Raw genomic sequence first — 72089 nt, 5'->3', positions numbered from 1 at the left:
TCAGTCAGATGAGGTCATCCTGGAGAAGGGTAGGACCTTGTTATGTCTGAGGAGTTTCCATGGAGACGTCGGGAAGGCACAGAGGGAGAAGGCCGGGTGATGATGGACGAAAAGTGAAGCGAGGCGGCTGCAAGCTCAGGGTGCGGGCCCACTACAAGTCAGGAAGACAAAGGACTCACCCCAGGAATCCTGAGAGAGCCAGGCGATGCGGCCATCTTGATTTCAGACTTCCAGTCTCTAGAACTGTGAGACGCTATGGTTCTGTTTTGTTTTCTTTAATTGATGTATTTTTGGTGGTGCTGGGTCTTCGTTGCTGGTGCTTGGTCTTCTCATTGTGGTGGCTTCTCTTGTCGCGGAACACGGGCTGCAGAGTTGTGGCTCACAGGCTTAGTTGCTTCTGTGTGGAATCTTTGCAGACCAGGGGTCGAAACTGTGTCCCCTGCATTGGCAGGTGGATTCTTAACCACTGGACCACCAGGGAAGTCCCCATTTCTCTTGTTTTTGAACTATGCAGTTTGTAGTACTTTGTAATGGCAGCGTTAGAAAATGAATACAGTGGGTAGAACACAATTCTGAATGGCAGAATGAATAAGCTATGCCTTTTAGTCTTGAATTTTTTCTTAAGGAGATTCCATTACATGCCATTAACATTTTGTTTTTGTACTGGGACCAGGTTGAGGTAAGTCATTTTCCTCAGCTGCAAAGTGTAAGGAGCTGCCAAAACACTCAGTAATTAAGATAAATAATATTCTAAGACATATATTTTTAAAATTAATGCAAAAATCTATGATGAACAAAATATTAAAATTCTGAAGACAGGATCAGTGTTACTGATTTTTCCTTTTGCCTCAGTATGGTCTGGCATGGCACTGTTGTCAGCGTCTGAACAACACAAGTAAGTTTAAAAATGTTTATAGTGAAGAACATAGATGTTCATAGATGTAAACAGATTTCACATAAAAAAACACTGTATTTCAGTTTTATCTCGGGCAGACACCAGAAGAGATCACAAGGTAGAAGCATGATGTCTTGGGTTAAACTCACTTTTTTTCATGTGAGATCTCAGACAGTGGGAAGACCAGACGCATGACACCATGTAACAACGAGAACCTGGTGAAGCATGTTTGAAATAGGAAATCTGCCTAAGAAAGACATGCTGCTACAATCCCGGTAGCAAAGGGAAGTAGATCCTTCGGCCTTTACCACGTGACAGTACATGCTGCTGCTGCTGCTAAGTCGCTTCAGTCGTGTCTGACTCTGTGCGACCCCAGAGACGGCAGCCCACCAGGCTCCCCCGTCCCTGGGATTCTCCAGGCAAGAACACTGGAGTGGGTTGCCATTTCCTTCTCCAGTGCACGAAAGTGAAAAGTGAAAGTGAAGTCACTCAGTCGTGCCCGACTCTTAGCGACCCCATGGACTGCAGCCTACCAGGTTCCTCTGTCCATGGGATTTTCCAGGCAAGACTGGAGTGCATTGCCATTTCCTCTTACGGACCAGGGATTGAACTTGTGTCTCCTACAGGCAGGCAGATTCTTTACCTCTGAGCCACCTGGGAAGCAACTTTACATATAATGAGACTTATGCTCTGCCTTGACCTTAGTTGGGAGTCTACCATTCATACTCAGGACAACACAATGGAGCAGAAAAGTTTGGTTCCAATTAAACAAGATCGTTGGTCGTGCCTTTCAATAGCTGATAGTTGAAATTAGCTGATGGGCTCAGTTTCTCAGTCTTGGGATGTCATAAAGGAAAAGTCTGTGGTTTTGTTTTTTTTAGCTGAGCCATGTGGGATCTTAATTTCTGGACCAGGGATTGAACCTGGTCCCTTGGCAGTGAAAGCCCAGACTGCTAAACACTGGACTCCAGGAAATTCAAGAAACTTATTATTTTTGATTCATGACTTTAGTATAGTCACATTTATTAATATTTTAAATATTGAAGATATTTTAAAATTAAAAAACCCCACAAAATTTAAAGAGATCATAGAAATAAATTTTCAGAAAACTGGATATTTTAGTTGCATTTGAAACGTTGTTTATATGACTGCTGAACAAATTAGTAGAGAAAAATTCAGTCAATTCACAAGTGTATGCAAAGACAGGTGCTATTTTGACATTTCCCACCGTTGAATTAATGAAGTAACTGATTGCTTTGATTTCTCTTACACAGAGCCCCAACGCTGTCAAGAGCTGAAAAGGAGCACAGTTAACTTTACTTGCTATTTTACAGGAAATGAGGGGCCACAAAATATTGGGAATATTGAAGGCAGGCATTGGGAAACTTCTTAAACTTCCTTGTAAGCACATGTAGATCCCTCTAATTATACACACGGAGTAAAATGGAAGGCAAATCTTTGCTTCAGGGAATTTTCTCATTTATTAATTGAGCATAGATAGTTCATATAGGTTTTTCTTACAATGCACATTCTTTGTTATTGATTCATTCATTCAACAAGTGTTTTCCAAGCTCTTCAGCTGTGCCCAGGAACAAGATGCAGATGGATACTTCACCCTTAGAGAATTCACTTGGGGTGATTGAACTGAGATCCATGATTATAAACTCGATGTGAATGGTTTCCAGAAGGCCAAAGACCACGTAGCTCAGAGGGCAGGCTGTCATTTCTTGTGTGCCGAGGCAAGGCTTTTCAGGAAAGATGGTGTTAAACTTGAGCTTTGAAGAATGGGCAAGATTTGGATCTTTAGGAATGGAAAAGGGCACTCCAGGGAGAGGGCACCATGCAAGCCGAGCCAAGGAGAGGGATGAGAGCCTTGAAGGGAGCCCTCAGTCTAAGTGGGAAGCTGGATGGAAGGAGGGGTGGTTGTGGAGTGAAGCTGGAAGTCATTAAAATTCATCTAGTTCCCGCTTAGTTTTTAAAAAACTTTAGTTAATATCTATTTGGCCACACCCAATCTTACTTGCAGGTCAGGAAGCAACAGTTAGAACTGGACATGGAACAACAGACTGGTTCCAAATAGGAAAAGGAGTACGTCAAGGCTGTATATTGTCACCCTGCTTATTTAACTTCTATGCAGAGTACATCATGAGAAACACTGGACTGGAAGAAACACAAGCTGGAATCAAGATTGCCAGGAGAAATATCAGTAACTTCAGATATGCAGATGACACCACCCCTTATGGCAGAAAGTGAAGAGGAACTAAAAAGCCTCTTGATGAAAGTGAAAGTGGAGAGTGAAAAAGTTGGCTTAAAGCTCAACATTCAGAAAACGAAGATCATGGCATCTGGTCTCATCACTTCATGAGAAATAGATGGGGAAACAGTGGAAACAGTGTCAGACTTTATTTTCTTGGGCTCCAAAATCACTGCAGATGGTGACTGCAGCCATGAAATTAAAAGACGCTTACTCCTTGGAAAGAAAGTTATGACCAACCTAGATAGCATATTCAAAAGCAGAGACATTACTTTGCCAACAAACGTTCGTCTAGTCAAGGCTATGGTTTTTCCTGTGGTCATGTATGGATGTGAGAGTTGGACTGTGAAGAAGGTTGAGTGCCAAAGAATTGATGCTTTTGAACTGTGGTGTTGGAGAAGACTCTTGAGAGTCCCTTGGACTGCAAGGAGATCCAACCAGTCCATTCTGAAGGAGATCAGCCCTGGGATTTCTTTGGAAGGAATGATGCTAAAGCTGAAACTCCAATACTTTGGCCACCTCATGCGAAGAGTTGACTCATTGGAAAAGACTCTGATGCTGGGAGGGATTGGGGGCAGGAGGAGAAGGGGACGACAGAGGATGAGATGGCTGGATGGCATCACTGACTCGATGGACTTGAGTCTGAGTGAACTCTGGAAGTTGGTGATGGACAGGGAGGCCTGGCATGCTGCGATTCATGGGGTCACAAAGAGTCGGACACGACTGAGCGACTGAACTGAACTGAACTGAATCTTACTTGTGGCATGTGGGATCTTTAGTGCAGCATGTGGAACCCAGATCCCTGACCAGGGATCAAACCCTGGCCCCCAGCATTTGGAGTGTGGAGTCTTAGCCACTGGACCACCAGGGAAGTCTCATCTAGTGCCTGCTTTGTACTAGGCACTGAATAGTTCCTTTGAGAGTGTCCTAGTTTTCAATCCCTAAAGTAGCTTTCCCCAATTAAATGTGATTTTCCTTTTTTTGTAGAGTGTTGTTTTTCCTTTTCTACAGATGGGGAAACTGAGACAGAGAGAAATTAAGGAACTTCCTGGAGATTATCTCTTAGTAAGAGGCAGGACTTGAATTTAAGCCCAGGTCCTATGGACCTTTAAGTACACACTTTTCTCCAGGCTGCCATGTTTTTTTATTTCTTCTGTCTGCCCTCCAGTGGATAAGGATAAGAGGCTAGTGTAAGCTTCCTGATGGGAAGAACTGGCTGGTGGAAACTGGGTCTTCCTCTGGTGGGCAGGGCTGTGCTCAGTAAAACTTTAATCCAATTGTCTGCTGAAGGGTGGGGCTGTGCTCCCTCCCTCTTAGTCGTTTGGCCTGAGGCCTGGAGCCTATAGGCTTATATAGGAGGGCTTCAGTTCAGTTCAGTTCAGTGGCACAGTTGTTCAGTCGTGTCCGACTCTTTGCGACCCCATGAATTGCAGCACGCTAAGCCTCCCTGTCCATCACCAACTCCTGGAGTTCACCCAAACTCATGTCCATCGAGTCAGTGATGCCATCCAGCCATCTCATCCTCTGTCGTCCCCTTCTCCTACTGCCCCCAATCCCTCCCAGCATCAGGGTCTTTTCCAGTGAGTCAACTCTCTGCATGAGGTGGCCAAAGTATTGGAGTTTCAGCTTCAGCATCAGTCCTTCCAATGAACACCCAGGGCTGATCTCCTTTAGGATGGACTGGTTGGATCTCCTTGCAGTCCAAGGGACTCTCAAGTCCCTTGGAACACCCTTTTGAACACCACAGTTCAAAAGCATCAATTCTTCGGCGCTCAGTCTTCTTTATGGTCCAGCTCTCACATGACTACTAGAAACACCATAGCCTTGACTAGACGGACCTTTGTTGGCAAAGTAATGTCTCTGCTTTTCAACATAAGACCTCCAAGAGGGCTTATGTTGAGACACGTCTCCCAGGACTGCTGCTGCCAGTGCCCTGTCCCATGGCAGGCCACTGCTGACCCATGCCTCTTCAGAAGACCCTCAAACACTTACAGGTAGGTCTGGCTTAGTTTTCTGTGGGGGTCACTGCTCCCTTCCCCTGGGTCCTGATATGCACAAGATTTTGTTTGTGCCCTCCAAGAGTCTCTCTTTATCCCAGTCCCATGGAAGTTCTGTAATCAAATCCCGCCGCTGGCCTTCAAAGTCTGATTCCCTGGGGATTCCCAGTCCCTTGGCTGGTTCTCCAGGCTGGGGAGCCTGATGTGGGGCCTAGAACCTTCACAATAGTGCGAGAACTTCTTGGGTATTATTGTTCTCCAGTCTGTGAGGTGCCCACCTGGTGGCCATAGGATTTGATTTTATTGTAATTGTTCCCCTCCTACCATTTCTTTGTGGCTTCTCCTTTGTCATTGGATGTGGGAGTTCCTTTTTTGGTGGGTTCCACTGTCTTCCTGGTTGGATTCAACAGCTGGATGCAATTTTGGTGTTTTGGCAGAAGATGAGCCCGCGTCCTACTACTCCACCATCTTAATCTCATCTCTGCCATGTTGTCTTGAATAAGATCTTTTAAAATACTTATTCATTTATTTGGCTGTGCTGGGTCTTAGTTGTGGTGTGTGGGATCTTAGTTCCCTGGTCAGGGATTGAATCTGGAATCCTTGCATTGGGGAGCAGATTCCTAGCTACTGGACCACCAGGGAAGTCCCTTGAATGAAATTCTAATGCAGTGAGGAGGGGTGGACGAGGAAGGCCGGGGGTGAGGGGTCTCTGAAGCTCTGTTGAGCAGAAGACGGACAGTGTCAGAGCTCTTTGCTCAGGATGCTGGTGGCAGTGTCAGCTGGGCTGGAGAAAATATGGTTTAAGCCATTTTGTAATCAGATTGATTATATTCTTTGCAGCCAAAGATGGAGAAACTCTATACAATCAGCAAAAGCAAGACCAGGAGCTGACTGTGGCTCAGATCATGAACACTTACTGCCAATTCAGACTTAAATTCAAGAAAGTAGGGAAAACCACTAGACCATTCAGGTATGACCTAAATCAAATCCCGTACGGTTATACAGTGGAAGTGAGAAATAGATTCAAGAGATTAGATCTGATAGACCGAGTGCCTGAAGAACTATGGGCGGAGGTTTGTGACACTGTACAGGAGGCAGTGAGCAAGACCATCCCCAAGAAAAAGACATGCAGAAAGGCAAAATGGTTGTCTGAGGAGGCCTTACAAATAGCTGAGAAGCCAAAGACAAAGGTGAAAGGAAAGATATACCCATTTGAATGCAGAGTTCCAAAGAATAGCAAGGAGAAATAAGAAAGCTCTCCTCAGTGATCAATGCAAAGTAATAGAGGAAAATAATAGAATGGGAAAGACTAGAGATCTCTTCAAGAAAATTAAAGATACCAAGGGAACATTTCATGCAAAGATGGGCTCAATAAAGGACAGAAATGGTATGAACCTAACAGAAGTAGAAGACATTAAGAAGAGGTGGCAAGAATATACAGAAGAACTGTACAAAAAAGATCTTCACGACCCAGATAATCACGGTGGTGTGATCACTCACCTAGAGCCAGACATCCTGGAATGTGAAGTCAAGTGGGCCTTAGGAAGCATCACTACGAACAAAGCTAGTAGAGGTGATGGAATTCCAGTTGAGCTATTTCAAGTCCTGAAAGATGTTGCTGTGAAAGTGCTGCACTCAATATGTCAACAAATTTGGAAAACTCAGCAGTGGCCACAGGACTGGAAAAGGGGGAAGGAGCATGCTGGTCAGGAATACAATAAATGGTTTGATGGCTTTGTCATAGTTACTCTTACATCTCCTTCTGTTTTTTACCCCTTGGTAATTATCCTAATATCTAGTTTGTACTACCATCTCAAAATGCGTAATTAGGTTTGATGTTTTTACGCAGTGACTGCTATGTACCAAGTGCTGTCTAGGTGTCCTAACTAGTGCAGAGTCACTGTCATGAAGATTTAAAGACAGTGATGACTATGTGAGTGAATGAGATATGGAATATCCTGCTTCCTGTTTTTTTTTTTTTTTTTAATATTTATTTGGCTTCACTGGGTCTCAGTTGTGGCGTGTAGGATCTAGTTTCCTGACCAGGGATTGAACCCAGGTCCTCTGAACTGGGAGTACAGAGTCTTAGCCCCTGGACCACCAGGAAGTCCCGCCTCCTGTATTTTTCACACAGGTGCCGGCTCCTTGAAACAACATGCACTGCAGTCCTCATGTTAAGCTGGAGAAGAGCCAAATGGTAAGAAAAATGAGAGTGAAAGTGTTAGTCGTGTCCAACTGTTTGGGACCCCATGGACTGTAGCCGTTCAGGTTCTTCTGTCCATGGGATTCTCCAGACAAGAATTCTAGAGTGGATTGCCATTCCTTTCTCCAGGGTATCGAACCCACGTCTCCTGCATTGGCAGGCAGATTCTTTACCATTTGAGCTACCAGGGAAACCCACAACTATGGTAGGTCCTTGGCAATTCATAGCACCACTTACTGCTGATACTAATGGTACAATGGGTTCATCATAAACACCTAGACTTCTGTTTTATTTGGTTCCAATTAAAGTGTATGCCATGGAGCTTAGATATCTGACACTTTCTAAGGGCCTATGGATGAGGCCAGCACTGGATAGCTTGCCTTATGGTGACTGATATCCAGACATTTCTAGAAATAACACTTATTTTGGCCAATCTTGGAAAGAGTATCAGATCAGATCAGATCAGTCGCTCAGTCCTGTCCGACTCTTTGCGACCCCATGCATCGCAGCATGCCAGGCCTCCCTGTCCATCACCAACTCCCGGAGTTCACCCAGACTCATGTCCATCGAGTCAGTGATGCCATCCAGCCATCTCATCCTCTGTCATCCCCTTCTCCTCTTGCCCCCAATCCCTCCCAGCATCAGAGTCTTTTCCAATGAGTCAACTCTTCGCATGAGGTGGCCAAAGTACTGGAGTTTCAGCTTTAGCATCATTCCTTCCAAAGAAATCCCAGGGCTGATCTCCTTCAGAATGGACTAGTTGGATCTCCTTGCAGTCCAAGGGACTCTCAAGAGTCTTCTCCAACACCACAGTTCAAAAGCATCAATTCTTTGGCACTCAACCTTCTTCACAGTCCAACTCTCACATCCATACATGACCACAGGAAAAACCATAGCCTTGACTAGACGAACGTTTGTTGGCAAAGTAATGTCTCTGCTTTTGAATATGCTATCTAGGTTGGTCATGACTTTCCTTCCAAGGAGTAAGCGTCTTTTAATTTCATGGCTGCAGTCACCATCTGCAGTGATTTTGGAGCCCAGGAAAATAAAGTCTGACACTGTTTCCACTGTTTCCCCATCTATTTCTCATGAAGTGATGAGACCAGATGCCATGATCTTCGTTTTCTGAATGTTGAGCTTTAAGCCAACTTTTTCACTCTCCTCTTTCACTTTCATCAAGAGGCTTTTTAGTTCCTCTTCACTTTCTGCCATAAGGGGTGGTGTCATCTGCATATCTGAAGTTATTGATATTTCTCCCGGCAATCTTGATTCCAGCCTGTGTTTCTTCCAGTCCAGTGTTTCTCATGATGTACTCTGCATAGAAGTTAAATAAACAGGGTGACAATATACAGCCTTGACGAACTCCTTTTCCTATTTGGAACCAGTCTGTTGGGAAAGAGTATAGGGAGAAGAATTATATTGTTATTAAGGAGTCATCTTTCCTCATTTTTGCCAAGTTCTTTTTTGGCTGGCAGGCAATGGCAACCCACTCCAGTACTCTTGCCTGGAAAATCCCAGGGACAGAGGAGCCCTAGTGGGCTGCCGTCTGTGGGGTTGCACAGAGTCAGACACAACTGAAGCGGCTTAGCAGCAGCAGCAGCAGTGATTAGGGAGAAGTTGAAAATAGTGATTTTCTAATCCATTCTTTAAGGTTGAAAAAGCATAGCTATTATTATAAATTTATATTAGGAAAATTAAACAAAATGCTTACTGTACAGAAAATTAAGCTTAATGAAATTTCCTCATCTGAAAGGAACGGGCTGAGGGTTGTCTTTATTTGGCTTTGGTGGCTGGAGCTGGTATACAGTTCTTTTTCCCATCCTAGGGCTGTGTTGGTTTGTGGGGCCTTTAATTTTTATGTTTCTCTTAAAGGCCGTGGTTTCAGGACTTCCCTGGTGGTGCAGCAGATAAGAATCCGCCTGCCAGTGCAGAGGACACAGGTTTGATCTCTGGTTCGAGAAGCTTCCTTGTGCCTCGAAGCATCTAAGCTGGTGCACGAGTGCTGAGCTGGGGCCTCGTGCTCTGCAACAAGAGAAGCTGCAGCAGTGAGAAGCCTGTGCACCCCATGAGGAGCAGCCCCTGCTCCCTGCAGCTGGAGAAAGCCTGAGTGCAGCAACAAAAATCCAGTGAAGCCAGAGAGAAACCAAACATTCAAAACACAAAAAAAGGGAAATTAATTTTTTAAAAAAGGGCTATGTTTTCAGAAAAATATTGTTGAGTTTTGGGTTCAGTGCAGTTCAGCTCAGTCGTTCAGTCATGTCCAACTCTTTGCGACCCCATGGACTGCAGCATGCCAGGCCTCCCTGTCCATCACCAACTCCCGGAGCTTGCTCAAACTCATGTCCTTTGAGTTGGTGAACCAAAGAATAAACTTAATTCTTTGGGTAACTTTGCATTTTCTGTGAAGACCAGGGGTGGACAAAACTGATTCTAGAGTTGCTGAAAAACCCAGGACTTTGCAAGTTTTAGATCAAGGGCTGTATTCGTTTCCTGTGGCTGCTGTTAACAATTTTTCACTAACTGCGTAGCTCAAAATGACAGGTATTATTCTATCACTGTTCTGGAGGCCAGAAGTCTGAAACTGATTTATCAGGAGAGACCTGCTCCCTAGTCTCCAGGGAGCATCCATTCCTTCCTCTTCTAGTGGCTCCAGGTGTTCACTGACCAGATCACTCCAGCCTCTGCCTACATGGTCACATTGCCTCCTCCTCTTGATTCTGTCTCAAATTTCCCTTTGCCTTTCCCTTTCCACTTTTCCTTTTTTTTTTTTTTTGACTCTGCCACATGGCATGCGGGCTATTAGTTCCCCAACCTGGGATCGAACACCAGACCCTTGCACTGGAAGCTAGGAGTCTTAACCACTGGACTGCCATGGAAAGTAAAAGTCGCTCAGTCATGTCCAACTCTTTGTGACCCCATGGACTATACAGTTCATGGAATTCTCCAGGCCAGAATACTGGAGTGGATAGCCTTTCCTTCTCCAGGGGATCTTCCCAACCCAGGGATCAAACCCAGGTCTCCAACATTGCAGGCAGATTCTGTATGAGCTGAGCCACAAGGGAAGCCCAAGAATGCTGGAGTCGGTAGCCCATCCCTTTTCCAGCAGATCTTCCCAACCCAGGAATCGAACCAGGGTCTCCTGCATTGCAGGTGGAATCTTTACCAACTGAGCTATCAGGGAAGCCCAGACCTCCAGGGAAGTCCCACTGTTTCTTATAAGGACATTTGCTGTTGGAATTTGAACTCACCTATGTAATCCAGAATGATGTCTTCATCCTGATATCCTCAACTTTATTACATCTGCAAAGACCCTTTCTCCAGATAACAGAACAGTTCACAGGTTCTGGGGATTAGTGTATGAACATATCTTTTTGGGAGCCTCCATTCAACTTACTACCACGGCTCTCAAACTTGTTTTGAACCACAGGAAGAACTACTGTTACAACACAACCTAGCTCCCATGTATCCAGGGAAACAGAATTGTACAAGACAGTGCTTTCTCTTACCAGAGTGAGATGCAATCTGTTCCTTTCTGTTCTATAACATCTCATTCCACTCCAACAAAATCCTGTTTGGTGAGCTACTAAATTGATCTCATGACCCATTAATGGTGGTGCCGCCCACAATTCTAGATCTCAGATGATCATGGTCTAGACTTGAATGGAGATCACTAGCTTGTCTTGGATTTGTCAGGCTGGCTGAAATGAATTGGCTTTGAAGGACTGGATGGGGAAGTTAAGAGTGTGATCAGAATACTACTTTACTTGATGACACTGCTGCTGCTGCTAAGTCACTTCAGTCGTGTCCGACTCTGTGTGACCCCATAGACGGCAGCCCACCAGGCTCCCCCGTCCCTGGGATTCTCCAGGCAAGAACACTGGAGTGGGTTGCCTTTTCCTTCTCCAATGTGTAAAAGTGAAAAGTGAAAGTGAAGTCGCTCAGTTGTGTCCGACTCTTAGCAACCCCATGGACTGCAGGCTACCAGGCTCCTCCGTCCATGGGACTGAACTGTATTAAATTCAAGTTATCAATATTTACTGACATCTTTCCATGCACCTAGCATTGTGTTAGATATGAGAACCACAAAAATGAATTATTCAAGCCCACACCAGGCATTCCCTAAATTTTCTTCTGTGTTGCACCGTACAAATTGTATTAACTCTATGTTCTTAATCACCATTTTCTTTACAAAGGTAAATAGCTGTTTATAAGTGGACCTTTAGGCCCACTTATTTACTTTCCTCATGTACTCTTAAGTGTTGAAAATATGATATCCTACTGAAGCACCTGAATTCATGCCTAATAAGTTGTTTTCAGAGGATTTCCAAGTAATTAGAGGGAAGCTATTTTCGAGATATTAATCTAAATTTCTCATAATTGTGTGGACATTTTAAGCACTTTGCTGAAGAGACTACAAGTGTAGAAGCAGTGACAAAAAAAATCTCGCTTCCATTTCAAGCGAGTGACGTAAGAGAACTAAAACCCATGATTAAGAAAAATGAAATTGTATAAATTATAGCAGAAATGCCTGTCATCACCCGTATTAGCTGCTAAAATGCCTCCAGGGGGTTAGATTAGAAAAAGAAAATTACTTATCTGTAATTCTTATTCTCTTTAGGTAGCAATTATAATAGATATACACTCTTGGGTGTAAGTCATTGGTGTGAGAACCAGGAGTAGACTAGAAGTCAGCTAAAGAATGATAACCCTCAAGGAAGATGCACCCTGGGACGTCAAGGGCAGGATGTACATAGAATGTCATTGCCCCCAAATGTCATTCCTATCTGACCATCGGAAAGAACTGGCGAATTTAGTCCCTTGGAAGAAAAGAACGACTGAGCAGATCTATTATTATTATGATCATATATGAAATGTATAAAGGTCTAGCCCGAGGCAGAATTTGTGAAGTGGGTCTACTCATTTTCTCTCTGTGACTTTCTGCCTATTTCAGGAATCCAATACCTTCTTGCCATCTCTCTCCGCTCTTAGGAAATACCTCATTCAACTTATTTACACTGAAGCCAAAACGTTCATTTGGGAGGGAATCAGGAACCATGGGCTTGGTGCTGGCTTGATTACCAGATTATTCTTCTGGTAGGTGTCGGGGGAACCCTGTCACCTCTTTGGGCTCCAACATCCTCCTTAATACAATAAAAGGGTTGAACTAGGATGTGTAATTTCTAGGAACACTTTCATTTTCATGATTCTTGGTGAAATGACAGGCTAAATGTTAGGCTAATTTCAGGCTAAAGTGTTAGGCAAAAAAATAGTTACTGGTGAATGTAGCACTGAAACATGAGTAGGACTGAGGACTTCCCAGGTGGCCCAGGGGTTAAGAATCCACCTTGAAATACAGGAGACCCAGCTTTGGTCCCTGGTTGGGGACCTAAGATCCCACATGCTGAGCAGCTAAGTCCTCCTGCTTCCGATGAAACGTGTCCACAAATACTTGAGCACATTATTCTACCATGCTCAGATTCCACTCTGAACTTCTTTACTTAGTTCTTCCTTGAGAAGAAAGAGCTTTTTCTGGGAAGGTTTCTAGTGAAAGTCTACTATAGGATGGCAAGAGCTGTGTCGTGCCCGTTTCTGCTTCTCTAGTTCTGTGCATGGCGCTGAATTAGTGCTTGCTTATTGAAGAGATCATAGCTCATAGCTTCCTGGTAATAAGGACTTCGATGAGGTGCTCAAACTTTATCCCAATTCGAGAAAGCTGGAAAGAAACAACTATCAGCAATGATGGTCTATCCTTCTTTAGTTAAAAAATGAAAGTCTGACAGTGGTAGTCAGCTTTGGCTGAGGTTTGTGATTCCATGGAAGTTTTAAAAACACAGAAGTTTCCTGGATCCCACCCGTAAGGATTCTGTTTCACTGGTCTGGCATCAAGATTTTTTTCAAATTTCTTTAGATGCTACTAATGGGCAGCCAAAGCTGAGAGTCACCAGAGAAGGAGATAGAACTCACTGTTACTATCGAGATTGTCTGGATAAAATCCAGGACTCAGTTAAATCTGGTAGCTGGTGAATAATTTTAGTAAAATTCTGTATACCAAATATTGCTTGGAGCATACACAAGCTAAATAATTACAAGTTTATCAGAAATTCAAATTTCACTGAGTGTCCCGTATTTTTATTTGCTGTATCTGGCAAACCTAGTTGCTATAAAATTATTATTAGCTTGTTAATTATTATTATTAACAGGCTAACCTTGTTAGAATCGCTGTCTGCAGTGACGTTTATCCCTGCCTGTGACATCTGTCCTGTGCAATGTCATCCTAGCTGTGCTCAGGTCCCTCCAGCTGCTTGTGCAGCCCTAACTGTTCCCAGAAACAGCTTTCCCAGAACTGAAACTCCTGGTGCCAATACCGAAAAACTCACTCAACGTCACAGGGTGTCAGCCACAAGCAGGCAAACCTAGGAACAAGCCACTGAAACGGACTCTGGAGAACTGCACGGAGGATGAAAGATGGATCCACCGCATCAACAGTTTATCTACAGCTCAGCTGACACCAGCGGTGAGAAGGATGAGCACCTTGTTTTACCTGTTTCCCAACCAGACCAAGTGAAGTAACTGGGTAATTCCCAGTTAGAATGTATCGCAGATGACCAGCGTGTGAACAGAGAAAGAACCTCTGCCCCTTGCCCCAGGCCTGCAGTGCACAGACGGCTGCACTTTCCACCACAGCAGAGTTGGCCCTTCACTTCTCAGTTGGGCAGGTGGTGCTCTTGAGGCCTTGGGAAGGTTCTAGAAGGGCAAGGCCTCTCACTGGTCTGCTTCTTCTGTCCTCTTTCTGTGTTAATGTGTTAATAAGCCCACTTATTAGTCTTTGGGCTCTTGGGTTGAAACTCACCCTACTGGGAAACCATTACGTTTGCAAGTTTTGTGTGTATGTGGGGGGATTCCTGGCTGTATTTCTAGGCACTGAAATGCTTGTTTATTCTCAGCTTGGAGAGATTATGATCTCTTGGAACCAGGAGAAGTTGTATTTCTTTTTTTTTGGTGGAACCGTGTAGCTGTCGGGATCTCAATTCCTGGACCAGGGATCAAACCAGCGCCCCCTGCAGTGGAAGCTCGGAATCTTAACCACTGGACCACCAGGGAAGCCCCCAAAGGTAAATTTCTGAATAAGCGGGATGATTAGGATTGAGACAGAATTCATCATAAGAATGACACTTTTCCAGCACGTTATCACTTTCTTATAGCTTTCCCTCTGATCCTAACAATGGCTCTGCTGGTTGGTCTTTTAAAAAACATATGGATTCCTAAGTCATTCTCTTGTCAACTCTAAGGCAGTGAGGTTGGGGTGGGACCCAGACTCTGTAGTTTCAAGACCAGCCTTTTAGAACATTAGTAGAGACTATTGTATCTGAAAATTATCTTTGACACTTTTAAAAATTGAAGCATAATTGATATTATTAGTTTCATGTGTACAACACAGTGATTCAATACTTTTTATATATTACAAAATAATCAGCATGATAAATCATGTTACCATCTGTCATACAAAGTTATTGACTATATTTCTCATGCTGAACATAACATGCTGTGACTTATTCATTTTATAACTGGAAGTTGGTACCTTTTAATCTTCCTCACTCCTTTCATCCATCTCCCCACCCTGGGATTCTTGATTAAAGTTCTAGAAATCCCAGATGCTTTGGGGAGCAGCAAGAATAAATTTAAGTGAAAAAATTTACTATCTCTTTTGAAAAATTGTTGATATTTGCAGTTTACTTTAAATATTATGTTGGTAGCCTTAGTAAGTGTAAAACAAGTTGTAAGGTGGAATGTGAAAGTGGGTTAGTTATTGGTTTCTTTACTCCTATCATTTTTGGTGTCGGTGGGAACCAATTGAGGAAGATTCTCTCTTTTTTTAAAATAAATTTATTTATTTTAACTGGAGGCTAATAACTTTTTACAATATTGTAGTGGTTTTGCCATACATGGACATGAATCCGCCATGGAAGATTCTCTCTTTTAGAATTTGTTAAATTTAATCCAATTACACACTGAACATTGGGTATCTATAACATCTCAGGCACTGTGTTAAACTCTAGAGGTATAAGACACTGAACGAGGCTCGCTCCTTGCCTTTGAGAGGCTCATAGTATATTGGGCAGGCAGGGCTGTATGTCTACAGATTCTAATAGACATGATTTATGAGGTAATAAGGGCTTTCCTGATGGCTCAGCAGTAAAGAATCTGCCTGCCAACCCAGGAGATTTGGGTTTGATCCCTAGGTTGGGAAGATCCCCCGGAGAAGGAAATGGCAACCTGCTCCAGTATTCTTGCCTGGGAAATCCCATGGACAGAGGAGCCTGGTGGGCTACAGTCCATGGCATCGCAAAGAGTCAGACTTAGTGACTTAGTGACTAAACCACCACCATGATATAATGTGGGTATGAATTACAGGGTGTGGGGACATAGAAGGGGGAAGATTTGGCTCTGCTGGGTCAAGTCAGACTTCGAAAGGTGACACAGGGTCTTGGCCAGGGTTCCTGGAGGCTCGTGAGTCTCTGGCTGTGCTTGGTGTTGCGTTGACAACTTCGGGTCCCTTTCCCTGCAGAGTCCACTCACTATGAATCCAAGTGAGATGGTTTGCTGCCTCTGCCTGCTGGGAATGCTATGTATATCAAGTCCTTGGGAGAGTCTGCAAATGAAATCAGCCTCAGCCAAGCCAGAGGGGTTCTGTCTGAGCTTGCCTCTGCACCCCTTTCCAGGAGAGGGTGAGAGGAAGGCAGTCTCAGGGTGGAAGCTGGTAGATTTCACACCGCACTTCTTCAGTCTTTAAAGAAGCCTGCTCGCATCTTTGCAGCTCTGTTTGCAGGTGTGCGAGTGTCAGAGAGACTGACGCCAGTGTTCAGTGACCTGTGATCACGGCTCCTTCCAGCCCTTGGTCTTTCTGCCTTGCTGAGCTCATTCCGTGGACGATAACACCACACGGAGAGTTTGGAAAGGGCACCAGGTGAACCTCACCTGCTCAGATTAACTTTGAGCTTCTCTCTGGAGCCTTCATGGCCCTCAGTCCTATGGTTTGCTGGTAGAGTTCTGCCCTCTCTGGTTTTATGCAATTTTAACTCTTTTTCTCTCCACTGGCACTACCCCTCCTCTCTCTCCCTCCCATTTTCCTGCCCCCTCCCCACCTCCCAAATTGCCGAAAAACCCTTGTCATCCTTTGCTTTGATGGCAGCCACTGTAAATAAAGCCAGGGAGCAGGTAGGACCTGCAGGAGAGGGGCGAGGTCACAGAAGCTGCCCTTTAAGCCCTGGGTTCTGTCTTCTGTGGAAGTCACAGGAATGGCTTCTTTCCTGCCCCCACGGCTCTTTGCTCTTATCCTTACCTCGGGCAATATTTCTGCTTTTACTGGAAGAAAAAGCAGAATGCAGAGCAGCTCTTTCAGAGGCTTGTGTCTGTCCAGCTGTGTCTGGGTCACCTTTGTCCCAACGTGGAGAGAGGAGTAGGGGAGGACGGATGGGGGGACGCCAAGACTGGAGGAGAAGTGGGTTTCTAAGGCTGTAGTCCTGAGCAGGGTTTCCTCTCTGAGCTCCATGACCCCGCATCTCCATGGTAATGGATTTGCCTGAGAATGTAACTTCCTATTTTGGAGTCATCAATGATCAAAAATATCAAAGCTTTTAAACTCTGGGCTCCTCTAGAGGAAAAACGATCACTAATTTGTGTGACTGGGTGCTTGCGGCGATGCAGAACCTACCCAACCAGGGCTGCTGGATTCTGATCTCGGATGCCCAAATAAAATGAGAAAATCAACGTGGAGAAAAAGATGAATTGCCCTTTATGTGCCAGAATTTTACCTACTTATCTCATTTAGATATACGCTCAGGCTCTCTGGGGGCTTTCCTGGTGGCACAGTGGTAAAGAACCTGCCTGCCAGTGCAGGAGATGCAGGTTCAACCCCTGGATTGGGAAGATCCCCTGGAGGAGGAAATGGGCAGCCCACTCCAGTGTTCTTGGCTGGAGAAGCCCATGGACGGAGGAGCCTGGCAGGCTACAGTCCATGGGGTCGCAGGGAGTCAGCCACGACTGAGTGACTGAACAAGAACAACAAATGGTCCTTTGAGGGGGTGTTCTTGTTCTGTGACAGAGGCTGGGAGAGGGTTCAGGGAGTTTCGAGCAGAGCACAGAGCAGAGGGGTTTCAATCTAGGTATGACTGCCTGGCTACTGAGCTAAGAAGAAGGGTTGCTGTCCTACTGACTTGGGGAAGCAGGCACATTCGGCTCTAATAGGAGCAGTTTATACACACTGAAATCTGACTGCAGAGTTATTAGGTATGTCTGAACAGAAATGGCACCCGATAGAGAGCGGGTTTATGCAGGAAACACAACTGATATAAAGACTCCGTCTTCCCTCCCTCCTTAACCTCCTGGAGAGGACAGGGAGCTATGCTCAATGTTTTGTAATAACCTATAACGGAAAAGGGGCTTCCCAGGTGGTTCAGTGGTAAGAACTCTCTTGCCAATGCAGGGGATGGAAGATCCCTGGAGGAAAAAGTGGCAACCCACTGTAGTCTCCTTGCCTGGGGAATTCTGTGGACAGAGGAGCCTGGCGGGCTACAGTCCATGGGGTCGCAAAGAGTCAGATACGACTGAGTTCACACACACATACACATACACATATAATGGAAAAGAGGACAGATAACTGAATCACTTTGCTGCACACTTGAAACTAACACAAATTGTAAATTAGCTGTATTTCAATTAAAAAAAAAAAGAACATCTGCCAAATTGTAGTCATCTCTCAATATTGGTTGTGGGAGTCTAATGAGAATCTCCTTATAATTTTCTAGCACATTGTTAATTCAAAAGAATTTATATCATTAAGATCATTAAACTCTGTTTATTTGCTATTGGCTATTAAAGAGAATGCTAATAATTTAAACTTTCTCTCTGATCCTGCAAAAAAAAAAAAAAAGGTTGATGTGTCCCAGTTCATTTTATTTTCATTCTTGCCTTTTTAAAAACTGGACATCTTTATCTTCCAATAATTTTTTCAAGTTTTCAGTGGTTGAACTTCTCTGTGTAAAAAGATACCATTTAATCGGGGGAAAAGGCTTTCAGGTTAAGTGAAAAAGTTTTTCAAAACATTCATAATACTGTTTTATTTCGTGCCATAATTATTTAAAAGGTGATATTTACACCTCCATTCCCCTGGTCATCTTCCCCGTGTCAGTAAGCGAATGCAACCTCGTGAACACGGTCCACAGAAGCAAATATGTTTGGCTGTATCAGATTCCATTGTTTTCCAGAGAGCTTCCGACGAGGAACATAAAAAAAGGTGACAGTTTCAGAAGCCAGTAAAATTTTACACTTGGCTTTGTGAGTAGGATTAATGCATTTTAGCACAACTCCATAAGAAACCCTGGCCGCTCTGCTGTGTCTCTGTCACAGCTGTGAAAACTCCCAGTACGTCGGCCTCTCTCATAAAGAGTAAGTAGATTGTAAAACCGTTTATAGCCTTTATAAAAATATTTTGACTATTTTACCCAACTACCTGAGTAGGACACCTGATACTAGCCTTTCCAGTCAAGCCTTCTAGAATCCAGGGGAGGGTTGACAAGAGACAAGTCTCTTTTTTATTAAAGTGACACGAGGATCACGTCTGTCTCGTCAGAGCAGAGTCTCCGCGGTGGGGAGCATTCCATAGTACAGGCAGATGTTAAACTGAAATGCTGCACACCTGAACTTTATATAAAAAAAGAATCTTTGAAATTTAATATATTTTTTATTTTTTGGCCATGTGGTGTAGTATGTGGGATCTTAGACCAGGGATTCAACCTGTGCCCCCTGCATTGGAAGCATAGAGTCTTAACCACTGGCTCGCCGGGGAAGTCCCCAAAGAATAAAAGTTTAAGTCTCTTTGCTTCTCATGCTTTATTTCCAATAGCTTCTATAAGGGATTCTGCTCCTGGCTCCCACCTGAGAGAAGCCAGACATTTTATTGAGGTGGTATCCGTAAGACTATCAAAGATTGAGGTGGTGTCTGCACGACTGTGTACCAAAGGGATGTAGAGGCCAACAGGCTGTAAGGGACATGCCCAGGGGTGTCCTGTCCACACCCTGAGCCTTGAAAAGGTGTGGTCCTTTTCTCCAGAGGATTCAGCCCCTCGGGGCAGCAGCCTGGGCCTCTGCCCCGCTCCAGCCCGGACAGCTGAGCACCCTGTGAGCACGTGGCCAGCCTTGACCTTGCGCGTGTCCACCCTCACGCAACTCCTCCTGTGCACTTTCTTCCCAAACGCTTGTGTGTTTACCAAACAGACCTTACTCTTAGTGCCAGCCAGGAATCCAGAAGCCAGTTCTTATTTCACGTATATGGACTGAGAGCTGGTAAATACAAGTGGATGGTCTCCAGAGCATATAGGAAAACAGAGCTGCAGCAACCAGCCCAGGAAACCCATCCATTATCTGCAATAGTCAGCCCTGGCTGCCAGCCTGCTGTCTCTAAGACAGGTTTATGTCAGACTACTATCTCCAGTAATAATCCAGGAAACCGAACAATAATCCCTGTGATGATCATCCCCAAATGGTCAGGACTGAATAACTGACGGCTTCCCTAATTTTTGTCCCCATCTCCAACTTAGAACCAAGCCAAAAAAACAAATATGCACCCCTACCCCATCACAAGGGATGCCCCACTTCTTGTGAGCCCATCTCCAGCTTCCCCAGCCCCACAGCAAAGGACAAAACTTTAAAGAGCCTGAACTTGCCGCTGCTGCTTACAATTGGGCCTCCCCTTTCTCGGTGCCTGATGGTTAATCACACAGCTAACAAAGCAAGGAAGCTCTTGAGAGGGTCCACAGAAAATTCATCTTATTCACAGGCTCTTGGTACCCCAACAGCAGTAAGAATTTGGGACAGAATGCTAGTTGTTGAAGGGTCTTGTCCTAACTATGTGGCTTTCCTGGTGGCTCAGAGGGTAAAGAATCTGCTTGTAATGCAGGAGACTTGGGTTCAGTCCCTGGATTTGGAGGATCAATACCTGGAGGAGGGCATGGCAACCCACTCCAGTATTTTTGCCTGGAAAATACCCTGGACAGAGTTGCCTGGCAGGCTACAGTCCATGTTGTTGCAAAGAGTTGAACACGACTGAGCACACACGTTTGTCCTAACTGCCACTTCATCTGGTAGCTTCTTGATCAACGGTCCTAGGGGGACAATATAACTCGTGTGGGGATTTGGGTTAGTAGAGTGGAGGACTGGACAGGGAGAGAAAGGGGAGAATGATGGATGATGAGGGGAAGGAAAAAGGAGGGGGAGTAAGGGAGAGGACAGCTGGCCTGGAACCCCAGTTCCCGTTGGAGTCTCTCTCTGATCCTGCAATCGTGGGGATGGTAGGAATCTTCAGTTTAGTTCTGGAAATGTCCTGAGTCACTTCCGGTGCATAACCAATGGGAACGTCCAGTGGAAGCTCTTAGACCTAAGGGACTGTCTGGTAGATGAAGGTGAAAGACAGTTATTAGAGCAAAGAGCTACTTCTTTGGGGGGAAATCCCTGAGAAGACTTAGGCTGATGCCTTGTTTATTGGGGTCATTTCCCCCCTCAAAAACACATGAGTTGGACACCACTTGGCTACAAAAAAGGATGGAATAATGCCATTTTCGACAACATGGATGTACCTAGAGATTATTGTACTAAGTGAAATAAGTCAGAAAGAGAAAGACAAATACTATATGATGTCACTTACAGGGGAGATCTAAAATATGACACAAATGACCCCATCTACAAGGCGGAAACGGACTCACAGACGTGGAGAACAGGCTTGCGGTTGCCGAAGGGGTGAGGGGTAGGGGAGGGATGGACTGCGGGTCGGGTTGGCAGCTGCAAACCATCGCGTAAAGAAAGGATGGATAGCAGGTCCTACTGTACAGCAAAGAGAACTATATTCAATGTCCTGGGATAAACCATAATGGAAAGACTATAAAAGAGAATATATATATATATATATATATAACTGACGGAGAAGGCAATGGCACCCCACTCCAGTCCTTTCTCTTGCCTGGAAAATCCCATGGGTGGAGGAGCCTGGTGGGCTGCAGTCCATGGGGTTGCTAAGAGTCGGACATGACTGAGCAACTTCACTTTTCACTTTCATGCATTGGAGAAGGAAATGGCAACCTGCTCCAGTGTTCTTGCCTGGAGAATCCCAGGGACAGAGGAGCCTGGTAGGAGGTCATCTATGGAGTCGCACAGAGTCGGACACTACTGAAGTGACTTAGCAGCAGCAGCATATATAACTGAGTCACTTTGCTGAAGAGCAGAGATTAATACAGCACTGTGAATAAACTATACTTATATATAGAACATCAAACCACACACAAGTGTCCTTTCTCCCCAACATCTAGATGGTCGTGCATCCAGACGATGCCTCATGGAATGGCCACTGATGTCTATGAAGGCAGACACTGCCAATAGATTCCCTTGAAGATTTGTGAAAAGGGGCTCCGATGGAAAGTTTATGGTTTATATTTCCTTCTGCTTTTAGTTTTTCAAGATAAAATTCCCTGAAGGCTCAGATGGTAAAGAATCTGCCTGCTGCGCAAGAGACCTGGGTTTGATCCCTGGGTCAGGAAGATCCCCTGGTGAAGAAAATGGCAATTCACTCCAGTATTCTTGCCTGGAGAATCCCATGGGCAGAGGAGCCTGGCGGGCTGCAGTCCATGGGGTTGCAAAGAGTCGGACACCTCTGAGCAACTAAAACTTATGTTAGTTTTTCAACATAAAATTAGAAGATAAAATTCTGACGGCCTTAAAAATCAATTTTTAGTAACTTTATATTTAAGGCCATTTGTAGATTGCCCTTCTGTGTATTTTCTTTCCTTGAGCCCATTTTTATGATCCTCTGAAGCTTGAAAAATAAAGCTTGGAATGACCACCTCCATCTTTCACTTGAGATTGTGGTGATCTTTTTGTTAGCATGGCCTCAGGCTCCAACAATGTGGCTGTGATAAAGCAGCTTGAAAGAGAGGTTTTATTTAAATACAAGGCAGGGGACAGCTCCAAGTGTGATGACTGTTTTTCCTGACTGGTAAAGTCTGTTGGAAGGACTGATGTTGAAGCTGAAACTCCAATTCTTTGGCCACCTGATGCAAAGAGCCGACTCATTTGAAAAGACTCTGATGCTGGGAAAGATTGAGGGCAGGAGGAGAAGGGGACGACAGAGGATGAGATGGTTGGATGGCATCACCGACTCAGTGGACATGAGTTTGAGTAAACTCTGGGAGTTGGTGATGGACAGGGAAGCCTGGTGTGCTGCAGTCCATGGGAATGCAGAGTCAGACACGACTGAGCGACTGAACTGAACTGAAAGTCTGTTGGGTTTTGGAGAAAACAGGTGGTAACTATCCTTTCCCACATGGGTTCTGAATCAGTTGAGACAAAGGGTCTGATAAAGATCACCCAGTAGAAAGCCAGAAGGAACATTTTCTGTTTTTCCTCTTTGAATTGCATGAGCTTAACTGGCCAGTTGGTGCTGGCCAGCTGGGGACCTCCTGGCAGGTGCAGGCTGCTTTCTACCTGGGGAAGAAGGTGCGTGGGCTGTAGGCAAGTTAAGACTGAGAAAATGAGCACAGACGGGGCTGAAACGCTCCGGACCCCTCCCTAAGCCCCGCATTTAGATGTCACTCCTTCTTTTGTGGGACTAGTGAAAGGGAGCTCAGGTTCCCCCCAAATTCCAGAAGGCTAGAAGCCCCAACTTTGGGGGGCTCATCAGGAACATTTCTAAGGGAAACCCCTAACTTGAGCCTGCAGCTTGGCCCCGGTGGAGAGCTGGAAACATGTGACGGCCATGAGGAGGCAAAAATCAGAGGAATTCTCAATGATTCTAAATTCTGATCCTTGTGGAGAATGAATCAAACAGTAATTTCAGGGTATTTTTTGGCAGTGCTTAGAACAACTTAGGGAAATGAGATTTACCAGATAAAAAGGACCAGTATTTTATCTTGGATTTCCACCTTTATCCCATCAGTGACATTAGCATTTACATCCAAATACATCTTGTTTTCTTTTTAAAAAGTTTTCTTGAGATAAGATTCACATATCAGACAATTCACCCATTTAAAATACAGAATTTCAGGATTTTATTACGCTTAAGGAATTGTAAATTCATCACCACATTCGGTTTTAGATCATTAAAAAAGTATGTAGCAATCTGAAATTTATTTTAATTTTTTATTGGAGTATTATTGCTTCATAATGTTGTGTTAGTTTCTGCTGCACAGCAAAGTGAACCAGTTACATGGATACATATGTCCTCTCCCTCTGCCCCCCACATCCAGGGCAGGAAGAGAGACACAGGTATAGGGAATGGACAGGTGGGCACAGAGGAGGAAGGGGAGGGTGGGATGCGCTGGGAGGTGAAGTTTGACATACATACACCGTGCTGTGCTCACTTGTTCAGTCACGTCCAGCTCTTTTCGATCCCACGGACTCTAGCCCGCCAGGCTCCTCTGTCCATGGGATTTCCCAGGCAAGAATAGTGGGGTGGGTTGCCATTTCAAGGGTATTTCCCCAACCCAGGGTCAAACCCAGGGCTCCCACATTGCAGGTGGATTCTTTACTGTCTGAGCCACCAGGGAAGCTCAAGAATATTGGAAAGTGCAAGCCACTCAGTCATGTCCAACTATACAGTCCATGGAATTCTCCAGGCCAGAATATAGGAGTGGGTAGCCTTTCCCTTCTCCGGGGCATCTTCGCAACCCCGGGACAGAACACAGGTCTCCCGCATTACAGGCGAATTCTTTACCAGGTGAGCCACAAGGGAAGCCCAAGAATACTGGAGTGGGTAGCCTATTCCTTCTCCTGGGGACCTTCCTGAATTGAAGCAGGGTCTCCTACATTGCAGGCAGATTCTTTACCCCCTGAGCTTACCAAGAAAAAGTGAAAGTGAAACTTGCTCAGTCATGTCTGACTCTTTGCGACCCCGTGGACGGTAATCCATGGAATTCTCCAGGCCAGAATGCTGGAGTGGGTAGCCTTTCCCTTCTCCAGGGGATCTTCCCAACCCAGGGATTGAACCCAGGTCTCCCACATTGCAGGTGGATTCTTTACTAGCTGAGCCACAAGGGAAGTCCAAGCTTACCAAGACAGCCTATAAATACAGTACCATGTGTAAAATAGAGAGCTCCTGGGAACCCGCTGTATAGCACAGGGAGCTCAACTTGGTGCGCTGTGATGACATAGAGCTTTTTGATTAGCCCAAGAAAGTGCTCCCCTCCCCTGAATGACCTCCTCTCCAATTCCCTACCAATCTACTTTCTGTCCCTATGGCGCACCCTCTTCTGAACATCTTATACAAGTGGAGTGATTACAGCGTTTATCCTTTTGTGTCTGACTTCTTTCACTTTACAGAATGTTTTCAAGATTCATCCATGTTGTATCATTTATCAGAATTTAACTCCTAAAGGAAATCAACCCTGAATATTCATTGGAAGGACTGATGCTGAAGCTGAAACTCCAATACTTTGGCCACCTGATGCACAGAACTGACTCACTAGAAAAGACCCTGATGCTGGGAAAGATTGAAGGCAGAAGGAGAAGGGGATGACAGAGGATGAGATGGTTGGATGGCATCACTGACTCGATGGACATCAGTTTGAGCAAGCTCTGGGAAGGACAGGGAAGGACTGGGAAGCCTGGCGTGTTGCAGTCTGTGGGGTCACAAAGAGTTGGACATGGTTGAGTGACTGAACTGAATTGAACTGAACTGAGCTCCTTTTCAAAGCTGAATAATATTCTGTTGTGCGTGGATATCAGGTTGTGTTTATCCATGTATTCATGAATGGACGCTTGAGCTATTTCTGCGTTGTGACTACTGTGAATAATGCGGCTGTGAACATGTTGTGCCAGTGTCTGTTCGAGCCTTGGCTTTTGATTCTCTTGGGTAGAACCCCGGAAGTGGTATGTGTTGCTTAACCACTTGGCAACTCCATTTGGAACCATATGAGGAACTGCCCTGCTTACTTTTAAACGACATATTTTTATGATTTTAATTGTGAAAAAAATAAGTGAACAACCTTTCAAATCTCCATTCATCCCTCTTGCTTTTCCAACTGGGCAATATTCACACAACACTGTGAAAAGCAGACTGATTATCTGCCTTGTTGCCGCTAATAGAAAGGAGGAGAAAATGTTCAATTTCTGTAGAATAAAAAGCAAAACAGGAAGGGAACTTCGTTGCCAAATTCCATTATAAATGGATGGTGTCTTTTTGAGGAATACTGAAAATCCTTCAAGTCCAGGAATATTTATGAAGCCTTGAAGCCTGGCTTGCTCCGAGATGCCAATGCACAGCAAAGAGTTTTAGAGTTTTGAAACAAAACCCCCTAGAAGCCCTCATGGAACCTCCCCAGGAAGCTGGTCTTTCCTTATCTTGCTCCTTGAATCATTTATTTAAGCGGCAATAATAAAAGGTGTCAGCAATTCAGCTGTGAGCTCTGGAAGATTTCTGTGCTCATTGACCTTTAAGCATTTGCGTCTTGACAGGTGAGCTGTTGGTAACGTTTCCTGTGAGATATGGGGCGGCCAGGGGTCAGGCATGCTAATGATAAAATTACCATTTACCTTTTACCTCGGCAGGCCTGGTGCCTGACATTATAAATGTAGGTAACCTTTCACCTGAAGCTCTTTTTTTTTTTTTTTTTGCTCTACTAGAGACTGCGGGGACGAACACAGTTCTGGAGGCAGATGACTTATGGAGGGGAAAAGACTGAATTTAGTGCATTTTTTCCCCTCTTGGGCTTCTTTTTGGGAATGCCTTGTCCTCTCTCAACCTGGTTAGAACACTGTCTGTCCTTGGGGGGTGGGCTTGGGGAGCAGGGAGGATGTGTGCTTTGTCATCCTCTTCTCTTGACATTTTTGAAGCATGGCGGTGGCCCGTGTTCTTTCTCTAAAGCTGCAGGTATTAATGAGGTTTTATTGGTGGCCTGCTTTATCTGGAACATCAACCCCTTCCTGCTGATTCCAGTAGAGTGGCATTTCACTGCTACTGGAGACCGGACACGGTTTAGTAATTAGGGACTTGGTGGCAATTTACAGAGACCTGTGCTTCTGGCTGGTGCAAAAGAAATGTAAAACACAGAGGGATGCTGGTAACAGAAGAAACCGCTGGCAGCTCAGCTCAATCAGAGAAAGTTAAAGGGAAATGGTGTTAATGCCCGTTTCCCAGGTTGGCGATTTGATGCGGTAGAAGCTGTTTTTTTTTACATATTTATTGATTTGTCTTTAAGGAGCCTTGGGATGATCTGATTCTCCATAAGTAAGTCTTAGTGACATCTTTGAAGACTCTGGACTGGGCTGAAATTGAAATCAAAATCCTGTATTATCAGATAGTAAGATTCATTTTTTTGGATATCATTTTAAAATTAACTTTCATGGGAGTATGTTGGATTTGCAATGTTGTGTTAGTTTCTGCTGTGTAGCAAAGGGAATCATTTATACATAGAAGTATATCCACCGTTTTTTAGATTCTTTTCCCCGTAGGTCATTACAGTGTACTGAGTCAAGTTCCCTATACTCTACAGTAGGTCCTTATTAGTTACCTATTTTATATGTAGTAGTGTGTATATGTCCATTCCAATCTCCCAATTTATCCTTTCCTTCCACTCCCCTTTGGTAGCCATAAGTTTGTTTTCTACATCTGTGACTCTATTTCTGTTTTATAAATAATTTGATTTGTATTTTTTTTTAGATCCCACATATAAGTGGTATTATATGACATCTGTCTTTGTCTGACTTCACTAAATATGACTATCTTTGGGTCCATCCATGTTGATGTTTGACACTATTTCATTCTTTTTTATGACTAATATTCCATTATATAATATATATATATGTGTGTGTGTGTGTGTACAAGGTTTGTTTTGAATGTTTGCTCTCCAGTGTGTTGAGAGTTGGAGGGCAGAAGAGGGAGAGAAGTAGGGAAAGAAAGGGAAAAAAAAGGAAGAGAGAGAAATTGAAAAGAAGAAGGAAGATATGAAAGGAGAGGAGAGGAAGGAAAAGAAGGGAAGATCTTTGGTTAGATTTCATCTGAAGCCTGTTCATAGCAGGAAACTCAGGTCACTGCATCACAATGAGAGGAAGTGCTCCCTCGTGAGGAGCCCGGGAGGATGCATGGGGCTCCCCTAGTTCCCACCTTGGGAGAGAAGGATGGTCAATGAGGAGCCAGAATTCCTGGCCTCTGCAAATGTGTCCACCACTTAGTCTCTCTAACACTGCCCACATGACTTCAATGACATTATCCTGGTGTTTATAGGAAGACTTTGTGAATAAATAACGACAGATACAAACCTGAGCATGCTTCATTGCTTAATGTGTTCATCTAGCTCAAAACTGGGGGCCTTGGAAGTGTCCTATGGAATAAACCCTCAGCCACAAAAATCTCATTACGGATAGGTTCCAGGAAGGAAATACACATTTTGGGGACCATTTGTAGCATATTCAACTGAAAGCTGGTGCTAATGAAATTATTCTCATGTAATTAGATCTATTAAGTAATGTCCCAGGTTGTTCCCATGACATGGTTGGACTGCTAATTTTCATTCTTTCCAGGCACGGAGAGAATTCTCACTGAAGAGCTGTGCCCCAAATAGCCTCGGAAGCTTGCTGATTGGGAAGTCCTTGCTGCATGGAAGGAAGGGCCATGGTGTCCTCTTCAAGAAGATTTGGTCTTCCCATTCTTCCTCTCTGAGCTGGTGAGCGTGACAGCACACAGGGTAAGTTTTTGTTGCAACTCTGAGATCAGATCCAGCGTGTTGACCTGTGTTGACAGGGTCCTGAAGGAGCCTCACGGAGGCTGAGGGACTGACAGTCATTTTTCAGCTTATCACATGGCATCGCCTGGTCTTGCTTTATTTTTCGAGGCAACTCTGACTCAAGAGGCCAGAATCCCAACAAGAATCCCATCGGTATGAGACAAAGGCCTTCCACCATCCATCCATTCTTCCTTATCCTTCCCTGGGTCTGGAGTGACATGTAGCAAGATGGGCTCAGTGTCAGATGTGACTCAAGGCGGGACTCCTGGCCACGGGGCGGGGGGACTGAAAGGCAGGGGTTGGGCGGGGGAGAGCCAAGAGTCCCTGACCTTGGTGGGGAGTTCTTTTTTTCCCTTTATAGGTTGAACCTTGGTTCCAAATTATTTCATTCATTTTATTTAGAAAGGCGCCCTCATGTTGAAAAGACCTGAAGTCAAGACTTTCTCCTTGATGGCAATGCTATGTAATGGCGTGGGAGAAAGAGGATTCCAGAGAACCTGAATCTCATCCACGTCTGCTGCTCTGACAGCTCCGTGCCTCCCTGTGTGTGTTGGACGCAGTTGGGTTTTCTATAGCAGCTGTGTTTGTGGACATCATCCCCCAGTGGAAGGGGGCAGAGGCATCACATTATATAGCCTCAGCAGAGAAAAGGATTTTTCTCAACCTAATGGAATGATGTCTGGCAGAACAAGGTAGGTTTCTAAACACTTGGAGATGATGCTGTTTATTCCCAAGAATCTTATATTCCAGAGAAAGAGACAGGGAAAGGATGTGGGGGCTGGGGGGTAGGAGAGAGAGAGATACAATTTTTTTAACAAAGAGGTTTTCTAAAATATATTTATTTATTTTAGGCTGTGCTGGGTCCTCTGCTCTGCAGGCTTTTCCGTAGTTGTGGCGAGTGGGGGCTTCTCTCTGGCTGTGGTGCCCGGGCTTCTGATTCTGCTGACTTCTTTTGTTCTGGAGCACAGGCTAGAGTGCTCGGGCTTCAGTAGTTAAGGCCTGTGCGCTCTGTAGTTGCAGATCTCAGGCTCTAGAACACAGGCTCAGTAGTTGCGGGGCACGGGCTCAGTTGATCTGTGCCTTGTGGGATCTTCCTGGATCAGGGGTCGAACTGGAGTCTCCTGCATTGGCAGACAGATTCTTTACCACTAAGCCACCAGGGAAGCCCTCAGCTTTGTTCTTTTAAGAAACATTCAAAGCAGAAGCTCCCAAGGATCTGATCCCTCCTGTGTCTAACTTGGGTCATTCAGGGGTGTTCGTAAACCACAGTGAGTGTGGTTAGTCCTCCCGGCCACTCTGGAGACTATTTGGTGTCCTAGCCATAGGACTTTCGCTCTGAAAAGAAGAAATAAATCTAAGCAAAATTCCTGATTCTTATCCAGCAGCCAAGACTGACCCTTCCACTCCAAAGGGTAATGCATTTTGTAGATTGAGTGGGAAACTGAATAGGCACCCCTCTTTGGGGATGTAGATATCTCTGCTTCAGAAAATGTTTATTGATTCTGTAGCTTTTTCAGAACAACATAATCATGCAAAAAGCCATCGGCATGAGATTGGGAATCCTGGTGGCAGGAGGCAGGGGAGCTGACTTTCTTTTTACGGTCAGACCTCTGTCAACACAGTTCTGAAGCTTAATCAATAGTCAAACAATGCAAGTGACAGGTTGATCATTCTGGTAGAGACCAAAGCCTATAAGATGCTGTACAATTAAAACAGAAACAACACATAAGACGTTTTATTTGCCATTACTTGGAGTTCTACCAATCCTATCACAATTCATCTTAGTCCATCAGCCTGTGGACATAGGAAGATAGAAGTTACAGGAAAATGAAGTTTAGCCGTTGTATTAGAAATACAAACTCGAGGGCTTTCTCTGGAGGTCTAGTGGTTGAGACCCATACTTCCACTGCAGGGGGTGTGGGTTTGAACCCCTGTTGGGAAACTAAGATCCCACATGCTTCGTGGTGGGCCAAAAAGGAAAAAGAAGAAAAATATAAACTTGAAGAGTTGTTACCACTATTTCATCTCCAGTTTGTTAACAAAAAATAAAATTATAAATTCCACATCAGTTTCAAATAGACTGAATAATACATTATGTTCCTAATGTCTTGATAATAAAGTACTTTTATTTTTAACATTGTTTCCATTAGAACCTGGTTTTCTTTTAGCTGTTTTTTCATAATAAAGTTTTATATAATTTTTTTTGGGGGGGTTCCCTTGTAGCTCAGTTGGTAAAGAATCCGCCTGCAATGCAGGTGACCTGGGTTTGATTTCTGGGTCGGGAAGATCCCCTGGAGAAGGAAATGGCAACCCACTCCAGTATTCTTGCTGGAGAATCCCATGGACAGAGGAGCCTGGCAGGCTACAGTCTATGGGGTTGCAAGAGTCGGACATGACTGAGCGACTAAGCACACACACATATATAATTTTTATATTAAGTGTTTTAATATGAAGTTTTAGCCTTGTGGTTTTCCTTTTATAAAATGGGCTATTTTTCTACTTGCTTCTCAATAGTGTTTTTTTTTTCTTTTTTGAGTTCTTGGTAAGTTGAACCTTGCTGTAAGCTCCCGAGCCTTCAGTAAAAGAGCTTAGGGGTAAACAGGTAGGTAGGTCAGGGTTCAAATTCCTGTCTCTGCCTTTTACAGGCTGCCTGACCTGGGCAGGCTTCCTGGCCTCTAGAAAGCTCTATTCAAGTGTGAAAGGGGGACCTGGAGGAGCCTGTTGGGTGGGTGTGGGGAGAAGTGAAGGATGGGCTGGGCCTCCTGCCACCTCGTGCTGTTCCTTATTATTTCTGTTATTACTCTACAGACAAGCTCTCTGTTATTCAGAATTGTTCATCTGTAAATGTTTGGCTCAGAAAAATGATGCATCTCCCTAAAATACGTGACATCCAGAACGATCACAAGGCGTTGGAAAATTCTGAACTATCTTGAATTCTTTTTTTTTTTGTTTCATGTTGGCTACACCATGTGGCCTGGGGGGACTTAGTTCCCTGACCAGGGATCGAACCTGTGCCCCTTGCAGTGGAAGTGTGGCGTCCTAACCACTGGACTGCCCGGGATTCAATCTTGAATTCTTAGAGGAAAGTGATATTAGGGACTGAATGATTATTTGTGGTGGTTTTTGTTTAGTTGCTAAGTTATGTTCGACTCTTTGCAACCCCCATGGACTGTAGCCCGCCAGGCTCCTCTGTCCATGGGATTTCTCAGGTAAGAATCTACCCACCCACTGGAGTGTGTAGCCATTTCTTTCTCCAGGGGATCTTCCTGACCCAGGGATCGAACTGGGGTCTCCAGCATTACAGGGAGATTCTTTAAATTCCTGTCTGAGCCACCAGGGAAGACCCACCCTCTACCCTTTAAGTACTAAGCTGCTTAAAATATCATTCTGCTTATTGTAATTTGATGTGTGAGATTCTGGCAGGCATTTACAATTCAGATCCCACTCCTAAGAGATTCTCATTTAGGGCCTGTTCCTGTGATTTCCTTATGGACGCCTGAGATCGTTAGGTAAAATGCATATATATGCTCAGAGATAAATGTTTATCATCATCACCTCAATGAAGCATTTAGCAGTCCCCACACGTTCTAATGTCCTGGGTGCTCCAGCAGCTCCTTCCCCCCCCTTGTCCAGGGTGGTCCTCCTCCCCTCTCCCTCTCCCCACATCTCAAAATTTCCAAGTATTGCCCCCATCAATCACTAGAATTTAGCTGGCAGCAGGGAAAGTGGGGGAGGAGGGGTTGGCTGGGCAGCAGAATCATTATCCAAATACCTCGTTCAAAAAAAAAAAAGTGGGGGGTGGCAGGAGATAATGGCCTCTTTGTGTGGAGGGAGAAGGCAGAGGGGAAGGGGGAGGGGGGCTTGCTGACACTTGGGACTCCAGCTGTTTTCCAAGAGGCGGATGGTGTGCGTGGTGGCAGCTTACAGAGGGGTGCTGCCTGTCTCCAGAAGGAAAGAAAAGCCTCCCCCAAGGCTGGACCTCTGCACGCTTGACTCACAGCCACTCAGTTTGCTCTGTTCCCTCGCACCGGGCTCATGCTTCTCCTGTGACCTCGTCTGGGTCGCTCACATGAATCATGTCGCTCCCAGGGTGCAGTCCAGGGTTCTTGGCATGACGCACAGCACCTCACCTCTGCCGCCTGCTTCACTTCCCGCTTTAGTCCTCACCCCCAGCACCACTCAGTCAGGGTATCGACAGTAGACTCAGGAACACGCCTTTTCACAAAGCTCACCAGGCAGCGCTGAGGCATCCGAAGCTGTCCTTGCAAACGGCTGTTCAGAAGCTCAAGACGCCATTCAGGCCTCTGTTTTTCTGTAATCAAGGCTCAGGAAAGGAGGCATTAGAAAGTGTTTCAGTTACCAAGTCCCCTTGGTTAAGGTCCAAGGCAGAATCCTGTTATGATTAATTCTGCACAAAAAGTTTTGTTTAGAGTTAAACTGCAGGATATTATTGTTGCTCATCCCTCAAAAGATTGTGTATTTGTTATAAGCCTGTGCGCTAAACCAGTGACATTATTCCACTGTCTCATTTCTGGAGCCTCGTACTTCCTTACGCCCATGTCAAGTCTTAATCTAAGAGGAGGGGAACGTGGAAATAATAGAGTGAGAAATAAGAACGAAAAGACTTCCCCATAAGATTATATGGCAAACTAGCAAAAATGGGACATATGGATATCCAAAGTATCAGCAAATGACTATCATATACATTTTCATTTAATTTCATTTGGCCATATCAAACTTGAAACTTTTAAAACATAAATTTTAATAACACAGGAATATGCTTATGGTTTAATAACATGGAAAATACAATTCTATGCAAAATGTTAAAGAAAATTTCGGGATGCAAAATAGGTTTTGTAATATAACCTTGGTTGTATAAAATATGCATGGAAAAAACCCCTCATAATATTAAATTCATATTGGTTCTCTCAGGTGTTGAGATACTGACTTTTTAAATTCCATTTTCCTTATGCCCCAATCCTTTCCAAATTTCCGAGTTAACACATATTACTTTTGGAATTGGGGAAATATAAGCTTATTTTGGGGCTTCCCTGGTGGCTCAGTGGTAAAGAGCTTGCCTGCCATGCAGAAGACTCAGGCGTTTCAGTCCCTGGGTTGGGAAGATCCCTAGGAGGAGGAAATGGCAACCCACTCCAGTCTTCTTGCCTGGAGAATCCCATGGACAGAGAAGCCTGGTGGGCTACAGTCCTTGGGGTTGCAGAGTCAGACACGACTGAGCAACTAAACCACCACAACAAGCTTACTTTTGTGATTGTCATTGTTAAGCCTGCAACAGAAAAAGGCACGAAGGTGACAGAGAAGCTGGCAAAGGTGTAGGAGGGAGAGTGAGACAGAGAAAGAAAGAGAAAAAGTAGGATGAGAGGAAACAAGAGTAAGGCAAGGAGACCAGTGCACATTTTGCTTCAAAACCTGAGGAAATACCCATTATTTGAATCGCATCTTCCAGCTGGGACTTCTGATTTCTAAGCAGCCTAGAACTCTGATCAGAAGATACCACAAAGAGACAGCTCTTGTACAGTTTACTGGTGTTCTTTACAATGACACATGGTGGAAACAACAGCTTCTTTTTACCATCAGCACTGAAAGCACCAGGAGCTCCGGGCCGCTGCTTTCAAGTCCTGGGCTATTGATAAATGAGTCACACGCTGGCAGAGCTCCAGCGTTTCAGGAATGTGTTTCCTATGTCCTTTCTGCTGCTTTCTACTGTTCAGATGTTTCCAAGTCAATCGTGAAGGCTATGAAGCTCCGACCCTGCCCACTAGTGTGTTCTCTGGTCCCCAGGATGAGTCCAGGACCTGGCTGTTGCTGTGACCACCCTGACCTGCAGAGAAGCTCCAGACTCGGTGAGATTGGCAGTTGGATCAGACCATGAATATGCAGAAGGCAGGAGGGAGGCAATGACTACCCAACACATAATGACTGAATTACAATTTTAAAATGGAATGAGTTGGATAGTTATTATCAGTGTAATTATTCATAAATGTGCCTAATTATTCATAATTATTCAGAAGTATATCACTTCCCTGATTGCCATAAGTGATCTCGGAGGCCAATTACGATGCGCTTCTGGCCGCAGGACTCGGGGAGCGTTACCCCTTCTGTCTTGGCGCATCCGCACTCGGTCTCCGGCCTGACTCCACGGGGAGATCTTTGTGTCGTTGGGCCCTTTAACTACACACAACAAACCCTCGGCTTGAAACCCAGCTGATTACCAAGCCCCCGTCGCCTTTCTTCCCCGTTTCCGGTCCCAAGCTCCTCTTGTTTGGGTTCGGTCTGTTCCTTCGAGGGCGCTCTTTGATGCTGTTTAATTAGGGCTCTCTTGTTGTCACTCCGGCATTTGACATCTTAATAGCGTTGCAGGGCATACGGTGCGAACCAGGGCAAGAAGGGAGGGACCCCTGCCTGGATACAGCTGAAGCGGAGAGGCCGAAAGCCTGGGCCACTTGGCCAGCCTGCAGAGGGTGAGCCGTTAAGTGAGAGCTTTCAGGTTTCTTATAAATCTAGAGATCCTCTCACGTAGGCGACGGCAGTCCCCTTAACTCACTGCCTCCCCAGACACCTGGGACTTCTGGGGATCGTTTCAAAATAAGGCAGCCTAGGAGAACATTTCCAGTTTTTCCAGAGAATTTTCACGTTGACCTGGATGAGGCAAAGCACCGACGTGGACTCAGGCTCTCAACTTGCTATTTGGGCCGAGGTCCGCACGAATGCAGACTTCAGAGATGGAGGCACGGCTCAATTTCTTCTTTTTTTTTTTTTTCCTCCCTGGAAAACATTACAGCAATTACCATATTGTGGGGCAGCATGATCAAGTGCAAATTAGCATATAGATTAGTTCTGGGGGGCAGGGAGAAGGAGAGGTGGGTTAAGATCTTGAAAATCATGTAGAGTTATGCTGCACAAAGAGGGACGTGCAGAAATCTTCCAGGTTCTGCTCTACCTAACGCTGTGTACACGTGAACGCCTCTGACAGGGGTCAGCGGGCAGTTTCTAAGGGAACCAGGACAATTCGGTTCTGACCGTTGCTGAGATGAGACGAGGGACTGGGCCGTGTAAGAAGTTGCAGATCTGTTTGGTAGATTTTTAAGACTTTTTTTTTTTTTTTACCAGCTTTTTGCTCCTGATTTCTTTAGTAAGACTAGCCTCTAATTAATTGGAATCACCAAATTCAGTTTTTGTGTTTTGTCTGAGAAATGAAAATGGTTAAATTTTGACTGACGGGGTGAAAAGAGGGACACAAAAAAGAAAAGAGTATAATTTAGAACTGAGACTTGTGGGGGAAGTGTGCTGAAAGGTGGCAGGCAAAAACAAGGCAGATTAAATTACTGCCTTCTAACCTAAAAATATAAAAGCAGACTGGAAAACAAACCCCTACAGGACCCACCTTTTCTTTCTAGATTCTCTAACAACGCAGGAGATCGGTTCAGAGTCAGTTACTCCGTCACCTCCACGCTCAACCAGCTGTAGCATCTGAAATGGCACCAGCTGTAGCATCTGACACCAGCGGTCGAAGTTTCTGCATTTTGAAGAAATGGTACCGGTTAGATTCTTCCTACGGCTGCTGTAGAGCGGGAGTTCAGAGGAGAGGCAGAGCTGTGAGGACGGAGTGGCCAGGAATACTTTCGTGGTATTTGGGAACGACCTTGGCCACAAGGGTACGTGGAATATGAATCAGTATTTAAGAGGACACTGTGGCCAGGGTGATGGACAGGACTCAGAGGGCAAGGAGCCATGTGTGAGGAGCCTGGCCTGGCAGAGCAGAGGGTCTGTGCTGAGGTGGTGGCAGGTAAGGATAAAACGGGGTAATGAAACCCAAGGCAGAGATCAACCTCTTTCATTCTTTGCAATCTGCTTAAAGTGAAAGTGAAAGTCGCTCAGTCATGTCCAACTCTTTGACCCCGTGGACTATCAGTATGAAATTCTCCAGGCCAGAATCCTGGAGTGTAGCCTTTCCCTTCTCCAGGGGATCTTCCCAACCCAGGGATTGAACCCAGGTCTCCTGCATTGCAGGTGGATTCTTTACCAGCTGAGCTACAGGGGAAGGCCCTGCTTAAAAGGATCTAGCAATAACCACTTTGAAAAATTACTATATGATAAAGAAATCAGTTTTTTCTTCCTGAATTTCTGGCACATAGTAGGCAGATGACAGCTGTTTCATTACATTAATGAGTTAATGTAACTCATTAACTGTAAAATCAGCTCAGGATAAACAACAAGGTCTATTGTATAGCACAGGGAATCATATCCAGTCTCCTGGGATAAATCATAATGGAAAAGAATATGCTTATATGAAAGAATGTATGCATGTGTGTGACTGAGTCGCTTTGTTGTACAGCAGAGATCGGCACAATATTGTAAGTCAAGTACACTTCAATTAAAATAAAAATTAAGGGACTTCCCTGGTAGTCCGGGCTTTCTTTATATATCAGATGGTAAAGAATCTGCCTCTGAAGCAGGAGCCCCAGGTTCAGTCCCTTAGCTGGGGAGATCCCCTGGAGAAGGAAATGGCAGCCCACTCCAGTATTCTTACCTGGAGGATCCCATGGACAGAGGAGCCTGGTGGGTCACAGTCTATGGGGTCAGTCTCAGAGTTGGACAGGACTGACTGACTTTCACTCTAGACTCCCTGGCAGTCCAGAAACTGTCAGGACTATGCATGTCCACTGCAGGGGGCATGGGTTTGATCCCTGGATGGCATCACCGACTCAATAGACATGACTACGAGCAAACTCCAGGAGATAGAGAAGGACAGGGAAGCCTGGTGTGCTGCAGTCCATGGGGTCACAAAGAGTCAGACACGCCCGAACAACTGAACAACAGCAATAACAAGGGAACTAACATCTTGTGTGCCACGAAGCATGGCCAAAAAAAGAAAAATAACAATTATCATAATAAAAAATGTAAAAAAAAGCCCTCAAAAAAACAACAAAGAAGAAAACCAGTGTACAGCCAGTGTGAGGCATGCGAGTCTCCCTGTAGTAAGTCTTATCACCAAGAAACAAATCAAACATTTTTTTAAAAATAAACACTGCTGCTGCTGCTGCTAAGTCGCTTCAGTCGTGTCCGACTCTGTGTGACCCCATAGACGGCAGCCCAACAGGCTCCCCCGTCCCTGGGATTCTCCAGGTAAGAACACTGGAGTGGGTTGCCATTTCCTTCTCCAGTGTAGGAAAGAGAAAAGTGAAAGTGAAGTCGCTCAGTCGTGTCCGACTCTTAGTGACTCCATGGACTGCAGCCTACCAGGCTCCTCCATCCATGGGATTTTCCAGGCAAGAGTACTGGAGTGGGGTGCCGTTGCCTTCTCCGAAAAATAAACACAGTTCTTCTTAAAAATAATATCCCTCATTGGCTATTCTGGTTGGGAGCTGGCTAAGATTGGGGTATGGAAGAAACTTTCCCAGCAAAACAGAAAAACAAAAGACATGTGTGTGAGCCAGTGAACAGGGAAGATAAGCCAGAAGGACCGGCAGGGAGATTTCTTTTCCCCCAAAGACTCGAAAGGATAAAAGCCAGAAGAATGTGCTCCAGAGCCTGACCAGTCAGCGTGGCTACAAAGCAGAGTGGGTTACATGGCCTGTGATGGCTGGAGCCAACACAGCACATTTTACGGCCCATTAGGTAGATCTGACCTGAGTTTGAGCAAGCTCTGGGAGTTGGTGATGGACAGGGAAGCCTGGCGTGCTGCAGTTCATGGGGTCGCAAAGAGTCGGACACAACTGAGCGACTGAACTGAACTAGGTAGATCTGAAAACTAATCTGGTCCCAGGGGCAGGGTTGGGGCATGAGATAGCCATCTGGCCATGTGAAATTTGGCATGACATCCTGGGTACCAGCCCAGTGCCACACACTGGCCCTAGAGACCCCATCAACTGTGCACCCCAGGGGCCTCCAAAGACATCTGGGTGCATTCTGGAGTCTCTTTCCTACTCAGATTCTCCAAATGCTGTGAGAAGCTAGTTAGGAAGAGTACAAGGTCTTCGGTCTCAGACAAAAGTAGCTGAGACATAGTAGGTGCTCAAAAAATATAGTGAAGAAGTATTTGTTGAAAGAATCTTCCCTTTTGTTCAGTTTGGAACACCAGGTCCTGTGGTTTTTATTTCCTAGACTGTCTCTCATTATCTATTTTTCAACATTTAACACAGCTATTACATGCTTTTTTTTAAAAAAAAGAAATTTGTTTATAAATGAAATGCCTTATTCTTGCAATTAGATTTCAGACTGCTGTGGGATGGAGACCTTCTGGTGGTTCTGGTCTCTCTCACAGCATCCAGGGGAATGCTTTGCTCACCACCTGTGTGTGATCATTAGTGACACTGGAGGGCACCTCTGTTCTGATAGAATTGGTACTCCATTAGCAATCAGAAAATCAGGCTTGTTTGTAATCTGACGGGCAGCATAAGAGTAAGTAAATTATAGTCTTTTGGAGCCTCAGTTTGATCATATATAAAGTATGAATAATAATTCGTGTCCTTCCTGTAAAACAGGGTCAAATAATTGGATTTGTTTTAAGTCATATATTTAAATAAATAAGTAATAGCCAGAGTATATCCATCCACTCTGTTTTCTAGTGGTATGCTCCTGCTCAGTTGCTCAGTTGTATCTGACTCTTTGTGACTCCATGGACTGTAGTTGCTGGGCTCTTCTGTCCATGGACTTTTCCAGGCAAGAATACTGGAGTGGGTTGCCATTTCCTATTCTAGGGGATCTTCCTGACCCAAGGATTGGACCCACGTCTCTTGCATTGGCAGGCAGGTTCTTTACCACTGTGCCACCTGGGAAGCCCCAAATAATTGGATTTGTAAGGCTCAAATAAATTACTGTCTGCTAAAGTGTTCCAGCTACTTCTTAAATTTAGCTATGATGGTACTCTTTGATGTAGTTTATGATGTACACAGACATTTCTGTATTCCAGGAATTCCCACTCTTAAGGAAAGTGGGGGATTCCTGGAGTACAGAAATGACTAACCCATCACTAACTGGTAGTTGGCTGTGATGGGTTAGTGCTGGATTGGGGACCCGTTGGTAAAACTTAGCACGAGGGGGACAAGACCATGCTAATAAACATCGGAAAATTCACCCAGTGGCTAACTGAGAAAACTGTTCATTTCACCCTCTTCTTGCCCATCATACTTTATGTTCCCAACAAATTCAAGAAACTTCTTGAGACGTTCTAATTTTCACTTTTCTAGTTAGAGCCTTTTCTGTTTAAAGAAGTCCCTTTAACATTCTTGTAAGGCCTCCTTCGTGGTGATGAACTCCTTTAGCTTTCTTTTGTCTGGGAAACTTTATCCCTTCCCAAATTCTAAACGATAATCTTACTGGATTGAGAATTCTTGGTTCTAAGTTTTTTCCTTTCAGCACTCTGACTCTATTGGGCCAGTCTTTCTGATCTGTGGTATTTCTTTTTTTAAATTATTTTTTATTGGACTAGAATTGATGAATTACTCTTGCCTAGAAAATTCCATGGATGGAGGAGCCTGGTGGGCTACAGTCCACGGGATTACGAAGAGTCGGACACGACTGAGCAAGTTCACGACTTCACGAGTCTTACCAAAGTCATCATACATTTACTTATATTTACCTTTAATAAAGGCTTCCCTGGTAGTTCAACTGGTAAAGAATCCGCCTGCAGTGCAGGAGATCCTGGTTCAATCCCTGGGTCGGGAAGATCCCCTGGAGAAGGGATAGGCTACCCACTCCAGGATTCTTGAGCCTCCCTGATGGCTCAGACGGTCAAACTGAGAAACATCTACTAATTCCTTGAGTTTCAAGAAGCCTTATTTTCCCATCCTAGTCCTTTTGATGACACCTTTTTTTCTTTCTTTCTTAAACTTTTTTATTTTAGACATTTTCAAGCATACACAAAAGTAGACAGAATGGTCTGTTTTGTTCCTATTTACTAATTATCCAGCTTCAACAGTCATCAGCCTTCACCTTTTATTCATCTGGTATCCTGTCTCATCTTCATCCTTCACCTTCCAACCTTCCATCTCTGAGACCAGCTTAACCTTATGAGTCTTACAGTTCCTTTTCAAACTCTTGCTAATTATTTAATAGTACATTGGCAACAACCTTCGCTCATCCCTAATGGAAGAGGCAGGCTCTAATTCGGTCTCTGGTTTGTGAGGCTTCCTGCTAAAGCTAAACCCTTAAGCTATGTTCTTGCAGTCTGGGACATTAGCAAGATCTCTCGATTGAATTACAGAATCACTTTCCACCAAGGAATCAGTTTTGTGGAGTACTTAACACTGAACTACAAGAGGAGGCACAGGAGTAACGGGTCTTCTCAGTAATGTCATCTTTTTTTTTCCCTTCTGTAAATCAAAGGAGGTATTACAAGACCTTCAGCTTTGTGGCATGAGTGGAGTTAGAAGTTTACAGGGGCTGGAAATAGCCCTTCAGATGATAGCATTTTTGTTTTCCTGCAGGTTTATTCTTTTTACCTGTAGTTAATATGAATCATTGAACGATCTGAGATTTTTCTGTGATTTGAAACTTTTTTTTCTGGGACACAGATTCAGGAGTTTCGAGGGACCTACAGGCTGAAACAGCATTGATGCCCTCACTCCATTCTGCCTTCTGCCAGTGACCTCTCTGGGGGCTCTCTGATGCTGCCCGTGTTCAGCAGGGCCTCTGCCCTCCAGCTTGAGGATCAGAGTTTACAGGTCACTGCGGGCTCTGAGACAGCCTGCACTCTCTTCTGGGTTGACTCTGGCAGTGCAACAAAGAGAACCTCGGTGAGAAGCTCAGTCCTCAGGAAGGTCCTTGGGCGACACGCAGCAGGCCAGCTGGTCCAGAGGGCGCTCAAGGCAGGAGGCTGAGTTCGCTTCCCACCTGGGGTTCGATGCCCTCCCTCCTTTCATCACGGGGGTTCTGAACCTCAGAGTGTCAACCCTCTGCTGCCTCTTGTTACTTCTAGAAGACTGAATTTTCTGAACATTTTCTCAAAGCAGTACTTAATCGCATTTTACTTTTGTTAAAAATCAAACTCGCGTAAGATTGCCTGTCAACATGGGAGCAAACAGAGGAACTAGAGAAAAGGGGAAAAGATGAAAACATTGTATACATTTGGGAACTGAAATCTTATGTCTCTTTTTGGGGAGAGGGGGATAACGAAACCATTCTATGCTCTGATTCTGGCCGTGTTTAAACACATCTATTCATATATTAAAATTCAAAGTTCATCTATTCATGTATCAAAATGGAAAGACTTGTACGTCAAAAGAAAAAAAAGGTCAATTTTACTGTTATAATTTAAAAAATAAAATAGTTAACCAGGGGAAAAATAAAAATTCTAGGCTTGTTCAAGTTTGAAATTCAAGAAGCCAATGGGTAAATAGTGAAGATTCTGAGAAGAAAGTGGGGAGGAGACAGCAGCTGGGGATTGTCAATCATTTTTCGTGTTGTTTAAAACTTTTAAAAAAGATTTTAAAATTCTTACTTATTACACAAATGATTTTGTAGTGACAGAGATTATAGAAAGTTACCAAGAGTCTTCTAACTATGGTAAATCCCCTGATTTGCATTTAAAAAATCCTTTAGTGACTTCCCTGGTATTCTAATGGTTAAGACTCCACACTTGAAATGCTGAGGATGCGAGTCTGATCCTTGGTTGGGGAACTAAGATCCCACATGCCTAAAGGTGTGGCAAAAGAGAGAGAAAGAAAGAAAAAGAGAGAAAGACAGAGAGAGACAAGGAAAGAGAGAAAGAGGAGAGAGAGAGAAAGAAACAAAGTCCTTTCAGCTCAGTCAAGCTCTGCTCTTCCCTCCCTTCATTGGACAAAGGCGAGTATGGCTCCAAGCTTCCTGCAGAGAAGGAGAGGGTCTCCCACTACTCCCGAGAGCCTGAGACAACCATTCTCTGCCCCATTCCAGAATCAGAAGCTGCCTTATAGCAAGACAGCCCTGGGTGACTCCCTTGGAGTCCACTTTGGAGTTTGAGAATTCCTGGTTGGAGACCCCTGGTTGCCATGGAGATTGCCATTGAAGCTTCAAGAAAATCCTTCCTCTGAGGGTGCCCCGCAGCACACACCCCACCCCTGTTCCAGCAGCTGAGAGTGAGGGCGTGCTCCCCAGGATTCCTCCCAGCAACGTGAGACCAGTGTATCAGAGGTGCCCCAGGAGGCCTATCTTGATTCCATTCACAGCATCACAGGCATATTCCAGGAGAACTCTGCCTGTTATCCTAAGCCATCTGCTTTTCCTTTTAAATTTAAGTCATCTCCACCAGGTTTAGTGGAGCAGGCTGAGGTGTGTGGGCCTGGGTAGAATGTGGGAGAATGTGGCATTTAACTGGAAGTTGAAGAAGGTGCAGCTTAGCAAAGGGAGGTGCCTGGGGCAGAAAGAGATCCCTTGTTGGGAGGGTGGTAAGGATGGGTTGAGAGTTCGGGGTTAGCAGATGCGGACTTACGTGCAGGATGGATAAACAACAAGGTCCTACTATGTAGCACTGGGAGCTCCAGTCAACATCCTGTGAGCGAATCATAATGGAAAAGAGTGTACATGTATCTGTATAACTAGGGCACTTCGCCGTACAGCAGAAATTAACACAACACTGCACAGAATACTACTCAGCCATTAAAAAGAATGAAATAATGCCATTTGCAGCAACATGAATGAACCTAGAGATTGTCATACTGAGTGAAGTAAGGCAGAAAGGGAATGAGAGATATCATAGGACATCTCTTATGTGTGAAATTGAAAAAGGAATGATGCAGATGAACTTACACAACAGAAAGAGACTCATAGACGTAGAGAACGAATTTATGGTTGCCGGGGGTATGTATGGGGGGAAGGGATAGTTAGGGAGTACGGGGTCAACATGTACACTCAGCTGTATTTAAAGTGGATAACCAACAAGGACCTGGGAACCAACAAGCACAGGGGACTCTGCTGCATGCTGTGTGGTAGCCTGGATGGGAGGGGAGTTTGGGGGAGAATGGATACATGGGTATGTGTGGCTGAGTCCCTTTGCTGTCCACCTGAGACGATCACAGCATTGTTTGTTAATCCTCTATTCCCCAATTAAAAAAAAACACATTATAAATCAATTTCAATAAAATAAAATAGTTCAGCTATTAAAAAGAAGAGTCTCTCCGATCTCACTTACTTAGTGGGGCAGAATTGTTCCATGCAGAGCTGTGGGGTTCTACACCCCGCTGTGGGAAGCTCTGTCATGAGTGTGTTATCCTGAGCATGTTTTGTGACCGCTAATGTCCAAATGAGATTTCCCCTCTGGGTCCTGAATGTCAGTGCAGACAGGCTCCAGACCTGCTGGTGAAAGAAGCAAAATGAGTGTCTCCCTGCAGGTGACAGAGCCAGGTCCATGTGCCTTTAACTTTATGCAGAAAAAAATTCCAGTGGAAAAACTATGAGTGAGCACCCACTGAGATTGCTCACATCATATATTTTTCTTTTTAATTAATATTTCATGACCAGTTAACCAGCAGTCTGTTATCCTTCTAATAAAGAAAAAGGTGTTATAACCAATAAAATATATTTATTGCCCTCATTTTAAAGTCTTAATTAAGGACCCATCCCTCATGAAAATCTTTCTTAAAATACCATCGGAAGTGCATGAGCGAGAAGGAAGGAAGCCGTGGCATACTGAAAAAGAAACGTGTCCTCTCACGGTTAGCCCATGACGTGTGTGTCTTGGACCAGTTTGTAAATACATGCGGTATTAGCTTGTTTTGGAAGAGATGGTTCTGTAAGTAAAAATATGAATGTGATTTGCTCTGTGGATTTTATGTGTAGAATGCGTATGCTATAGAATTTGAGGAATTCGGAGATTTTTCTTTTGTAAACTCAATATAAAAAGATAATGCTGCTCTATGTTCAGGGAGTAACATGTGAGTTAGGCAGGAGTTTCTGAGTTAAGCAGGAACCCGTGATAAGAAAAGGAGTTTCAGGCTAACAGTATGGTCTTCGGTGGGTGTAATACACCGTTCTAGAATCATGGCTGTCGTTCTTGCTGGATTCTTTAAGTTGTAGGTTCCAAGTGTTGGAATCTATGAAGCTGAGTTAGCTACTGGAGTCTGTGCAAGACAGCTACGGCTAGAGAAGGACCTCTGTGCATACACTCTGAGGTGGCTAAATATTAATTAGACCAGAAGAAGGGAACAAGTTCTACACCAAAGGGCTGCTCTTCCTTTGCACACTGAGAGCTCTGGGTTCTACTTGTCAGAGAAGGTGGAGAAGATGGGGGACAATCCGCACACTCTTACCTTCAGAAGGGTTAGGTCTTGTACTAGAATCTTCCTTAGCTTCTCCTGTTCCCCCAGTTACCTTGAGACATTTTATGCTACACAATATTAGATTCAAAAGTAGATAAAATCATAGGTTTACAAGTAAAATGGAGCCTTAGAAATATTCTACTTAACTTAGAAAAAGAAGGTGGAAGGAGTTTAAATGAGAGACTCCCGTGGTGCTCCAGTGCTCAAGACTTCTGCCAGCGCAGAGGGTGCAGGTTCCATCCCTAGTCCGGGAGCTAAAATCCCCTGGCCAAAAAACCCAAAATACAAAACAGAAGCAACATTGTAACAAATTCATGAAAGACTTTAAGAATGGTCCACGTCAAAATAAAACCTAAAAAAAGAGCTTAAGTGACTTGCTCCAGGCAGCACAGCCAGCAACTCAGCAACCAGGGCTCGAGTTCACCCCATTCTTCCTTGTGATCATTTTGGATTTGAATGAAGCAAAAGTCTCATTTGTGTGGCCATTTGATCAAAAAACATTAAAAGTTCTGTGTAAAGTGTTGTTTAACAGACTACTAGTTCTTCTCAACTGGGGTAAACCCGGAATCGCTTTGTTATACCCCAGGGAACAAAAAGACCACCTTTCCCAATAAAGTTAAAAGCGTATTTCCTTTTAGGCAAGAAGGATTATTTCTAAGGTATGATGACAGTCTCTGTCTCTGAATCTGAATGCAGTTCTGTAAAAATATTTGAAGAATTGGAGTGGCTTTGATGATTTTGGCAATTAAGTCATTTCATAAATGTTGGAAAAAACTTGCTGAAATCTTTACAGTGTTCAGAATGCTAACTTGATTGTATATATTTCTCTTATTCTAGCGTATATTCACCTTTCTGAGTAGTTAGCATAAATGTATCATAAGATGTGTATGTGTGCAGTTGCTCAGTCATGTCCGACTCTTTGCGACCCCATGGACTGTAGCCTGCCAGGCTCCTCTGTCCATGGGATTTCCCAGGCAAGAATAGTGGGGTGGGTTGCTGTTTCCTTCTCCAGGGGATCTTCTCAACTCAGGGATTGAGCTCACATCTCCTGCAGCTCCTGCATCACAGGTGGATTCTCTACCTCTGAAACACAAGTGTTGACTATTAAATACCAGTCATCCTTGTTTGAGTATCCTGAAAGGTTAAACAATTTCTCCAGTTGCTTCTGTTTCCACGTAAAGATTAATCAATGGACTTATTTTTGTTGGTATTTCTGTTTGTTGATGCGTTCGTATTTCGTTGGCTCAAAGCTTAATAAAAAAGCAAAGCAAAGTACCTTGCACTGATAGTAATGACAGTCTTAAAGCTGAGAAAGCACTTGTAGATTCATACACATTTATGATGTTAAATTGGTTTGGTGAGTATTTAGCATAAAAAACTAAACCCAACATCTTCCAGAGGTGGTTTCTTTTTTCCTGCCCTTGGATGGTGAAAAGAAGGCAGAAGTGCGCCACCTGCTGGTTGAGGATGGATTGGCATGGTAGACACCGCAAATCCCCTTCTAACTGAATTTAAAGCGTACCAACATGGATGGAGGAGAAGGCAATGGCACCCCACTCCAGCACTCTTGCCTGGAAAATCCCATGGATGGAGGAGCCTGGTAGGCTGCAGTCCATGGGGTCGCTAGGGGTCGGACACGACTGAGCGACTTCACTTTCACTTTTCATTTTCATGCATTGGAGAAGGAAATGGCAACCCACTCCAGTGTTCTTGCCTGGAGAATCCCAGGAACAGGGGAGACTGTTGGGCTGCTGTCTATGGGGTCGCACAGAGTCGGACACGACTGACGTGACTTAGCAGCAGCAACATGGATGGAGGAGCCTGGTGGGCTGCAGTCCATGGGGTCGCTAGGAGTCGGACACGACTGAGCGACTTCACTTTCACTTTTCACTTCATGCATTGGAGAAGGAACTGGAAACCCGCTCCAGTGTTCTTGCCTGGAGAATCCCAGAGACGGGGGAGCCTGGTGGGCTGCCGTCTCGGGTCGCACAGAGTCAGACATGACTGAAGCGACTTAGCAGCAGCAGCAGCAGCAGCATTTCCTTAATGACCAATTCTTTCCTCCTCAAACAGACTTATTTTTTTCTTCGTGTCAAGAGTACTTAGCAGTAACTATTATCTTGTTTGACATTCAAAAATATTTTCTAAAATTAAAATGAGTAATCACTCTGCTGTGCTTCTCATGGCATGTGTATCCATGAACATTTGCAGTTTGAGTCATACCAAGAAATGATATTTAGTTAAATTCAGATACTACCAAGGACTCAGGTATGCAGTGAAGAAGAACTAAAGAGCCTCTTGATGAAAGTGAAAGAGGAGAGTCAAAAAGTTGGCTGAAAGCTCAATATTCAAAAAACAAAGATCATGGCATCTGGTCCCATCACTTCATGGCAAATGGGAAACAATGGAAACAGTGAAAGACTTTATTTTTTTAGGCTGCAAAATCACTGCAGATGGTGACTGTAGCCATGAAATTAAAAGACACTTGCTCCTTGGAAGAAAAGCTATGACCAACCTAGACAGCATATTAAAAAGCAGAGACATTACTTTGCTGATAAAGGTCCGTCTAGTCAAAGCTATGGTTTTCCCAGTGGTCATGTATGGATATGAGAGTTGGACCACAAAGAAAGCTGAGCGCCAAAGAATTGATGCTTTTGAACTGTGGTGTTGGAGAAGACTCTTGAGAGTCCCTTGGACTGCAAGGAGATCCAACCAATCAATCCTAAAGGAATTCAGTCCTGAATATTCACTGGAAGGACTGATGCAGAAGCTGAAGCTCCAATACTTTGGCCATATGCTATATATAGCATATATATATATAACTATATGCTTTATATTTATATGTATAATGTAATATTTGGCTCTAGCTTTTCAGAGGCCTTTGGTTAAAAGCAGTTAACACTTTTATTTAACCTGTCCTACCTACCCCTTAGGATCTTTGAGGTTATGGAGGCTTTTAAATAGGTTATAATCCCAGAAGTTACTGCATACATTTACATTCTATTTAAGTAGAAAATGAAGCAAAAAGACACTGTTAGGTAAAGGATAAAGTTCATTAGCCTGACTGCTGAAAAATGTTAATTGTGAATAATAAGTCTCTTTTGCATAGGAATGTAAAATAGAAAATAAGATTCATTTCTGGTTTTGAGACTTTGATATTCTTTGTTCTGAGGTCGCTTCATCTTCTTCAGTCAGAGACAATATCTTGTTAATCTATCTCCATTTCTAACATAATGGCATTAGTGAAATGTCACATCAAGGGCATAATTATTATATTATAGTAAGTCCTTCCTGCCATCTTTTTTTGAACAAAGCAGGATGATTAAACATCGCTAGTGAGGGGCGCCCACAATTTTTGGTGCAATCTTTGGAAGCAGGTATTACCCCTCAATCAGCTAGTGGAAGCCGTTGTCCAAAGTCATTGTGGATCAGAGAAGCCATCTTCTGGTTTCTCTGTCATCAGTTCAGTCGCTCAGTCGTGTCTGACTCTGCAACCCCATGAACCGCAGCACGTCGGCCTCCCTGTCCATCGCCAGCTCCCAGAGTCATCTTAGTTTTTTGAATGTTGATCTCTGTCCTAGTCCTGGTCATTTCCATGGACTGAGCGATTCTCTCTGGGACATTCTTGAGGGGGCAAAAGCAGAGCTGCACGTGCTTTTACCCTTCTGTCTCAATGAGATTTATTTCCGAATACATTTACATATGTTAAGTGAGTTTTGTGACTAACTAGCTGTAAGACATTTTGCAAATTGTTTGACATAGTTGGCCTCAGTCTCCTTATTTGTTAAATAAGAGAGTAGAACTATACGCTTTCAGAGGTCCCTTCCAGCTCTAATCCTACTATACACTTTCAGAGGTCCCTTCCAGCTGTCATCCTACTAAATGCTTCTTAAAGGAACATGTAAAAAAGTCTAGCTTATCAAAGCATTAGAAAGTACTTAGCTATTTTTATGGTTTGGATCAAAAATATGAGCTGTCACTTCTTGGGAAGCTTTATTACCTCCACTTCTTGGCACAGGCTGAAGTTTAATATCATTATGGCACCCTTTAATGAGGATTCCCTAATTTAGGAAGGCATTTGTGATAATGATCACTTAAAAAGATCACTGATTTGAGAAATGGTTCGGGTCTTAATGGGTGCTGAGAATGAAGGCTGAGTGATTACTTCTTTACTGGGCTGTGCTAGTGCTGATATTTGTTCTGCTAATTGTACTTAATTTACTGTGAAGTTTTTTTCAGAGATTTCTGTTGCTGTGAGCAATGTTGCTACTGGGTCTGGGCATTGAACTTAGAGCCCTTATTCCTTGACTATCACATAAACCGGTCCATCCTAAAGGAAATCAACCATGAAAATTCATTGGAAGGACTGATGCTGAAGCTGAAGCTCCAGTACTCTGGCTACCTGATGGGAAGAGCTGACTCATTGGAAAAGACCCTGATGGTGGGAAAGATTGAAGGCAGGAGGAGAAGAGGGACACAGAGGATGAGATCATTGGATGGCATCATTGACTCAATGGACATGAGTTTAAGCAAACTCTGGAAGATGGTGGACAGGGAAGCCTGGTGTGCTGCAGTCCATGGGGTCAAAAGAGTTGGACACTACTGAGCGACTGAACAAACACAATTTTTTAGAGGGAGTGACCTGGAGGTAGCCTAGGAATCTTGCATCTTCCTCCACACTGCTGCTTAGGCACATCAGCAGTTCACCCATCAGTTTATGAAAACCCAGGAGTTGGAAATGCTGCCAGTGGTTCTTTCAAAAAAGACCAGATAGATCACTATTCCTCAAAGATGGGCATTTCACACTGGGATGCAGAGGGAAGTTGGGAGGGAGGGAAAGTGAAGGTTGAGAATGAAGGGAAAAGAAAGGAAATCATCGAGATGAAAAAGCTATGAGGAGCCTTCTCTCTTATAGAAAGCTTGGCAGAGTGCTGGGTTCCCTCCAGGACTGCACCTGGGCTCAGGGAAGAGGACTGACCTTGGGTGTCTCTCTCTCTCTCTCTCTCTTTTTTTAATGAGTATTTTTTTTTTTTGGCTTCCCTGTTAGCTCAGCTGGTAAGGAATCCACCTGCAATGTGGGAGACTGGGTTTTATCCTTGGGTCAGGAAGATTCCCTGGAGAAGGGATAGGCTACCCACTCCAGTATTCTTGGGTTGGGAAGATCCCCTGGAGGGGGGGGCATGGCAACCCACTCCAGCATTCTTGCCTGGAGAATCCCAGGGACAGAGGAGCCTGGCGGGCTGCAGTCCATGGGGGTCAGAGTTGGACACGACTAAAGCGACTTAGCACGCACACATCATAGCCAATTAACAAACGATGCTGTGAGAGTTTCAGGTGAACAGTGCAGGGACTCAGCCATACACACCTGGATCCATTCTTCCCCGAACTCCCCTCCCATGCAGGGACTCAGCCATACACACCTGGATCCATTCTTCCCCAAACTCCCCTCCCATGCAGGCTGCCTCATAACATTGAGCAGGGACACCTGTGCTCCACCGTAAGTCCTTGTTGGTTATCCATTAAAATGTTTCTTGATCGGAGTGGAGCAGGTTTTGTCCTCTATTTTCTACCCACCCCCTGAGGGTACCTAAGGAATCATGAACAAGAAGCTCCATCAAATATAATTATAATCCTGGGAGTGATTGCATAGACACATTGCATTCACGTTATCAATAGCTCCCTTGCTCTGTTAAGGCCCTCGTCCCCTTCTGTCTGGTAAGGAAAACTAAGCCACAAATCAACGGCTGGTCTCAGATTTAGGTTACACGTTTTCTCCAAAGACTGTGTGAGGACTGAGAAATAAAACAATTAATTTCACTGGACTCAGGCAAGTCATCTGATCTGAAAACCAGGTGTCTGGTCTTTCCATGAAGATGGATTGCCTGGTGTGTCAGCCAGTCCCGGCTGAGCATTCCTGAGTAATTAGGAGTCATTTCATTGGCAGATGCCTACCCAGCTCACCTTGCAGAGCTCTCGAAATGTCTAAGCCAGAAGCCGCCCCGCCCCAGCAGACCTCCGCAGCACTGGCCTGCAGGACTTGGTGACACAATGCCGTAACGTAAAGGCAGTCCACGGAACTGCCGTCCACAGCCCCAAGCCCCAGGCTACCAGGAAGAGGGGTGAGTGTTCGAAGGTTAAGCTAAATAATATGCTTTTAATGATATCGTGTGCCTGGCAGATCAAAAGCATCACGATGAGATAAAAAGTTCAAAAAGGACTTTCCCTGCACAGTGCATTTGACCAAAGCTGCTTTCATGATCTCGCTGATGGAATTCTAAAAAGTGTTTTTAAGGGTTTGACCCTAAGTGTTACACTTGAGCGGGTTTTCCCTCACCTTTCATCCCATGGAGACGGGAGCCATTTGGTGGGAAGATGGATTATTAGCAGGAGAAAACCAGCGCTTTGTGGTCTGTAAGGATGGACTGATCTGGGTCTGGAAGCATCTGGAAATGTTATCTGGGTGCCTTGGCCATCTGACAGGGTGTTTATCCCTTTAAAATGCTAGGGAAAACACAAAAGCAACACCCAGGTTGGGAGAATTTAAACTTTGCTCAAACCACATCAACTTCATGAGGCTTTCCCAGAAAACTTCTCAGTTGGAATTGAGGGGAGGGAGGAAGACATGAACATTTCCTGAGTGCCCGTTACATAATATGGGATTCCTAGGGGGCACAGTGGTAAAGAATCCCCCTGTCAAAGCAGGAGACGCAGGATTGACCCCTGGGTTGGGAAGATCCCCTGGAGATCATTTCCTGGAGAAGGAAATGTCAACCCACTCCAGTATTTCTTGCCTGGAGAATCCCATGGACGGAGGAGCCTGGTGGGTGAGTCTGCCGGGTTGCAAAGAGTTGAATACAACTGAGTAACCAAACAACAACAAATTACATACTATGTATGTATTGGGGACTTCAGATGCATGATAATATTTAATCCTAAAAGTATCCTAGTTACTATTAATTAATAATAATAATTATTAATATTATTAATAATCTGTTCTTATTAATAATCTGTTCTCCCGCTGAACTTTATTTTTAAATATTAATCTATCTGAGAAGGATCTTTAGTTGCATCTTGCAAACTCTTTAATTACAGCATGTGGGAATCTAGTTGCCTGATGACCAGGGATGGAACCTGAGCCGCCTGCATTGGGAGCATGGAGTCTTAGCCACTGCCGCCTGGGAAGTCCCTGAACCTCCTTTTTTTAACCATAAATTTAGCCTTTATTATAAACATCCTTGTGTGCAGCTTGTGTCGGCCTTCACCTTTAGGCCGGGTGCAGGTAGAGAACACAGGCTCTGTCACTTCCTTAAGCTGCTATTTATGGCCCTACTCTGTGCTGACCATCGTACCTACTTGCTTCATGCGCACCGTCTCCTTTCATCTTACAAAGACTCTGGGGGTCTGGCTTTGGTTTGCTCACTTACATACAGATGAAGAAATTGTCTGAGGGGTTGGGTAACCCGCTTATCCTCGCCCAGTCAGTAGGTGGCAGGGCTGAGACTGGCACGCAGGCCTGAGGGGCTCCCGTCCACGTTCCCGTGTTGCACTCGCTGCCCCTAACCCTGGAATCTAGGGCCGCGGTGTCTGCTTGACTGATTGCTTGTGTGACGAGCGATGCAGTTTTCCATCAGGCCACCCTGCCTTCCAGGCTCCCATCACCCTCTCACCTATTTGACTTAAAAAATACTCACAACCTAAAGTTGAGAGTTATGTTTTATTGGGCGGGCATTTTTAGGACTTCAAGCCCAGGAGGAGGCGTCTCTGTATGGCAAGGTGCTGGAGTCTGGGCTCCCTGAAATCATTCCTTTGATGTGCACCTAAGCTAGCTGGGGCCAGCATCCCGTGTTTTCACGTCCTGAGGTCCCTCGGGGCTCACCAGCTCAGCTTCAGTGGTGCCTGCAATTGCTGATGATTGTGATATCCTTTGTCTACTGATATGGCAGGAAATATTCCAGTTCTCACACCCATCGTTATCATATTACAAACCTCCTCAAAATATCCAGCCCACCCTCTCCAACCCCCCAGGAAGAAGTCCTTGTCCTGTAAAGTGTGATTCAGCGACCAGCAGAATCACCAGCATTGGGGAACTGTGTAGAAAAGCACATTCTCAGGGCCTTCCCTTAGACCTCCTGAACCTGGAGTGCCGCTCAGGAAAGTGGTCTCGATCAAGCTTTCTAGGTGATTCTTATGCCTCCGGAAGCTCAGAAAGCACTCTTTTAACTGGTCTCTCCATCTGGGCCTGAGTCGTTCAGTCATTCCTTCAGAAAGCTGCCAGTGAGTTTTTGAAACACACACAGCATCATGTATATAATTCATGGCTATTATATAGGACATGTCATGAGCACAGTCCTTAGGCATGGAATCCTCTACAGGCTTCTACTCAGGAACCTGCAATTTTTATTTTTTAACAAATAATTTATTTTTGGCTCTGTGGGTCTTTGTTGCTTCTCAGGCTTTTCTCCAGCTGTGATGCTCGGGCTTCTCACTGCGGTGGCCTCTCTCGTTGCAGAGCGCGGGCTCTAGGGCAGTAGGCTCAGTAGTCGAGGCTCACGGGCTTAGTTGCTCTTCAGGATGTGGGGTCTCCCTGGGCCAGGAATTGAACTTGGGTCTCCTGCATTGGCAGGAGGATTCTTTACCACTGAGCCACAGGGAAGCCCTACAATTTTTTCAGTTGAGGGCTTTTCTGGAATAACCACGGGTGCTTTGTGGGCTGGTCTTACTCATCTACAGAGCTCCTGTACTGAGCACTCTGGAAACTGTTCACTGAACAAATGAACTGCTAAGTCACGTGTCATTTTCTTATGGCAAGTCTGTTAATCTGTTTGAGTTTAAAAGGATGAATTCAAGTCCAGTTTTTGGACATTTTTTGATGATTGATATTTCCTCAATTAAATAGCTGGGAGTTGGGGGGACGATTACATGAGTAAGTTCAGTTCAGTGGCTCAGTCGTGTCCAACTCTCTGCGACCCCATGAATCGCAGCACGCCAGGCCTCCCTGTCCATCACCAACTCCCGGAGTTTACCAGACTCATGTCCATTGAGTCGGTGATGCCATCCAGCCATCTCATCCTCTGTCGTCCCCTTCTCCTCTTGTCCCCAATCCCTCCCAGCATCAGAGTCTTTTCCAATGAGTCAACTCTTCGCATGAGGTGACCAAAGTACTGGAGTTTCAGCTTCAGCATCATTCCCTCCAAAGAAATCCCAGGGCTGATCTCCTTCAGAATGGACTGGTTGGATCTCCTTGCAGTCCAAGGGACTCTCAAGAGTCTTCTCCAACACCACAGTTCAAAAGCATCAATTCTTAGTGCACCTGACAGCTTGGTTACGGCCTCTGCCCTAGTCATTCCCAAATGTTTATATATAAAGTTACATCATTGTATTATAAATCACTTACCTTACAGTTCTCTTTTACAAATTGAGCATTTTGTTTAAGGTTTTTGAAAGCACATATGTACAAAATTGTATGAGCCTGTGGTTAAAGGCGATCAACAAACATAACCGGTACTCCAGTTAAAGGATGTGTAAGGATGAGGCTTGCTGGTGACCCAGACAGCCGCTGCTTTGCAGGGAGGCAATTCTTTTGCTGGCAGTGTGTTTTTGGAACTAAAGAAGTTTAAAAGGTGTGTTTCCTCCTCTCCCGCTCCTGGAGTTTTGGTTGGAGGCTCCAGATTACAAATGTGTCATTGCCACGTGTGTTATTTTTTCTTCTTCCTCCCTTCCAGAATCCCGAGACTGGGGCTCCTCCCCAGGCAAGGCAAGGCAGGAGACTGACAACGAAAGGCAGCGTTGAGACTGCTGAAGAGTTCATTTTACGGATTCACACGCTAAGGCTGATAGCGTTTCAGTAATTTACCCAGTCAATTTCCCTTGGTTATAAGAGGTGGGACTGGGATTGAACTAAGAGAATTCTTTTCCCCTGTAACACTGATTGCCCAAGATAGGGGCTCCCCAAAGTATGAAACTCAGGAACAACTGAGAGCTTTAAAAAATACATGGATTTCTAACTGCCACCATAACCCTAATCAACTAGAATCAGGGTGTAAATTCAGGAGAAATTATATTAAAAAAAATGTTTGGTTATCTGTTTGTCAAATTCCTATGCTCAACCCTGCTTGGAAAATGTAGTATCAGGCAGACCTCATATTCAGAAGGATCTGAAGCGGCCTCAGGCAGCCAAGTGGGTACCTATGACTAATGCAGTGGTTCTCAGAGGGTAGTCCTTACACGGAAGCTTCAGCATCACTTGGGAACTTGTTAAAGATGGCAGGGCCTCATCCAGAACTACCTAATGAGAATCTCAAGTGGTACCTAGAAATGTGTGCTTGTAATTGTTCTGGGCGATCCCAACGTTGGCTACAATTTGAGAAGCACTGATGTCATTGGTGACTGTGAGAATATAGCTGTTCTGGACTAGAGAGGGACGTATTTCTAAGCCACCATCAGTCATCCGTAGCTGAGTGAAAACACAGTGCCTGCTCTGTTGGGGGAGGTGAGCAGGGCGGGGGGAGGGCTGAGCAGAGAGGGTCAGGGCGGGGTTAGAAAGGGAAGCGGGTAACTAGGACAGTCTCCACGCTTCCCCATTCTGCCAGCCCTGCCTCTGCTACCTTTTGCCTTTCTTCTAAGAAGTAAATGTCAAAACTAGTTTTCTTTGAAGGCGACATAGGTATTTAACACCTCAAACAGCTGGAGTCCCACTAAAAAACAGGGGTTTTATGATGTGATAATTCACCTCCCTGGAGTTAGTGTGCTTTGCCTGGTTAGAATTTGACTAGCTAAATTTGGGTTTCAGAAAGGAATTCTACCAAAACAATTTTGTGCTTTTTTTTGAAGGCAAATCAAATTGACTTTTAAATTTTTAATTGGAAAATTAAGTTCCTTTAGGCTCATTGCATCTCTAACAGGATGGGCCAATTATTGGTCAATAAAACAGTGTGACCAGGGATTCCTGTGGCTTACAAACATTACACGAAAGCCTCTAATCTTCCTTTTGCACAGCATAAAATGAACATGTTAATTCTTCCTGCATTTAAAAAGATTTAAATAAAAATTCCCTTACCCTTCATTTAAAAATACTGAAGTGATTTTCTTCGTGTACCAAACACGTGTTAGCCCAGCAGTAGATCCTGGGGAGTCAGGGATGAACAAGACAAGGTCCTTATGCCCAGGGAGCTCCTGGTCCAGTAAGCAGCTTGTGGCCACCAAGATGTGTGTACCCCGCATGCTCTAGTCATCAGAGATCTTTCCGCTCAAGCTCTGCTAGATGGTACATGGTTGCCCATACAGACCAGGTCTCTGCCCCATAAGAGTATCAAGCCCTGATATCAGATCAAGAGAATAACAATCCCTTTGGGCAATTCAAATAGAGGGAATTTAACACAGGGGGTGGGTTACACCGGTAATGAAAGAGTTGAGGGTACAGACAGGCAGGAAAACTGGGCTGAAAGGAGTCAGGGAAAGTTGATGTTATCAGACTCTATGAGCTGGTTTTTTTGGGTGCTTTTAGAACCACAGCAGGGGTGTTTTGGTCCCTGCCCTGGGCTCCGTCCCCAGGGTGGACTCCACACTCTCCAGCGGCCCCTTGGTCTCCGTGGTGCCTCCTGTCCCCGCCCCGGAAGCTGCAGGCCCGCCCACGTGTAGGATGTTTTCCAGTGGTCCCCTCAACTCTTCAGAAATGTCCCGAGCTCCCTGCTCAGGCTGCAACCTGCCTCTTTCTCTGGTGCCAGGGGTGGGGCTGGGCAAGCTGACCGTGTTTGCTTCTCCAGGCTGTGTTGATTGGGTGGTGATGAGCTGACTCATTTGAAAAGACCCTGATGTTGGGAAAGACTGAAGGCAGGAGGAGAAGGGGACAAAAGAAGATGAGATGGTTGGATGGCATCACCGACTCGTTGGACATGAGTTTGAGCAAGATCTGGGAGTTGGTGATGGACAGGGAGGCCTGGCATGCTGCGGTTTATGGGGTTGCAAAGAGTCGGACACGACTGAATGACTGAACTGAACTGAGCCCTCCGGGGAAGGTATTGACCGTGGTTTCAACAAGAGCTGAGCTGAGAGAGGAGACTGGATGGGAGTCGAGTCTCGAAGCTCAGGTCAGTCATCTGCCAATGTCTCCCGCTGAGCAAACCCGAGGAGAAAGGAGGGGACTGGAAGCCATCCTCCGCCGGATGGAGCAAAGCAGAGGAAGGTGGGGACCGGGTCTGAGAGCTAATATTCCAGTCAGGGGTATACCCAGCTGTCCCCCGAAGGGAATTCTTGCCAGCTGGGTCAGAATAAGAAAGGTTGTTTTCTTTCTTTTTGCCGTATTGCCTGGCTTGTGGGATCTTAGTTCCCTGACCAGGGATGGACCTATACTGGAAGCAGAGATTCTTAGTCAGTGGGCCACCAGGGCAGTCCCAGCAAGAAGGTTTCAATGACTATCCGTCTCACTCCTGACCACTCTCAGGGGGATGGAGAGGACGACAGAGAGCGTCCCACCCAGAAAGCAGCTGGGACACAGAGGTCAAAGCCGTGCAGAGGTGCAGTCCCATCAAGACCCCTTTCAGAACCAAACTTCCTGGATTCTCTGCTAAACCTCACTCGCAGCTCAATTTTTAAAAACGTTTTCATCTTGCAGCAGTGCTCAGAATCTGCCCTCTGCTCTCGGAAGGAGTAGGTCTGACAGTGAATCCTTTCAGGTATCCGTGTCTGCGTTGACTGGCCTCTTAGATACTTAGAGAAGGAAGACTTAGCTCAGAATAATCAATGGCAAGCCTTGTGGAAAAAGTAAAGAAATTTTGGGCAAAAGGGTCCTGCTAGGACCCTCGATGGGCTCCTTGCCTCACCCGCTGTAAAGAGCTCAGCACAGAGGTAGAATTTGGGACCATTTTGCCAGGACGATGGCTAGCTGGTATGATGACATCAGCTAGGGACAGTGCTGCTCAAGGACCAGTCTCCCCCCCCACCATCCATTGAGGATTCATATTTTTATAAACTATATTTTAAAAATTGCAATAGAAGAAAAACATACAAAACAGCATTTGAGTGTTTTTTGTTAGATTTGACAGGCATAGAATTACACCGTCCAGTTACATGGCAAGTTGCTGAACTCTTTCTGTTGGGCACCTACTGTTATGGACAGATTCCTGTCCCCCCTCCACACTGGCTCAGAAGACGCCAGCCGAGGTGGCCTTTCTGATCGTAGGAGGCTGCTCTGCGGGAGGCTCTTTCTTCCCATTCCCACCCCCTGACCCATGTGTTTCTGGAAATGGTGACAAAGGTTTAACAAAAAGCAGGCTCTGTAGATCAGCAGGAACCTGGAGGAAAACAGCTCTGAGGGGCGCACTTAGCAATAGCCGAGCATGGGGCTAATGCCTGCACCCTGGCTCGGTTGGGTGGTCTGTCTCTTTCCCACCCACTTCATTTCATGTTCTTTCAATGCTGACAACTCGGGAAAGGCAGCAGACATTTCTAAAAATGACAGTTATCTTCAGGGAAAGGAAAATGGCAAATATGAGACAAAAAAAGTATGAAGTAAATTTTTCACCCTGAAGGACCAGAGAAATCATTAGAGTTATCTGACAGCCTCCGTCTCCAGGCGTGTGACCTGCCTTCTGGCTATCTCATTGCTATTTATATGAGCCGGGATGTCTACCTAGCGGCCGGGTTGAAATCAGGCGGGATCTACGGGAACTCAGATATGGCCCAGAGTGACAGAAACCTGCAAACTCTTACATCTGTCTTTTGAAATTCTGGATTCCACATTATCCACCTATAATTCGCAATTAGTTGCTTTTCTCCCAACACACACACACACATACACATGCCCACACAGACACACACAGACAGACACACAGACAGACACACAGACATACACGTTTTTATCCTTCTCTCCCCTAAAACATCACATTGAGCAAAATGAAACTTTAGGAATTAGCTGTTATTTCTATTCCATATGATATCATGATACTAACAGAGTGGGTATTGACATAAAGTAAAATAAAAATATCTGCTCTTTGCCTCAATCTTCAATTAAGATATTCAAACAGATTTTGAAACAGGAAATTCAAAATTCTCTTACTTATTTTTGACACTTAAACCTACGGAATTTCTTCTTTAAAAAGCTGCCATTACTGAAATGTTATTAGGGTAACATGAGTAAAGTTAAAGCATACTGGTGGGAGGGGGGTGGAAAATCATACCGGTGGGATATACAGTCAAATGCAATTCTGTACGGCCAAGCGTTTCTTCCCGCTTGAGAGATTCGTTTTCTCTGATGCCCTTTATTAAAGTTTAAAGCAAGTGTTGACTTGGCGGGAGGGAAAGGGTTTGGGAATGAGCTTTCTTGCGGTTGACCTTTAGGGGCTGTCATGCTGCCTGAGGTATTGTTAACAAGTAAAGCAGGGTGTGGTTCTGTTTGTAAAAAAATGTTAAAAACAAGAAAACCAGAAACAGAAAACCCTCACCCCCAAATCAGCCTCCATATTCATCTCTCAAGATCACCCCGTGTTTTGGATCACATACCCCTCTTGGAGTGTGTCCCTGTGTTTGGAGGGAGAGTTTGATCAATTATTCCACTGACAGCTAAAATCCCATCATGCGTCCATGTGTTTCTCAAAGAGAAGCTTAACTATATTCTCTTTATATCGTTTCAGCAAATGATTCTCATCACTAGGACTCAAAAACCTGCTCCCACAATCTTTTCACAAGTTAAAGTTTCTCCATTTCAGCCTTTAGCATGATGAAAATGAATCTGAAAAGCCCTGTACCTATTAAAATTCTTACTCCTGCCAGACAGCTGCTTTCCTCTGACGATCACGTCATCTGCTTTTTGACTAGGTTGTGCATTTAAGACCTGAAAACTGTGACCCCCGTTGCCTAGCAACCGAGAAACTCTGGCCTGAGCCCTGGTGGGTGAGATGAAAAAAGGTCCGTGAATGTGGCAGGCCTGTCCTTATCAATATGCTACCATGGCAGCTACTTTTATTTCTTTCTAGTAATATATCATAATAAGTTTTGTAGGTCTTTATACTGTGGTTCTCCCTTTTGAATAAAAGCATAACTAAGACTTGAGGGGATGTCTGATATAACAGAAAATGTAACCATAAAAAAAAAAAAAAAGCCCAGAATAGAAATCATCTAACTGCTGAGTACCCTGCCGAGCTGCCTGAGGCAGCTACACATTTCCATTGAGTTATTTTATGATCAGGCCAGTATGTTATTGAAATATTATCTCTTTAGCCTTTCTCATTCTGATAAGAAATGACAGGCTCTCAGAACAGTAATACATACAGAGTACAGAATATGGGGCCATGGACAGAATTCAGCTGGGGTAAAGCATACTGGCTTTGGAGAATTTCCATTAAAACTGATCATCCTTGGGTTGTATTTTCAAATTGGGCACAGTCCACATTCTAATGTCCACTTTAATTGTGATGAGAATTTGGAGCTCTGCAGATGGTTCCACCTAGACCAGTTTATTGAATAACATTAAAGAAAAAGTGTGCAATGTTTTCACCCAAAGCAAAGACTGAAATGCTGACCTGTTTGAGATGCTTAGGTAACAGCTACAATTGGGCTTTGAAGTCATTCATGAAAGGAGGGTAAGGAGGCATAATCAGGAAGAGAAACTTTCAAATGAAATATTCAGAAGGGGGTCTGACTTAGAAATATCGTGGAAATGGTGTGTGATCCATAAAGCTTTGTTACCTTCTAAAGCTTTCACAGGAGGAAAGATGATCTTATCACTGTTGACTTACTGATTCTTTGCTGTTGTTTAACATGTAAGCCATCCCATATTGACAAACCAAACATGTTCATATTTCGAGATGCTGCCGGCAATGCAGGAGACCCAGGTTCAATCCTTGGGTCAGGAAGATCCCCTGGAGCAAGGGAATGGCTACCAACTCCAGTATTCTTGCTTGGAGAATTCCAAGCAAGACAGAGGAGCCTTGACAGCTACAAAGAGGCTGCAAAGAGTCAGACATGACTGTGTGACTCACATTTGCACTTTCAAGGGAGACGTGCGTCTCTGTGTCTGGCTGTAGGAGTGTGTGTCTGTGTGTAGTGGTTCAGTCGTGTCTGACTCTTTGTGTTCCCCTGGATTCTGGTCTGCTGGACTCCTCTGCCCATGGAATTTTCTAGGCAAGAAAGGAGACTTGGGGTTTATTCTCCATTCTGCTTCTATCAACCCCGCGGCCTGAGGAAGGTGGGGACTCTTAGGGACTCAGAACTGCCCCCTAGAAAAGAAGAAGTTGGACTGTGCAGCTCCCAGCATCCGCCCGTTCTTTCTTGTGTTTCTTTCACCCTCTATCAGCTACATCTACTCTCTGCTCTCTTTTATCATCATGTGTGTGTCCTCTGTCACTTCAGTCACGTCTGACTCTCTGCAGCCCCATGGACTCCAGCCCACCAGGCTCCTGTGTCCATGGGATTTTGCAGGCAGGAATACTGGAGGGGGCTGCTGTTTCCTCTTTTGGAGGTTCTTCAAGATACACATAATCACATTTTTGTTACTCAAAATACGATACCTATGTAATTTTGATAATCACCCCTTTGTATATTTTCAGACTTTCTGACCCTCTGACAAAGGACATTCAAGAGGAACAGAAGCTGAGGAGCTCCTAGTGACTGATCCTAGGGCTGTGTAAATTGATCTGCCACAAACCCAAAGTGAGCATTTCCCTCTGTTCAGCCCAGTCTCTGTGTATGTATGGGATCCGTGACTGGTTTGCTTTCTTCTTCTTTTTTTCTCTTTCTTTTTTTTTCAAAGAGCAATAACGTCGACGCAGCTGTTGCCTCCTTTCTTACAAATGCTGCACAGTGAATCATCTTAGCCTCTCTGTAAAATTTTAACTTAATGGAGTCCTGGCATTTCTGATGAGACGAGGAACTTAATTTTATACAACAACCTATTGAACAAGCTGTTCTTGGACATTCCCATCTCAACTAAATGTTAAAAGTATTAAAATTCACATTAGCACAAGAGGAAATTTTGCATGGGTAATCCTTTAATACAGTGTTTTATGGCTCTATTAGCTGCACAGCAGCTGGTGACATGATGAATTTAATCCATTAAAAAATTCAGGAAGAGGTTTAAAAGTCAGCTTTTTAAAACATTATCTTGCTACAAGGAAAGGGAACTTCTCCTCGGGGCCAGAAGTGGCCTGGCTTCACACTGAGGCAGGTGTGCAAAACACACGTGCCTGACAAATGCACATGCTCAGAGGCTGGCTCCCAGAGAGGGGTTAGTGTGATGGTGAGCCAGGGCTCAGGGCGGGGGAGCCAGAGCAGGCTGAAACAGCTGAGCATCTTTGACTTAGGTCTTCTGCTTTCTCCTTGCTTTTCAGAGAAGGTTTTACATGGATAGTAAACAATGGTATTGTTTTTAGATGGGTGCAGCATTTTTGTGTCGAGGTCTGTATTTCTGTAAAATCAGAAATTCCCTGAGCCTTTAGTGGTATGATTATTTATCTGACAAGGGCATAAGTAAGAAAAGATGTTTCAACCCTTGCTATAAATAAGCGTCTGCCAAATCCCTTGGGTATAAAAGCTTTGGTGCAAGGGATCCAGGGCCTCACCTTGAAGAGATGCTCCCGCTTGGTACCTCTGGAGGGCCTTGGGAGGGAGCCTGGATGCAGTGCAGTGAGGTAGCATCTTGGATGGCTTAGTAAGTTGGGGACCTGCCTTGGAAGTAGATGGATGGCACTGGCGTGTCTTAACCACTAGCCTGCTGCTACTGCTGCTAAGTCGCTTCAGTTGTGTCTGACTCTGTGCGACCCCATAGACGGCAGCCCACCAGGCTCCCCCGTCCCCAGGACTCTCCAGGCAAGAACACTGGAGTGGGTTGCTATTTCCTTCTTCAATGCACGAAAGTGAAAAGTGAAAGTGAAGTCGCTCAGTCGAGTCCGACTCTTAGCGACCCCATGGAGTGCAGCCCACCAGGCTCCTCTGTCCATGGGATTTTCCAGGCAAGTGTCCTGGAGTGGGGTGCCATTGCCTTCTCTGAACCACTAGCCTTAACATCCTTCATTTTTCTTTTCCAAATTGTAACTTGTTTTCCCAAAAGGAAAAAAAAAATGACATTGTCCTCCCCCACCAATAGGTTTTTCAAGTTCATGGGTAGGATTAATTGTTCTCAATGTCAGGAGAATTTCTTTGCAACAAATAGGTATTTCTGAGTGGAGACAATAACAGGTCACCTTGGATCCAATTGCCTGATATTTGTAAATGAGTTTGTTACTGTATTCAACCCTCATGAACTGAAAAATAGGGCGTGTTGCCTAAAGAACTCATTTATACAATTCCCAAGTTCATGTAACTTCCCTCATGTTATCTCCTGACTTAGCGGAGCTCGATACGGGAGGGGAGTTGCTATTCTTGCAGCGTAGCTCTTATGGGTCATAAGACCAAAACCAAACCCACCTCATCTGCCTTGCAGGAAATCTCTAACGGTCCCTACAGTTTCAACAAACCACCAGGTTGCAAACAGCAATTATAGCCGTTGTAGTCTTCAGTATAAAAATCGGTTTGTTTTTCTTCTGACATAAAAGGCTTTACCTTTCTCAAGGTGCATGGGTTACTTGAGTGAGAAAGGCCCTTTCTTCTGTTCTGTGGACAGAGACAGGAACATTCTAAAATTCTTATTTTCTATAATTCTTCCCTCACCCCACCTCCAGTCCTGCCTAGAATTGACTTTCTCATGGCAAGTTTCGTGTATTTAGCAAACGGGCGAACTTCAGAGCTGCTGGCTGTTAGCACGGGTGACGTTGGTCTGATGGGATCTAATCCTGTGTTTGAGGCTGACTGATTGAGATGCAGCAACCTCTGGACCGCACCCCCTCCAGACCACCCCGCCTCGGACCCCCTCCCCGGATCGACGCCCCCCAAGCCCCCACTTGGAACACTTTTGCAAAGATGTCTTTCACGGGTGTGTGGTAATGTGTTTCATTTTCCAATCTATGTGGTTCCTGGTGACTGAGCCTGTTGTGAGAAGGGTTATGCAGTCTGAGAGCTCGACTAATGACACTGCCTTTTTTTTTCCTACATAAAACACAAACTCCACTAGAGTGATTTCCATATTGGAAAAAAATGCATAACCACAATCCAGCCAGTAGTGTCATTGTTGCTGTGTGCATTTCCATGTCTGTACTATTTGCAGAAGCAAGAGAGATTCTGGTTCGCATATCAGACGTTATAGTCAAGGATAAAGCAAATGCAGAAGAATCAGAAGGGGAGGGGCATAGGCATTTTGATGGAATTTGGTGTGTTCCTGCCATTTCCAAAGAATTTAAAAATGAGAACAATTTGTGTTTCTTGATGATTTGATGGATTCCCTGATGGCTTGGATGGTAAAGAATCTGCCTGCAATGCAGGAGACGTGAGTTCAATCCCTGGATTGGGAAGAAGGGTATGGAAAACCCACTCCAGTATTCTTGTCTGGAGAATTCCTTGGACAGATAAGCCTGGTGGGCTATAGTCCATGGGATCACAAGAATCGGACATGACTTAGTGGCTAAATGACTACTACCATGATCCTTAAATCATTGCCGTAGGATGGCCCAGGTGAGCCCAGCTGGGGTGGTTGGTGTGTTATTGGCCAACTCCGGCTTCTAAGAGACACCACTCAGCCACTTCCACCTGCTCAGTTTCCTCCACTTCACAGGGGGTGCCCTGCAGTTAGACTCCCTCCCGGCCTGGTGTGAATGAGCTGTAGACGGCCTCTGTGTATTGATCCTTGCATTCTTTATTTCTTTCCGGTAGGCTGTGACCTGTTAGCTCAAAAGCCAATCAACACCAAACTCAAATTTTTACATGCCAGTTATTTAACAAATCACCTGGAATGGTTTTAGAGTCTTTATTGAATTTTAAAAGTAATTATCAAAGATTATAATTGTACAGTATTGACAAGTATAGAGTGAAATGCAGTGATTAGAAGACAGTTGCTCTCCAACACTGCTTTAAAGTCTTTATTGAATTTGTTACAATTTGTTACAATTTGCTTCTGTTGCTTATGTTCTGGGGTTTTGGCCAGGAGACCTGGGGTCCTAGCTCCCTGATCAGGGATCAAACCTGTACACCCTGCATTGGAGGTGAGATCCTGACCACTGGCCAGCCAGGGAGGCCCCCTGAACTAGCAGAATTTTAGCCATGTAGAGACCGCCTGCTCTGCCTACCTCAGGAAACCTCACCCAACAGCTGGTACCTACTGCACTGATATGACCCTAATTGGTGATGCCCTCTGAGCTCTCGGACCCAGACTCACCGTGTGCGGCTGGGCGCCATCACCCAGACACCGAGCCCCTCTTCTTCCCAGGGGTCCCTCGTCTTCTTCCCCTTCTGAGCCTTGCCCGCATGTTGTGTGGGCCTCCCCCACCTGCAGCCCCGTCCTGGGGCCCCCTGACAAAGCCTCGGTGCTACGGTGGGTCCCAGGGTCGTTCCTTTCTCCTTGGGCTTCCCTGATGGCTCAGTGGGAAAGCATCTGCTGGCATTGCAGGAGACACAGGAGGTTCGGGTTCAACTCCTGGATCAGGAAGATCCCCTGGAGAGGGAAGCCCCAGATTCCTCAGCCTCCTGACCTCCACCTCCTCCCCTTCCTTCCTCTTCCTCCTTTGCAATAAGCAAAGCAGTCTTAGTTCCTCTGGGCTGAGAGCAGGTGTACAGAGCTTAAGGAAGGCTGCCAGAGTGTCCTCGACTAGAGTGAGTTGATGAGCAGTTGACCACAGGACCCGTGGGACTGGCTGCCATAGGAACTCCCATCTGAGGGAGTTCAGGTCTGATCCCCGGGAAACTTCAGTCTCGCTGGGTGGATGGCTCAGCTACACACAGCGAGGGACTGATGCGAGCCACTCGCCCCGACCGTGTCTTCCTAATTCAGAAGCTGGTTTCCTCCTCGGTTCTGCTAACGTTCTCTGCTCCTGCAGGTTTTGACTGACTCCCTGTGGTATGGCCGGCCCTGTTTGAGGGCCGGGATGCAGAGGAGAGTGGAACAAAGTCATGACTCAGATGATGGTGAGGGGGTGTCCCAACCGGAGTGGGAGGGAGGAGAAGCCCTGCTTTTTCTAGCTCCAGTGGACTGTGGGGAAAGGAAGAATTAGAGGAACATGGCGGGTTGCAGGCAGGCACCCCTCTTGCCAGCACTCAGGCCTGTGGTCCTCAGAGCCTTCAAGTTCTCTTTGGTTTTGAAGGAGATTTTAACTTTTTAATTAAAAATTTTATTCATTTCATTAAAATAAAATTAAATTAGTTTTTAAATTTAAAAACTTTTAAATTAAAATTTTATTTACTTAATTAATTTTTTTTACAATATCATGTTGGTTTCAGGTGCCCAGCATAGTAATTCAGTTATACATATGTGTGTGTATAAATATAATTATATATTTTCCTATTCAGTTTCTTTTCCCTTATAGGTTCTTATAAAATATTGAATGTAGCTCCCACCGCTATACAGTAGGTCCCTGTTGGTTATCTGTTTCCATCAAGTTCTCTTGGGAAAAGCCTGAGGAACATAAATGGGCCTGGTGACCTATTTCTTTAAGCCTGGCAGAGGCTACAGTTCCCTGAGCATGAGTTCTGGCAATCCCAAAATGAATTCCCAGGAATCCCGAGAAGTGATCAGGGTTAAAACAGGGCTCTGTGGACGGCTTTGCTTGTGAAACACTGCACGGTCTCACGAGTCAGTGCTTCTCCAAGTGTCTTTGCACACTGATAACCTGGGCGTCCTGGGAAGATGCAGGTGGTGGGACCTGAGATTCTGCATCTCTAACCGGTGCCTGAGAGATGTGGTTCTGCTGATTCAGGAACCATATTTTGAGGAACAGAGCTTGTGAGATGCTTTCTGCCTATCAAAGTCTATGAAACGTGCTAAGAAACCCCCCACTAATTTGCTGAGTTTTATTTGTCTAACAGTCACCTACCAAACTATGCAGGGTCAGAACGGCGATGAGCGCTTTTGGAATAGTTTAAGAAACATTCCATGAAGAGCCTCATGGCGCTGGCTGCGTCGTGAATCCTGTTTACTGTGTGTGAGCGTGTGTGCTTTGGATACTGTGTGAGTGTGTGTGTAAGTGTGCTGCCCGTTGAGGGGGAGGTGGCTGTTTGCACAGGTAGCTTCAAGATCATTTCCCAGCCTGCACAGGAGCCTCTCAGAACCTTGTCGGCTCCTGATCTAGAAGTGCAGTCTGTTCCCTCCTTCCCACCTGAACCTGTGTGTGGGCGACTGTCTCCCCAGGTGGAGCAGGCACAACCTCTCACCAGGCGGTGAGGTTGTCAAAGGCAGGCGTCCCCACCCTCCGGGGACTCTGCCTGATGACCCGAGGTGGAGCTGCTGTAATGATAATAATAATAATAATAATAATAGAAATAACACGCACAATAAAGGTAATAAAGGCTCACCAGGCTTTAGCACACTGTCACACCGCGGGTGGAGGATGAACTGGAGATGCTGATATGCTGCAGGAGGAAGGAAGTGCACAACAGGCGCTCCGGAAGACGCAGCGTGCCGCCGCCCGCCCGCGGCCTGCGCCCCTTACCCGATGCCCGGCAGCCGCCTCTGCTGGCGGGAGTCCCACAAGCAGGCAGGGCCGCGCGGGACGCGTCCTGCAAGTGCTGTGCCCCCGACGGGGCAGGTTTGAATCATCCTGAAACCATACCTCTCACCCCGCTCTGTGGAAAAACTGTCTTCCACGAAGCCCTTCCCTGGTGCCAAAAAGCCTGGGGATGGCTGCTCAGAGCTGATCCACTTCCCACCTGCTCTGTCTCAGAGCCATCCTCAGTCTCCAGGGGAGATGAGAGCAAAAATGGGGAAGGGAGGGGACGTGGAGGTAGGAGGGGGGATAAGGGAGAGGAAGGGGAGGTGGGGGGAGGAGAGGTGCCTGAGGAACCCAGCTGTTCCAGCACCCAGCGGTTTGAATCCCCAGGCCAGGCACTCGGCTTGAGTCAAATGCTTTCGAGATGACCTCAGTCAGATCGCAGCTCCAGCCGTACGTGGGCTGCAAGCGTATGAGAGACGCCAATGAGAAGGGCCTAGCTGAGCCCAGTTGGCCCCTAGATTTATAAGCCAAATAAATGATGTTTCTTGTCTTAAGTCACCGCGGTGAAGTGATTTTATGCAGCAATAGATGTCTGGAGGAGTCCAGATAGTAGAGATCGGATTGAGGAGTTGCTTTTTTGTATTTAGACGGGGGAGCCTGGTGGGCTGCCGTCTATGGGGTCGCGCAGAATTGGACATGACGGAAGCGACTTAGCAGTAGCAGCAGGGCCAAAGAAAAACTGGGTACACTCTCTATTTGAGCTGAGATAGAAAATGAGTTACTCTGAGCATTTCCTGCGGCTGGAGTTCTCCTCCGAAGCCTGGGCAGCCTCTCTGCTCAACCGCTTCGGAGGATGAGCACGTGTTCTGTGGTGCCTAACGACACATTGGATAAACAAGCAGATGCGCATTAAAATGAACGAGTGTCAAAACTTTTTCATGCTTATTTGTTATTAACGACAGAAAGTGAAGGTGCAGTTCGAATAGTTTGTTATTCTTTTACGTTTGTGGCAATATATTACAATTTATGCCTCGGCTTAGAGGTTGATTACAAGTTTTATGAGACTGAGTGCCTGTTATTGGCAATCTTGATGTTTTCTTTTCTCCTGTAACGTGTCACAGACAATGGATTTATATGCAGTCAGTGATTTTTGTTTTATATCATTTCAATAAAAAAAAATTAAAGAAGAAAGTGTGGAGTGGGGAGCAAAAAGGGGATAATGAAGGTTACATTCGTCATATGGGAGGATTTAAAGTATATTAATAATATGTGTTCTTTCTGGCATCCATTCTCAGAGCACTTTATATTCTTTGCAAGAGACAAAACAACAAGTCATCAGGGACTTTTTATAAACACAGGTGGCGCTTATTAAACTGAGAAATAAAAATTTTACACTCCTGATGATTAGCCTAGACAAGTTTTCATGAGCTCCTGCACTTACGAAAAACGGTGCTTATTTTCTTTCCTACTTTCTCCCTCAATTCTGATGACTTTCATTCTCTGTGAACAGCTTGAGTTAGTGGTGCAGTGATACCTAAAATATTTCTGGCAGATTTTTGAGGCAAGATATTAACAATCTATTTTACAACGATCGTCGTAATAAAATACCGCACTCTACAAATTTTAACAGACATGGCCATGAACCTCAATGCAAATAAAGACTTCATATGTGAAGAGAGAATTAAGGTTTATATCAACAAATATTTGACTAAAAAGAGGAAAATCCAACTTGCCTCTTCTATTTGTCATTGTCGCACATTGCTTGTGTGATTTTTTTCTTAAAGTGGCCTGAATTGATTACTTTAATATTGTTTCAATACATATGGAGGGCAAACCCCAAAAAACACAAAACAAAATTGAGCAGATTCTGTTAAATATTGGGGACAGAGCACACGAAATTATTGTGCAACATTTTCATTTAAAGAAAGCCTTACATATTACAACTGAGAATACATATTTAAATGTGCAATGAGTATTTGTAGTAACATCTAAAAGCATAGGGATACACATTAAAAAAATTAAGATCCAACAAAAATTAAGATTTCCCCAACAAGGGGGAAAACATTCGTAAACAAGATGGAAACACGTCTCTAATTACACACGGTAGCAGCTACCTCTTATGCTTATCCTTCGTCCTCAGTCTTTTTCAAGGTTCACTTGCAACAGAAACGCACAGAATCCATGAATAGGGCTAGCTCCTTACCTTGACCTGCTGTGGCTTTATGTTTTTCTGCTTGAAGGATTTCTCCAGCGTCTTAGTTCACAGGCATGGCAGCCTGAGGATTTAATACCCCAAAGAGTGTCTGTGGATACATGCCCCCAGTGGGACATTTCTAAGGCGTGTTATAAATATCTTCTCAGACATGGAGCTCTACTCTCTCTAGTAGCTTTAAATCACTAATGAATTAATCCTTAATATTTTTTTTCTCCTGCCCAGTATTGCTATCTTCACTTTCTCATGTATGCTTCCTAGAACCACATAACTTTTTTTTTTTTTTTTTTTTAAACATGGACCATTTTTAAAGGCTTTATTGAATTTGTTACGATGTTGCTTCTGTTTTATGCTTTGTGTTTTGGGCCTTGAGGCATGTGGGGTCTCAGCTCCCCGACTGGGAACTGAACCCACACCCCTGCATTGGAAGGTGAGGCCCTAACCACTGGACAACCAGGCCAGTCCCTCAGATGACTTTCTGTACCAAGGACTTGCTGAGGGTTTGCTTTCAGGAAAACCCGAACTACAGCACACATTGCCTTAAAGCAATATAAAGAAGGCCAGTGTGTCTCAGAACTTACCAGATGTGACTGACACGCTCCGAATGGAATGTGTAACATGGTACATTTTCATTATTAAAAAAGGAGAAATATAAGACTTAAGTCATTCATTAAAAAAGTAAGAAAATATCTAACAGCCATACCTAGGAAACACAGAGATAAGAAAATTACACCGATAAACACACATGCAAAATAAATTTATTAGAAAGCAAATTCAAAATAAAATTAGTTATAACTCCAAGAATCTGTCTTTTGGAAAAAACAAAATCTGATGAACATGTGGAATATCTGGTGAACAGTAACAACAAAAATGAGAACAGACAAGTAATGTGAGAAAGGGGTTATTACATCAGCTACTGAGAAAAAATAATGACTTAAAGAAGAAGCTACACATGTTTAGGGTAAGAACTTGAAAACCATGGCAAAATAATTTTTAAGGAGAATATGTGTGATCATCATTAACTCATGAAGTAGATAGCTGAATAAAATCATGAAAGAAATTAAAAATATTTTCCAAGAATTACTTTAAAAATACTCTAGGGCTGGATTATTTTAAACAACTTTTTTCAGAATTTCAAATCCTCGCTCATTTATATGCTACACAAGCCATTTCTAAGCATAGGTGAGGAGCTTTTTAATTTCTTTTATAAAAATAGTGTAAATTTGATTCCAAAATGTAAACAAAGATAAAAAGGAGAAAAAAACCACTGAACAGTTTTTCTTCTGAATACACTTAAGATAATGAGAAATATCTACAATCAAAGGAAATACTTTACTAGGCATTAAAGAGCTAGAGGCATTGCTACTAAAATTAAGAACAAAACATTCAGTTCAGTCGCTCAGTCATGTCTGACTCTTTGCGACCCCATGAACCGCAGCACGCCAGGCCTCCCTGTCCATCACCAACTGCCAGAGTCCACCCAAACCCATGTCCATTGAGTCGATGATGCCATCCAGCCATCTCGTCCTCCGTCGTCCCCTTCTCCTCCTGCCCCCAATCCCGCCCAGCATCAGGGTCTTTTCCAATGAGTCAGCTCTTCGCATCAGGTGGCCAAAGTATTGGAGTTTCAGCTTCAGCATCAGTCCTTCCAGTGACGGGTATATGGTATTGCCACTACCCATTTGTGTTGTCCTGAAAGTTCTAGCTATTAAAAATAAGACAAAAAAGGATAAAGGAGGAAATCTGTTTGTTATTGAGGGAAAGAAAAGAACAAAACACGATTGTTTGTAGATGGCATGGTTGTCTTTCTAGAAATTGCAAGAGATCCACTGAAAAACTTTTAACACTAAAAAGGTTAGTTAATGGATTAATTAGGTAGATGGCTCTTGTAACAGAGACCCCAACTATCATAGATTAAATAAGACAGAAATTTCTTTTCACCTCCTACAAACGTCCAGGGCTTATTGGTCAAGAGTAGCAGAGCTGGGAATTCCCTGGTGGTCCAGTGGTTAGGGGGCTTCCCAAGTGGCACCTAGTGGTAAAGAACCCGCCTGCCAATGCTGGAAACTTACGTTTATGTTTATGAGACGCAGGTTCCACCCCTGGGGCGGGAAGATCCCCTGGAGGAGGGCACGGCAACCCACTCAGTATTCTTGCCAGGAGAATCCCACGGAGAGAGGAGCCTGGCGGGCTACAGTCCATGGAGTCCCAAAGTCGGACACGACTAAAGAGACTGGCGCACATGCCCGTGGTTAGGACTCTGCGCTTCCCCTGCAAGGGGCTTGGACTTGATCCATGGTGGGGCGACTAAGAGCTCACGTGCCGGCAACGTGGCCAGAAAAAAAAAGAGTAGCAGAGCTGCTCAGCTCCTGTGGTTGAGAGCCCAAGAGTCCTTCTATCTTGTGGGCATTAGTCCTCCAGAGTGGACACGGGTAAACGTTCTCTGAAGTGGGCTGCGAAGCATTTCGGGTTTTGAGGGACTGTACAGACCCTATATAGTCTCTGTCAGTTTTTTCTCCTTCTTTCTTTCTCTTCCTCCCCCTCCCTCCTCCTACTCCTCTCATTTCTTTCTTTCTTTCTTTTTTAAAAATTAATTTATTTTTATCTATTTGGCTGTGTTAAGTCTTAGTTGCAGCTTGTAGATCTAGTTCTGAGACCAGGGATCGAACCCGGGCCCCTTGCATTGGGATCGTCGAGTCTTAGCCACTGGACCACCAGGGAAGTCCCTTCTCTTTCTTTTGACAACAATTTAAAAGTTCAAAAGCATTCTTAACTCACAGACTACGTGAAAATCAGGCCACAAGTTGGATTTGGTCCACAGGCCGGAGTTTGCTACCTTCTGTTTTATAAATGAAATTGTTTACTTCTTCCTGGTTAAAGACGACGCATTGAGTTTGTGTTCCAGGATGAAAATATGAAGCTTTCTATCTGGAGATGACCTGGAAGGTACACACACACTTCATTCACGTGGCCAAACGTAGTCACCAGCATATGTACAGCTCCCTGGG

The 72089-nt window shown here is 44.7% G+C and overlaps 1 long non-coding RNA gene across 3 annotated transcripts; it reads left to right on the top strand.

Moving 5' to 3' along the window:
• The first annotated feature begins 31881 nt into the window (after window positions 1-31881).
• LOC112443838 (uncharacterized) lies at window positions 31882-61324 on the top strand. Of its 3 annotated transcripts, none has more exons than XR_003032234.2 (4): window positions 31882-33975; window positions 35530-35918; window positions 60909-61011; window positions 61112-61324. It is a non-coding gene; the product is annotated as an uncharacterized lncRNA (long non-coding RNA). The 3 variants fall into 3 exon arrangements; XR_009492597.1 differs by lacking the exon at window positions 31882-33975 and adding an exon at window positions 34006-34593 and having other exon boundaries at window positions 35530-35787; XR_009492596.1 differs by lacking the exon at window positions 31882-33975 and adding an exon at window positions 34006-34593 and having other exon boundaries at window positions 60909-61324.
• The last annotated feature ends 10765 nt before the right edge of the window (window positions 61325-72089 follow it).

This window comes from Bos taurus, chromosome 23, assembly GCF_002263795.3.
Source record: "Bos taurus isolate L1 Dominette 01449 registration number 42190680 breed Hereford chromosome 23, ARS-UCD2.0, whole genome shotgun sequence".
Lineage (NCBI taxonomy): Eukaryota > Metazoa > Chordata > Mammalia > Artiodactyla > Bovidae > Bos > Bos taurus.
The sequence above is the reverse complement of the archived record's forward strand: the minus strand, read 5'-3'. Positions and strand labels throughout refer to the sequence as shown.